This window comes from Lycium barbarum, chromosome 4 (assembly GCF_019175385.1).
Source record: "Lycium barbarum isolate Lr01 chromosome 4, ASM1917538v2, whole genome shotgun sequence".
Lineage (NCBI taxonomy): Eukaryota > Viridiplantae > Streptophyta > Magnoliopsida > Solanales > Solanaceae > Lycium > Lycium barbarum.
The window spans coordinates 19,816,293-19,888,381 of NC_083340.1; the positions used below are offsets into that span (position 1 = coordinate 19,816,293).

The window sequence follows — 72,089 nt, forward strand, 5'->3', positions numbered from 1 at the left end:
CATCTAACCATTGGAATTTGACATTCTTCTGAGTCAACTTAGTCAACGGAGCTGTGATAGAAGAAAATCCCTCAATAAAACACCTGTAATAACCTGCCAGACCCAAGAAACTTCTGATATCTGATGCTGAGGTGGGTCTGGGCCAATTCTTTACGGCATCAATCTTCTGATAATCAACTTTAACACCTTTACCTAAGATCACATGGCCTAAGAACACCACTGACTTAAGCCAAAACTCACACTTTGAGAATTTTGCAAAAAGTTTGCGATCCTTAAGTGTTTGCAACACTATTCTGAGATGTTCCGCATGATTAGCCTTACAACGGGAATATACCAAAATATCATCATGAAAATAATGATGAATAAATCGAGATAAGGCTTGAAGACCCTGTTCATAAGATCCATGAAAGCAGGTGGCGCGTTCGTCAACCCAAATGACATAACAAGAAATTCAAAATGACCATAACGGGTTCTGAAAGCGGTCTTCGGAATGTTAACTTCCTTAACCTTTAGCTGATGGTAGCCTGATCTAAGGTCAATCTTGGAATAACATTGGGCACCCTGAAGTTGGTCAAATAAGTCATCTATTCTGGGAAGAAGGTATCTGTTCTTAATGGTGACTTTGTTCAACTGGCGGTAGTCGATGCACATGCGTAAGGAACCATCTTTCTTTCGGAAAAATAGGACTGGCACACCCCAAGGCGAAACACTAGGCCTAATAAATCCCTTATCAAAAAGATCTTTTAAATGGGCTTTTAACTCCTTTAACTCCGTTGGAGCCATTCTGTATGGCGGAATAAATATCAGTTGAGTGTCGGGAAGTAGGTCAATCCCAAAGTCAATTTCCCTATCGAGAGGGACTCCGGGTAGGTCATCTGGAAAGACTTCTGGAAACTCACTGACAACTGGTACTGACTGAAGAGTCGGAGTCTGGGCATATGCATCCCTGACTCGGACTAAGTGGTAAATATACCCCTTGGAAATCATCTTTTGGCTCTAAGGTAGGAAATAAATCTACCCCTGGGTGCTACTGAATTACCCTTCCATTCTATAAGTTCATCGGGAAAATCAAAGGTTATTGTTTTGGTTCTACAACCCACTGAGGCATAACAGGACTCTAACTAATACATACCCATGATTATGTCAAAGTCTACTATCTCTAATTCTATTAAGTTTGTTATGGTGTTGCGATGGTAGATTAATACTGGACAACCCCTATAGATACGTCTAGCTATAACTGATTCCCCAGCTGACGTGGATACTTTGAAGGGTTCATGCAATTGTTCGGTTCTATCCCAAATTTCTTAGCAATGTAAGAGGTTACATAAGATAGAGTGGATCTTGGGTCCATAAGAGCAAATACATCGAAGGTGAAGACCGTTAGCATACCTGTGACAACATCTCCACGAGCCTCTGTATCCTGACGACCTGATAGTGCATACAGACGGTTCTGACCACCGCCAGTATTTTCGGGCTTTGCTGCACCGCGCCCCTGCTGGGCTTGGGAATTTCGGGGATCCGCTGAATTGGTAGACTGAGCTACATTTCCCCCAGTATTATGTCTTGCGGATGGGAAATCCTTCAGATAATGGCCCTGCCGACCACACCCAAAGCAACCACCCGTGCCCGAACTGCATGCTCCTGGGTGTCTCTTCCCACACTTGCTACAAGTAGGATATGTGGTTGCACTAAAATTCTGGCTTTTCTGGCTAAACTTAGACCTCTGAGATCGGACACTGACTGTAGACGGAGCAGGTCCTGAAGACTTATTCTTGAAGAACTGGCGATTTCCGCCTCCTTGAGTTCCTCCCTGACTGAAATTTCCTGTAGACTCAACCCTCTTGCTGAATTCCCTATCTTTCTGCTTCTGCAGGGCTTCTTCTTCCTTCAGCCTAGTCTCGTTACCTTGCAAAAATACCAGTATCTTGGAAATAGTCATCTTGTCATTCTAAGCAGTTGTGTTGGCATCCCTGTGCAATTTGGGTTTAAGCCCAAGTACAAACCTTCTAACTGTGGCCCTCATGTCAGGAACCATGTGAGGAGCATGTTTGGACAATGACACGAACTTGAGGTAATAATCCTAAACCGTCATGTCATTCTGCCTTAGATTCTCAAACTCAATAGCCTTGGCTTCCCTGACCTCAATTGGCATGAAGTGCTCAATGAAAGTGTCTGCAAATCCATCCCAAGTAGCAAAGGATGCATTCTCCCCTCAGGACTGTTCCCATGTCTCATACCAAATATGAGCCACATCTTGCAGCTGGAAAGCTCCAAGCTCCGCTGCCTCTGTATCATAAGCATGCATCATTCGAAACACCTTCTGAAGTCCATCAATGAAATTATGTGGGTCTTCATCCCTCTTTGACCCTGTGAACATCGACAGCGTCATCCACATAAACTCTTGAGTCCTAGAACTATTCGACCCACTACTAGCACCAGAGCTAGGGGCCGTTTCCTGATTCCTGTCGCTGGGCTGATTTGCCAAAATTTGAGTGAGCAGCTGAATAGCTCCTCTAGCATCCGCATCCGAAGTATTGGGAGGCGTAGTTGTGGCATTAGCTGCGGCGGCTGTCTGGGCCTGAGTGCCCCCTTCTGTTGCTGCATCAACAGTAGCCCTCTGGCAAGTAGCCGTATTTCTCTTGTTGTACTTCCTTTTCAGAGCCATTCCTGAAATACGTAATTCACACGAGTTAGAAAAATTCCTAAAAGCATTGCTCTATCCGCACAAACTAGAGTATGAAAGAAGTGAAACAAATCCTGAATGTCTTGGTAGTCAACTATCTATATGTGCGGGGCCCTCACACATATAAAATAAACCCCACTCGACACGGCTTCATAGACTCCCTAAGACACTTGAACCTAGCGCTCTGATACCAAGCTTTGTCACGTCCCGAACCTAGGTCTGGACGTAACACGACACCCGGTGCCTGACTGCATGTGACCGAGTGAACCGACTGGTTGGCTGAATCAACATGTGATACCAAAACATAACTGATTTGTAAAATAAAACTAACACATGCTGATTAACTAGAAGTCTGACTGAAATATCATAATGCGAAAATACTTAGAAAATCTGAAATTATCTGAAAGTAGCCAATATGGCTAAACCAAAACAGCTGAACAACTGAGTATAATTGCCAACAAGGTTAACATAACAAATATCTAACTGTCTGGACTGTGTCTATGAAGCCTCTAAGAATACTGAATAATGTAACTGTCCAAAAACTAAAATAACTGGACAGCTGATAACATCGCGAAAGAATCTGGGGCTCACCAATAGCTGATACGTGCACTCCTAAACAGCTGAGTCGTCAACCTGTATGTCGTGCCTGCATCGCGAGATGCAGGCCCCCAAGCAATAAAAAGGGACATCAGCACATTTGAATTGTACTGATATGTACAGCAACTGAAGCAATAAAGTACTGAAACTAAAACTGAAACTGATAGTTGTTAACTGTAAACGATGATAGCAAAGGAAGTAGAGATATGGATACCCCCTGCTCTGTATCTGAATCATCTGTTTTATCTGTGTTTGTATATGTGGGTCCTCCGCCCATAATAAATGCACGTTATGGCCTCGGCCTAGTAGTGCGTCAGTCAATGGCCTCGGCCAACTATACGTATACATAAGACTGTGCCCTTGGGAAAAATCACATATGTTCAATTACAGTTAATTAATAAAGACTGAGACCATAACAACAATGAACAATACTGAACTGAAATAGACATGATGGACTGAACTGAAAACATTGACTGTTTCTGTGCATACTGAATTTCTAGACTGAGACTCATGTGGTAACAATGCATAAGTCAATAAAGATTTCGTGCTGAGTTCATGATATTCAAATGGACAACCATGAACGGATTTTGTAACTGCAACCTTAGAAGATAACAGTTCTACAACATATCATGAAACTAGGGCTAAACTGTATTCTGAGTCAAATTACTGACAAGTATGAAGAATGAGGCGTAGGGAGAATCATGAATATTCCCTAACGTAGATAGTTAGCCTCACATACCTTAATTCCAGCCTTTGAGCATAATACAACGTTCGTCAACTCTTTCAACCTTAATCTATATCAATACAAGTCAAAGGGATTCTATATTAGCAATAATATCCATGTTTTGGTCATCTAAGCATTTTATCAAGTACTTGGTGGGCATAAAGCTCCACAATCTCCATTAATGGTGTTTCTTCACCTAATTCCCATTCTATTACTTCTAGGTGACTCTAAAATCTCAATTTGATGAAAGTAACATCATTCTTCATCACCCATAGGACTACAACAATCCTAAGTTAATAATCCAAAGCCCTATCATAGTTCATATGCTACTGTCTATCAAACCCATTTACGATTCTCCCAAGAACTCATCAGGTCACAACTATAAGTGATTAGAGAGTAAAAGTATTACCTTTTTGAAGTTCAATCATCTTGAATTCGGATTCTAGGGTTATTTTGTCCAAGACGAAGATTCAATTGATAATCTGTGGAATTGATTGAGATTCTAGCGTTAATCTTCGTTAGCTTGATGTAATAATAAATGGAGTTTGAGTAGAAACTCACCCTGGATGATTTGTGGAAGCCCTAGAGTGTTTTCTCTCCAAAAAGACGGTTTATAATGAAATGGGAAAAGTTTTTCGGAGTTGGATATATAATAAATTCGAAAAAAGATATTTCAGGCATAATTTGGCCTGGTGCATCGCCCCGAGGGTCGCCCAGGGTGGAGCACTAGGCCTATATTACAGGACCTAATGAAAATTACATTTTTATGCAATTTTGGCTTGGCGCGGCGCCTGGGGCGTCGCCTAGGGCGCATTCTGACAGCATTCGGTAAAATGGGTATAACTCCTAGCACAAAACTCTGTTTTGGCTCCACAATATACCATTGGAAAGATATTTCAAAGGGTTACAACTTTTATGTTTTAATGTTTCTCAAATTCCCAACGTATATTCACGAAATTTGGCTGGATGGCAGACGTATCGAACCTTCAGTGTTTCCACTAAAATTCCAATTATACGGGTCTAACCTTAGTTCTAAGATATGGAGTGTAACATAATTGAATTAATTTCTTCTCCGTATGGCACTCAAAGTTGGAGTTTTGCTTCGACGCTTCATTTTATTAGAACTTTTAATGAATCAGGATTGATTATTTCAAGAAAAATATAATAAAAAAATAAATTGTTGTCTTTCTAATTCTGGTCTTGTAGATGATATTATAGAGTACAAAATAATGCAATAAGGTGTAAAAGAGACATGACAGACTGCAAACAACACTTTCAGTAATTTTCGATCTCCAATACATGATGTATCCCAACTTTTAATTCATTTTACATAGAGAATCTATTGATGAATAGAAATCATCACATAGAGTGACCCTAAAGTGAAAGTTGTAAAAGGAGAATGAGATACCTATCAAAATCAAATAATCTTCCGGACAAGAACCATTATACATGATCTGTTGAAAAGAATAAACTCACTAAAATAAATATAGTAAAATCCAAAATCTTTCATCCTTAATTCATTATAGAATTGCCATGATGTACATCATTAACAAAACCAGCACCACTGGGAATCCAAAATGCCCACTTGAATATCTCAAGCCTGCGAAATTCTGAGATGATAAAATAATATCTTTAACATGAGGATCACCCAAAATATGAAAACATAAATATGTTTAAACTTCTATGTAGCAATAATATTCATGCAGAAAAAGTTAGCAATTTAATTAGAATTGAATAAATGTGTAAATTCAAATATCTCAATTAGATTACAGTTCAATATAAAAAAAAAAAATGCGGTCATGCTCTTGGACGTTTGGTTACTGTGATATTCACAAGATAAATAGCACACCAACAACATCGCTATCTGGAACAACTTTGCAATTGGAACGGCTGCACAAGAAATACCGTGAATAACTAAGAAACATATCAATTTAACCTGCGTTTGTTAAATAAACGAACGCAAAGAACTCTGAGAATCGTTGCCAGCCTTTCCTATAAACTTCAATAGCGTCATTCCCCCTATCAGCTCATACTAAATGAATGGAGTCATAGAGAAAGCAATAGATTGTCAAGCATATGAGTTCTTTGCCAGAATCATATTTCAACCGGTGCAAAATTAGCATAAATTAATAGTTGTTAATTGTCGGAAAGGGGAAGAGATAATACACAACTCCCTCCGGATCAAAAAATGAGTCCACTTAGCCTTTTTTTTTTTTTTGATAAAAAAAAGAGTTCAGTTAGCAAATTAAGAAAGAATTAACCTTGATTTTTCATATTTGTGTAAAGACCAGTTTGGTCGTTATAGTCTCCTCGGCATTTTCGCCCGTTCCCGAGGATTGATTAGCTCACTTTTGACTCAAAAAAACCGTTGACACGCTTCCCGAGGTTTCTAGGCTCGATTCGGGCAACTTTTGTGAAAATATAGGTTTAAAGTGAAAAATGATTGACCCAAAGTTGACTTTTGGGCAAACGAACCTTTTTCGGAATTCCGTCGATTCCGAGAGGTCCGGATGGTCGTTTATAAATGGTATGTGTGTTTGGTCCGGTTCCCAATGCACTTGGATGCATTCAAGACTTGGGATGGAAAAATTGGAATTAAGGCATCGGGGGCTGACTCGGTCAACGAGACCCTCATTGGGAATTCCGAGGCCACAGGCGCGTTCGTATCGCGTTTTTATGTGGGACTATGTATTTGGTAAGTGAACAGATGGCATCGGGAATTAGTCAGAAAATCGGATTGAAAGGTGAAACTTGGGCTAAGTTTCTGGTGTCTGGTGCCCGCTTTGGCGGCACCAGCATTGCACCAGCGGTACCGCTGGAGCGGTAGCCCTGCCGCTGAAGCGGTCCTAGCCATTTAGGTTTGACCGCTGGGGCGACGCCGCTGGAGCGGTCCCAGTACCGCTACAACGGGTGACGGGCAGTTAATAATATTAATGAAGTGTTAAAAAACCCTAGATCCTCATTTTACCCATTTCGATATTTGAGCTTGAAGAAACTGCTCTTGAGGATATTTAGAGGAAAATCTTGGAGGTAATTCCTACTCATTTCTTTATTCTTCCTTTAAACCATAATCATGTTAGATTCCCCCTTCTCCCTTAATGAACCCTTGGTGGTAAGAGTTGGAACAGGGTTTGGAAGGACATTATTCCTAGGATTATTAATGAATAAATTGATGATGTTTTGTTAGATATTGACTAATCTAGGTTCATTAATCATAGATCTTCCACTTTTAACGTTGAATTTTGGATTTGGAGCTTAGGGTTTATACCCAATTTGGGGGTTTTGCATGAAATCAGAATCTAGGCTAATTATTGAGCTCAGCAATTAATGGTTGTATTATGATTGCCTAGTACTTAATTTGGTATTTTGCCCACGAATTTCCCGTTTTGCCCTTGTGGGCCCATTTTCCCCAAATTCTAGGGTTGAAATTGACCTAATTGAAATCATAGCAATATTAATATCATTCTTCATGATTTCTAATATAGAATTCGATTATGCTTAGACTACTTTGGTTCTGAGCTTCAACGGAAGGGCAAGGCAAAGGAGTGAGTTGTTGGTGTTGCGGTTCGGCAGTCCAGGTAGGTTATGGTTTACCTTTAGTGAGACTTCGTATAGTGAATCACATATTTAGATTATAATGTCGGAGAAAGCGTGTGAACCTTCGGGTATGAAGTTGGGATGGATATTGCCTTAGGTTGGGCCCTAATGTGTGTTGGGACTAGCCAGTAGCCACCCCGTTATGTGTGCTTGATTGTTCAATTGTGTTGGCTCGATGCCATGTGTAGTTGGGAAATATCGACTTCTATCTTGTTGTCTTGACTTGGATAGAATTGACATACCTGTGGTTGGTAGTTGTACTTGGATATATTGTTGGCGTACCCACTGTTGGTACTTGACTTGTTAATATATGTTGGTATTGTGATGTGATACTTGTTGGCGTACCCCGTGGTGATACTTGTGATATTGAAATTGATCGATTTACATATGCATTGCACGTATTCTCTCATATTCATGCATGCCCGATACCCGATGATGATCCGGTATCGTTGATTGAGAGAAACTGATTTTTAATAAACTCTTTTACTTAAGTGATTGTAAAAAGGCCGATGTCCGAAGATCCATTCCGGAATCGTTGATTATATGAAACCGATATTTTAATGAACTCTTTTACTTGAGTGATTGTGAGAAGGCCCATGTTCGAGGTTCAATTCCGGAATCGTTGATTGTGTGAAACTGATATTTGACAGGCTCTTTTACTTGAGTGACTGTGAGATGGCCGATGTCCGATGAGCTATTCCAGTATCGTTGTTACATGGCCGATTCCGATGTTATCCCAGAATCGTTGTTAGTGTATGGACTCTGCGGGTCCCCCAGGGTGGTGCCGGTGAGACTCCCCTTGTGAGAAATTAGTCAGGGTCCCGTCTGTCTGTTAGGAAAAGATCTAGGACGGATGACACTTAGACTTCGCGAGCCACGCTGGGTTGTTGATATGATCCTACTTGGCACACCTCATTTCAAGACTTACATCCAAGGCTAAGATATGGAACTTGAAGCTCTACAAGCGGCATGGATGATAAGGATGGTGTTGAAGGCTTTTGGAGGCCCATACAAGCCCCACAATGAGGCCTATGATGTGATGGGAGGTGGCTTAGGCAAGGCTTGAAGATAAGGCTACAAGAAAGAAGGTCGACGCTCAAAATGGCTAGAAGCGCAAAAAGGACAGAAATGCAAAAGTGGCCAAACATGCAAGGACGGGACATACATGCAAATGGTCGCAATTGCAAGCTTTGAGAATGGAATAATGGCTATTTGTGCAAAGGAGAGATATTTCGGATTCCAAGCCAACATCTAACTAGCCAAACAAGGCCCTTGCCTCATTAATGACATTTTTGTAATAACTTAGTCTTCTTTAGTCTAAGAGTATAAATACTAGACTCAGCCATTTTCTTCACTTAGATTATGTTGAATGATGAATTAAGAAACTCCTTTGGAGATAGATTGTTTAGCTTAGTAGCTTTAGGGTTAGTGAGTATAATGGTGGATTTCATTGTTGGTCTTTGAACCTTAATTCCATTGATTTCATGAAGAGTTGTTCATTTGTGGATTCATTTGAATCACTCTTGCCTTGATTTCAAATTGTATAGGTTCTTTTAGAATTGAATTAGATTGGGAGGTTCTTTTAGGATTGAATTAGATTGAATTCATTTGAATCACTCTTGCCTGGATTTAATATATCCAAGGTTGCCCATAAATTCACCCTAATTGGGTCTTGCTTTTATCCTCTTTTCTCATCCCCTTTCTTCAATTCTCATCCCCAATTTCTTGTTATTTTTAATTCCGCATTTTTTTAATTGATTTGGTATTTCCCCCAAATCGATTAGTATCAGTTATGCTACCGAGACGTCGATATTTCCTTCCGGAGTACATGTGTACACCTCATTTGCATGGCATTACATTTCATTCATTCCATCATTGCACTGCATTACATTATGACTTGATTGAGATGTTTGGTGATTGGATTGTGATGATTGGATTGGATCGGATTTACTCAGACTTGACATATTCGGGTTTTAGATGCTTACATAGGTGATGACGGCTACTCGGTTGCGATTATATTGTCTCATGCTTGGTTTGTTTATTTGCTTATCTGCTTTATTATCTGAATTGTGTTAACTATACTTAGTCGGCCGATGATGCCTACCAGTACTGCTGTTTGTATTGACCTGCACTTGTTGCATCCTTTCATGAATGCAGAGTACCGGGACGGATATACTCATGTGACCCGTGGCTAATTGACACTTCAGCTTCCTCGTGAGCATGGCATCCGCTGACCTTGAAGACCTTCCTATCATATGTTTTACTTTTACTTCAGAGACATAGACATTATATATTAGTGTACCAGACTGTATTATTCTTCTTAGATGCTCTTGTATTATTCAGACTAGACCCTGGGGGTATTTACTGTCTTCCACACTTTTACTACTACATATATATATATATATATATATATATATATATCGTGAGACTTACGCATTTATTGATTTCCGCTACCTAACTGTCACAACCCAACCCTGCGGGCCATGACTAGTGTCCGAGCTGGACACTCGTATACGTACCTGTTACATGAAAGCAACTAAAGATTCATAATGTCGCATATAATAAACCTGTCTCCTGAGGAGTCACAGTTAATCAAAACATAATAGGATATGCAAGCCGGCAAGGCTGCCACAATATATCAATACCATACGCAAGCCGACAAGGCTGCCATAACATATCAATATCATACGCAAGCCGACGAGGCTGCCATTACAAGCGGGAATATCCATAGCAAACCATATAGACACAGCTGAGCAAAACTCATACACAACCCACACATATGTTTACAGACCTCTAGGAGTATCAACAGTGACATATGACGGGACAGGGCCCCACCGTACCCCTGGATAAACATATATATACATCAAAAGGATCTGTACCAAAAGTCTAGGCTCCGGAACAATGGAGCTCTCCAAGACAGCTGAGTGGAAACCCTAAGCTGGAGGATCACCAAATCGAGTATCTGTACCTGCGGGCATGAAACGCAGCCCCCCGAAGAAGGGGGGGTCAATACGAGATATGTACTGAGTATATAAAGCATGAAATACATTAAGGAAGATCATAACTGAAGTAGAGATTCCAGGAGACAAGTATGATAATCAAGAAATCACTGTACTTGTGCCTTACGAAACAAAATCATGCATATCATTATCATATACCATACCCGGCCCATTATGGGACTCGGTGAATAAAGTCGTGTACACGTATACCATACCCGGCCCATCATGGGACTCGGTGCCATAATCATATCATCATATCATCACATCATCATATCATCATATACATATACCGTACCCGGCCCCCTAGTGAGGGACTCGATGAATAAAGTCGTGTACACGTATACCATACCCGGCCCATCATGGGACTCGGTGCCATAATCATATCATCGTATCATATACCATACCCGGCCCTCTAGTAAGGGACTCGGTGAATAATGCAGTGACACTGTGCACGATAACATACCCGGCCCGAGACTCGATGAAAGACATATTGAGGCATGCACGAGCAGAGTGGTAAGCAACCATATGCAAGTTAAATCATATCTGAGACTCGATAGAATAATCAAAACGAGCTATCACTCGAAAATCAAGACAATAGTCATATCAAGTACCTTTCGAATGTCACAATGGATTATATCAAAATAGAACTTCTGGAATCATAGACACGTATCAAGACATAATGAAATAGCTTCTGGAAATCAAGAACATTAGCCATCCTAGTGGCTCTAAGAATAGGAACCTCTTTGGAGTTATATATTTGTCGTCTGTTTGTTTCATATGGATCATGCCAAAAAGAAAAAAGGGTTAGCTTTACACACCTGTCGTAGATCAACCGTAACCAAGCTTGCTTCGTCGCCCCTTTAGCCTATTTAATTTAAGAGTAACACTATTGTTAATAAACTACGACTTCCCAAACTTATAAATTTACAACCAATCACTTATGGGAATCACTTCTTAGTTCATACTTCTTGATTAGTAATTTGATTAGTTAAGAACTTAACGAAAATCGGGCAGCATTTCCTCTATATAACTCGCCTAACCCGAACTTCCAATTAATCTCCGACTATCACAACAATACCAACAATAATGAAATCATATCAAATCTTTAAAATCCAACCCATAAACAACTCAAAAATATACCTCAAATCAGCCCACACTACAATAATAATTTACCCGATTTCCCGCAATTAATTTCGTAGTTCCCATCTAACAATTTAGCTATACCGGGATGAATTTAAATATACCTAGGAGAGAATAAATCTTACCTTATATGTCAAGATCTTTCACTTTACTTTCCTTCGAAGAAAGCCCGAATTCAATAACATGACAAAATAAAATAACGAGATCGAAGCGGTGAGCAAAACTCGTATGTTGTTTTGGTAATTGGTTTCCTTTTTGAAAACCTGCTGCAAGAAACATAATTATTTTTCTCCTTATAAAGGACATGCACGAATCCTACATAAATATATGATGCTATCTCAATGTAGAACTGGCACCTATTCTTCAGGAGAAAATATGATGTCTCCTACAATCACAAATATGGTGCTGCCTATTTTTCTTAAGAGAGAAGTTCTCCAATTCAAAGTAAATACTTCAATGAATCACACTTTATGACCGTGGGGTCCAACTACCTTAAATCCTTAGTGCTAGATACAGCAAATGGATCTTTGTTAAGATAATAGTCATCTAGGCTTCTTTGCATGCATGTCACGTGGATATTTATTCATGTAAAGACTTATCCAAAAATAATTACATAAAGTATTTGGATTCCAAAATAATGAATGGACCGTGGGCCCCTCACCCCTAGAATATTACCTTATAGATACACACCCTTTTTAAAGATCCCACCTAATTGCATATATAATCTTAGTCACTAGTTGCTACCACATGGAGAATGTTTGCCACTCAGCCCCTTTCCATGAACTTTTATTAAATTTTTTATCTCAATTACAATCTCACATTTAATCAATTACGCACATAATTAATTTCTCGATGTCAATTCACTTAGACATGGACCACTTTTAACACATTTTCTATACCCAATATCGTAATCATGTGGTAGAACTCTATTCCATAGCCTCTGTATACATACACCAAAATATTAGTCCCAATCACCGTCAGCACGCTTTTAAGTCTGAAATCGTTCCGGGACTTCATTCCTTGTATACACCGAGTTTTTCATTTTCATGCTTGAATATGACAAAATCCTTCGGGCTCGGGTAAATTTTCTCATGTTGAACTGTCCAATTTTCTAGTCCAAAAATATAGGGTATTATAGCTTGGACCGTATTTCATTCAAATAAATTTCGAACCTCGACGAAACTTATTTTCTTTGATTTGATAAACTTCTAATCCTTACGATACATCTGTACCATCACTCTAACCACCTATAAGCTTAGGGGATAACCTCGTTTAGTTACTAATGTCATTTGACTTGCACGCTTTCCAATGCATGAAAACACGGGATGCAACACTAACTTTCTTCAATTTATGTATTAGTTCATTGTTGGGATAAGAATTCGCTTACCGAGGTGGGAAGGTAAGTGTCCGCACGGCCTAGGATAAATGGGTCGTGACAATTTGCCCCTATTAAGTGTGATATAATCAAATCTCAATGTCTATTTAATTAGGGGTAGTTTAGTCAAATTACCTATTTTTATCTAGGAGTTAATATTTTCTTAAGGAGTGTACAAATGGCTAAGTGGATTCTTTTTTTTATCTGGAGGGAGTATTAGTTAATACGTATCAATAAATGTGAGAAAAGGACAAAAATGGTCCCTTAACTATGATAGTAGGTTTAAAATAGTCCCTTAACTATGCACTTAACGGTTTTAGTCCTTTAAGTTTGTTACAAGTTAACAAAAATGGTCCCTTAACTATGAGAGTAGGTTCAAAATAGTCCCTTAACTATGCACTTAACGGTTTTGGTCCTTTAAGTTTGCCATAAGTTGACAGTTTTAGTCTCGACAAAATATTTATCGAACTCTATTTGTTAGATTTGACGAGAACTATGAAAAAAAGGGCGAAAACGACTAACGTCCTACAGACCAACAGAAGTCCATCGGTTATTTTTGAGGAAAAATGCGCGGAAACTATTTAAAAAAAAAAAAGAATCACTACACTGGAAGTATTTAGTTTTCTCTAGTTTTTCAGTAAAAACGAATCTAGTGTATTTTACTTAGCGAATGGACTCCCTCGATTTTAATCGACAGAATCCATCGGTCTTTGTGCCCCGAGACACTATTTTTTGACATTATCAAGTTTGTAGGTTTTTCCTCAGTTTTTTTCTATAACCGACTAACGTCCGTCGGTTTTGTCCTGAGTTATTTGACCGATCTAGAGTTCTCACTAATTTTTTCTTTTTTTTCATAGTTCTCGTCAAATCTAACAAATAGAGTTCGATGAATATTTTGTCAAGACTAAAACTGTCAACTCATGGCAAACTTAAAGGACCAAAACCGTTAAGTGCATAGTTAAGGGACTATTTTGAACCTACTCTCATAGTTAAGGGATCGTTTTTGTTAACTTGTAACAAACTTAAAGGACTAAAACCGTTAAGTGCATAGTTAAGGGACTATTTTGAACCTACTATAATAGTTAAGGGACCATTTTTGTCCTTTTCTCCGATAAATGTTAACTATAGCTCAGGGAAGGGGAAGAGATAATAGCCTTTTAGTGATTCCCCATTCTCAAGGAAATTAAAAGTGATTTGTTGTAACTTCTCGGTAAACACCTGCAGTAAAAAAAATTATTCAGACTCTTTAGAATTGCTTCTAATTCAAAGAATCAACATAAATGATGCATAATCATTATTCATTCAATGTTCCAACATAACTGAACGATATACTCTTGATTTACCCAGAGTTCACATTACATTTATATAAATAAAATATGATTATCTAATTAGATTTACTATTTAATTAGATTTTGATTTAGTGTAGCGGCAAAATGGTAATCCAACTTTAAAGGCAGGAGCTTCCCAATTTTAGTATAATATGATCTTGCTCTTTCTAATAAAGCTTAATCGTTGGTGATATTGTACCACTAGTTGGCGAAAATGAAATTGCTGACTCGTCAAATTTGAATTTAGAACTTACACACTATTTAATTTATCAAACAGCTGTCCCGGCCTTCACTTGGGTTTGTTTTCATTTAGAGCCTCTAGTTATATTTTCTCCGTCCCGATTTATGTGAAGGTAGTAATAAACACGTTTGGTACTAGATTGACTATGTTTATGTGACATCAAAGTGAAGGATTGGATTTGACTTAAAGTTTGAGTAGCGTAAGTGGTGAAAACATGTAGGATTTCATGATGTATAAAACGAGTGGCATCTTGTTAAAAAGATGATAATTCAAAAGTTAAGGGATAAGTATTAAGTGCTAAATCCCCCGCAGGGTCTTAGTCCTTCAACCACGTTTACACTAATGCCAAGAAAATATCACTGTGAAAATTGATTTTAGATTCTAGATCCAATATTGATCAATCTACTAAATGAGTGCCATGTTATATCTATCGGCTATATATCTGCTTAGCCAATTTTGTTAAACCAAAATTGCCAATACAAGTCCAGTTGAGCTCAGCAATCCAAAGTTACATGTAGGTTGGAAAGCAAGTAGTTGCACCATCAGGTCTTCTAATTTAAGTATATGAATGTGTCCCTCCCCTAGGACTATTACTACATCTCGTCAATCATTGCTATCAGTCATCACCATTAGTAATCACTATCGTCAATCATAATTATTAATTGCTATCACCATCAATCACCATCGCGAGTTAATATTATCAGCTATCATCACCACTAGCTAGTATGCACCGTTAACCACCACCACGCCAGTCTGCACTCTACAATCACCACCATGTAATTTTTAAAAAATATTTTATGGTATAATATTGATAAATAGTAGTATTTTATATGAATTATATATATATATTTAAATAACAAGATTTATATATACAGATTTCAAGGAAAACTTATTTTAATTATATAGTAATCATATTTTAAATATAATATTAATATTTATATGCGTGTTTTATATTCAGACGTTTATCTTAACATTTAAAATTCAGACATGCAGACTTCGTAGTCTTAATAAAAACAAATGATCTTCACATCCTCTGTTATTATTCTATAATAATCACTACTTATTAATTTAATAAAATTAAATGTGAATGAACTTCAATTGTCACGGGTAAATTCAATATTTTTAAATGTAATATAATACTCGACGAGATGAATTGGAAGTTGGAGATGAAAAGTTTTGGACAGAACATTAGTACGTAAAATTGAAGCTAAGGAGAAAACTATTTCTATATCTCATACTTCTTCAAATACCCCAAATACAATATGAAAGAAATTAAAAGGATGGATAGAATCCTTTCGCACTTCAAGAAAATTAAGTTCTTGAGTTTAATTTTAAGAAAATGAAAAATATTTAAATATATTTTTAAAGTACTTAAACTTGAATAGATATGTATTTTGTTATAGTCTAATTCACGTATGCCTTTACTATTTAATACTTCCCCCGTGCTAATTTATTTTTTCCTTTGTAAACAGTCCAAAAAAGAGTGACACATTTTATATATAGTACTTCTTTCGGCTTAAAAAGAGTGTTCACTTAGTCATTTGCACACCCTTAAGAATATACTAGCTCCTAGACAAAGTTGGGTAATTTGACTAAACTAAACCCTAATTAAATAGGTATTGAGATTTAGTCACTTAGTACTTAATAAGAATAAATTTAGAAAAATAAGGTTAATAGTATTTTGATTTGGTAAGTAGACACTCTTTTTGAACAAAAAAAAAGTAAATGCTACGTGAATACTCTTTTTGAACTGGACGGAGTAACAATTCAACTTTAATTTTACTTTTTACCTATGATTGATAGTCACACAAATTTATATTGTTTATTTTAGACCACAATTTAAAAAAAAAAATCATTTATTTCTTAAATTTAGTACCCAGTCAAACATGCCCGTATATATATGTTAATCATTTGATTAGATTAATTGAGGACTTTAATTAAATTAATAGCATATTTAAACTAAGTACTCCCTTTGAATATTTAAATTAATGACTTTAATATATATATATATATATATATATATATATATATATATATATATATATATATCAAACGGAAAAGGATGAAAAATACCCCGAACTTTCAAATATTGTTCACTCATACCCTTCGTTATACTATTTGGCTAATTATACCCCTACCGTTATACTTTGATGCAAATTTACCCCTGATTTAGATGGAGTGATACGTGTCTGCCTCCTAATAAAATAACTCATCTCCAATTTTAATTAAAACTCACCCTTCATTTGACCCACTAGCCGACCCGATTACTCCTAAACTTATTGAACTCATAAACAACCAACCAAACACATCACAAACGTGGGACCCACACCAAACCCCTCATTATCAAGCGCTACCATCCTCCGCCGCTCACCACTGGCGATTCTGCAAAGACATCCGTCACTTCAAAGCCACCATTACTTTGTGCTTGAAATGTTTATGTTGTAAGACATCTTTCAACACACAGACATTTAAGTACAGTTGTAAAATTGTATGCATCAAGCTTAACACCTGAAGTACTGGAATTAACACACTGCTCGAATCAACCCATTTAACTTAGTGCTCAAGATCCTTATTTCTGGTACTAATGAATGCTCCATCGTAAACCTTGGCTCCAGAAATTCCAGAGCTTTGGTTCCTCCATTAAAGAACTTGAAAGATTAAGAAAAGGTTTAATGGTAACTAACCTGTGATGATCGTAAAGAATGGAAAATGGGAGAAGTTGAGTGGCTATTTGGATTGACAAAGTAATTCTGAGTGGGCTATTTTTGTTTGTTTGTTTGTATGAAATTTAATTTCAACCAGAAAATACATTTAACACTCGGGTTATTTTAAGAAGATGGTGGCGCTTGATGATGAAGAAGATGATGAGGGGTTTGGTGGGGGTCCCACGTTTGTGATGTGTTTGGTTGGTTGTTTATGAGTTCAATAAGTTTAAGAGTAATCGAGTCGGGTAGTTGGTCAAATGAAGGGTGGGTTTTAATTAAATTGGGGACGAGTTATTTTATTAGGAGGCTGACACGTGTCACTCCATCTAAATCAGGGGTAAATCTGCACCAAAGTATAACAGTAAGAGTATAATTAGCCAATAATATAACGAAGAGTATGAGTGAACAATATTTGAAAGTTCGGGGGTATTTTTGATCCTTTTATGAAAATTTGATCAAATATGTTTAGCCAGTAGCTAGTAGAGATCAAAATGTCAGGTGTAGGCACCTCTGATAAGCAGTGTTGCAGAGAGTGATGTCAGTTTGTAAAGGTGGCGGCTTTATTCCCCTTCTCTTCTTTATCCATTCAAACCTCTTTTTAACATAAAAATATAATACGTGTCAGTCTCTAGAGTATGGATGACACGTGTCAACACCCCACTACTTCCTCTACATATTTTTACGTGACCCCACTGTGAAAAAGGTCTTTCCTCAGAGACTCCGTCTTCCAACTTCCGCATTCTACTTCGAATTCTCCATCACTCAGAAAAGTAAACTTCTCTCTTCTTTTTTTTTTTTTTTTTAGAAAAAAATAATTTTAAAAAAGAAACCTCTCCTCTCTTTCTCACTTAGCTAAATGTATTATGTATATATCTGTGTGATTTTTCCTAGTGCAAAATTATGTGCTTCTTTCCTTGTTACATTCTGTGATGTGTGTTTATTTGTTTATTTGGTTTTCTATATTTTTTTGTCTGTTTTGGTGAGTAGGTAGGATTGGGCTTGATAAATTGACTGTATTTAGTCTCTTGTCTTTGTTTCCAGTTAATATTGAGAACAATTTATAGATTTGTGCAAAACGTGGTTCTGAGTCTTTTACTCTTTTGTGGAAAATGTTCTTGTATAGGACGATAAGTTATTTATAGCAATTGCCGACCTGTGTAAAAGTCATACTCCCTCCGTCCCAAATCCCAATTTATATGAGTGTATTTGATTTGACGCGAAGTTTAAGAAGGAAAGAAAGGCTTTACTTTATCGAGTCATTGAAACTTGTGTGGATGTAAATCATTTCATTAAGGGTAAAATGAGTATTTTAAAATTAAATTGTCACTAAACATACAAATGTATCATTCTTTTTAGCACCAACTTTTTGAGATTGATTAAAAAGGAAAGAGTGTCATGTAAATAGGGACGGAGGGAGTAATTAGTTTGTCATTATTATAAGGCTGAAATTTATCTTAAGATGTTGAAATAACAGAAAATTAAGCATGCCATGTGTCTGATATTCATTTTAAGCCTTATGGGATGTCCGAAAATTGACTTCGTTGAAAACCATGAAAGTCTTAAAATGTGGGAGCTTTTGAAAACAAAGATTCATCAGGTCTCTCCGGTAAGGCTAGTATAGTGCTCTTCTAGCTGATATAGTATCAACCTGTGAAGAAATATCATGAGATTTTAATTAATAGATTAAATGACAATATGTGAATAAGGACCATAATGTCAACTGTCAAGCCTGCGGTTATTGTTGCGGTAACTCGTGAGGACTTTCCTTCGATGCATAAGTGTGTCCGTTCGTGCCTTTTTAGTCTTCGAGAAGAGTCCCTTTATAAATTAAATTTTGATTCATCATATATGCAGTGATGCTTTTGGATTGTTAATTATTACCCATCTTGCAGCACCTATTTATGTTATTAAATCGGTGCGCCTTCATACCAAATATTGAATCCACTAATAGTAAATATTACTAAAAGGTCAACTGGATTTCGAAAATGTATCTTCATAGTTATTTCAATGTTTGCACTATTGAAGTAATTAGTGAATGTCTAATTTACTTTCGTGCTTGCATCTGATGGATCTTGGGAAAAATAACAAATTTACATTTAATATAGTGTAGTTGAAGGGGTGGAATGGAGCAATGATGACGACTTTTAACTGGTTGGCTTTATACCGAGATTGTTCTCAATTTGTCATATTTATCTGATACACTCTTATTGAAGACTGTAATCTGTTCACTCTTGTGAATTAACATCTATACCAGGAATTTGAGGACTTCAATATTTATGCAGATGACCTCCTTTTGACCACTTTTGGAAGTATAGATGGCACAGTTTCTTCAATTGGTCAACACTGTTTTGATCAAGCCTTTGTCACTGGTCAAATTCACTTGCTTCTTTGGTGTGAGAACGATATGCATTGTTATCCAAACCTGGACAGAGCTAGTGAGGGCTGCTATGGGTATTCATGCCAGCTTACTCTGGAGACTGATAATTTGGGCTATTGCTATTCTGTCCCTGCCTATAAGAAGTTTAACTGCTTTACAGAGGGAAAGGGCGGTGAGTTACATTTGAAAAATTTGTTGTATTTCCTTCTAGTGTTTTAGTTTCTTGGGTGTTTCTTCTATGTGCTTTGTTTCCCCCGTTTTGTATGTAGTGTTATATTGTGTTTATTCTACTGGTTCAAGAATTTATTCCTTCTCATATTCTGGTCTAACTCTTGTCAGTAAAAGACACGTGACGGACATTTTGCCAGTGGCGGATGTAGCATTCTATATGGGGGTTCAATTGAACCCCTAACTTTCGATGCGGAGTATAAATTTATGTGTAAAAAATTAATAAAATTGCAATAAATAGTAGGCATGAACCCATAACTTTTAAAACATAATGGATTCAAGCTAAATCTTAAAAGATGAAACCCATAAAATTTAAATTCTGAATCCGCCTCGGCATTTTGCATATATGTACATATAAAAACGCCGGTACCCTTGTTTCCCTTCTTAATTACTTTTGAATGGGAGATGGGAGAACATAGGTATTTCTCCCATAGTAGGTTCTTCAAGTGGAGATCTGAAGGCTTTTTTACGTCAGGATCTCATTTTTCTCATAGTTTTGCATGTACACTTTTATAACTCTAAAAACAGGGTTCTGAAATATGATTGATGCTTGAACTTTAATTGTTGAAAACATTTAAGGCCCATTTGATGATGCTTTCGTTAATTTTTCTTCCTTGATAGAAACACAAATTGGGTAAGGTAATTATTACCTAGATTCTTTTGCTTTGTTAAAATTGTACGCTGCTTAGTTGGAACAGAGCCGCATGGCCCGCATCAACATCTCTCTCTTTTTTTTCTTTTTTTTTTAATTTTTTTTTTTTATAATTTAAACCTTGCCTCCATTGATGTTGATGTGCAAAAAGTTACAATTTGAGCTTGGCATCCCAAGCTTTGTACAAGATCATTGAGTTGAGACTAAGTGTCTAGTTCTATCCAAAAGGTTAACTTTACAAGTGAGATCAAGGTGGTTCATATACAATAAGAGAGTGCTTTGTTTTTTTGTTCCTAAAAGATGGAAAATTCCATTTATCCTTGTTGATGAGGTCCTTCACTTGTTGGGGCAGTTCAGACAGAGAGTTGAAAACTTGACTTTCATCATAACTGTAGCTTAGGGCAGCTAGCTTATCAGCTGGTTTATTAGCTTCCCTTAAACAATGATTGATATTGAAGCCCACGAGCTTCAACTAAACTCTGAATCTCTTTGATGTAGCTGTCAATTTTCCAAGGAATTTTCCATTCACCTTTTATACCTTTAGCGAGCAAAAGTGAGTCCGTTTCTCCCAATGTTAACACAAGATTCCTATTGGCACGCCATTTCAGACCATATAGCATAGCTGCTACCTCTGCCATGTTGCTGGTGCCAGGACCTAGAGGGATAGAATAAGCCCATAGAGTGAAACCCTGGCTATTTCTGATGAGTCCACCACCTCCACATCTCCCATGAATGCAACTACCATCACTATTGAGTTCACTAGCGGGTGGGAAAAGGGGGGGGGGGGGGGGGGGGGGGGTTCTCTTGGCAAATGCTTCTCCAGTTTTGACCCAGGTTAGCTTTTCAAATCTTGTCTTTGTTACTTGCAAAATAATAAACACAATATTAGTGATTGTTCTGTATATGGAGGGCTTGATGGCTTCAAATTGATTACTGCATCTTGCCCTCCATTTCCCAACAAACAATGGGAGGAATGATCTTAGTGATGTGATTTGTGATAGGGTAGTGTGATTTGTGATTCCACCAGTTGAGAAGCAGCATTTTGAGGTTAATATTCCTGTACGCTATCCTCATTGGACCAGCAAAATGATGCCAGATATTCCTGGCCAGATCACGTTTGCAAAAGAGGTGATCCGAGCTTTCCGTCTCTGTTATACTATTTACAGTAGCACAACAATGACAGTTTTGAGATATAGTAATACCAAACCTAGAAACCCTCTGATTAGTAGACAACTTATTGTGAATTGCCCTCCATGTAAGGAAGGACATTTTGAAAGGAATATCCTTTTGCCAGATCTGTCCATCCACGGTATTGTTGTTCCTTTTTTGCCTGAGAAATTCCCAAGCTGAGCTAATAGTGAAATTTCCAGTGGTGGATGGAGTCCAAATGGCTTTGTCGTCTGAGTTGGGATCCAGAGTGATCTTTCTATTTGTAATCTGATTTTTTATCTCCTCTGGTAGTAGGTTTTGGATGCAATTCTAGTCCCATTCCCCATCCTTGAAGACTTCATTTATCTTGATATTGCCCAGATGTGTGTCACTTGGCCCGAAATGAGAACGGGGCCTCTGGTTGTGCCAAGTATAATGCCAAAAAGAGATCTCTCCCTTCCCAATTTCCCAGGAGATACTACCATCTATTGTGTCTCTGATGTTATAAAGCATTTTCCAGCTTTGGGTTTGTCCTTTGCTCCAATGGATGTTGCAAGGATGCTCAGAGTAGAAAAATTTAGCTTCCATGAAATCTGTCCATAGAGTCTTTGATGTTCTGATGGTCCACCACTGTTTAGCTCTGAAGGCTAGGCAAGTGTCTAATAAACTTCTGAAGTTTGCACCCCCTTCTTTGTATGGGAAGCACAAGTTTTGCCAGGAAACCCAATGGTGCTTCCCACCTGTATCCTGTTCAGACCAAAACAATCTGTTAGTATACTATTCTATAGATTCAATAGTACCTGATGGGGGATTGACAGCAGCGAGGAGGTGGCTTATACAAAGGAACCATCATACTCCACCTCCATTCCTCAGGCATCTTTGCCGTCTTAAAAATAACATTAAACAATCCAGTCAACCACTCCAAACCTGCCCTGCCCGCACTCTTCCAAAACTCCCTAGGGATCTCGTCAGGCCCGGTAGCTCTTCCCTTGCGCATCCTGCGAACAGCACCCTTAACTTCCTCCACCTTTATACTCCTACATACCCAAAATCGCGACGCCTCTCAGAGTACTCCAAATCTCCCAACACAATGTCTCTATCTCCTTCCTCGTTCAAGAGTTTATGGAAGTATGACTGCCATCTCCGTCTAATGAGAGCTTCCTCCACCAATACTTTGCCATCCTCGAGAATCCCATATTTCTTAGAGCTAAGCATAGAAACTTCCAAGAGACTCTATCATAGGCTTTGGTCATGTCTAGCTTTAAGACTACATTCCTCCTCTATTTGGTTTCTTTATGTCTTCAATGATTTCCTGAGCTAAGAGGATGTTTTCTGTAATAGCTCTACCTTTGATGAAACCACTTTGATTTTGGAAATAATACTGGGAAGTAAACTTGCTAGTCTTGCATTTATCACTTTAGAAATCACTATGCTGGACGCATTGCAAAGGCTGATAGGTCTAAGGTCAGTGAATTTATGAGGATGCCCAATTTTAGGAATCACGATAAGGCAAGTGCGAGTAAAAAATTTGGGAAGCTTTGCACCAGACATAACTGACATTACTGCTTTGTGAAGATCAGGGGCAATTATGTCCCAAGCCTTTTGATAGAAATAGCCACTAAATCCATCCGGCCCAGGGGCACTATCAGTATCTATGGAGAATACACTGTCTTTTATCTCTTTTAGGGTGGGAGTGGCAGTGAGCATAGTATTATCTTCCTCAGAAATACAACATTTAAGGCAATTGAGAGCCTTATATAATTTTCAACTTCCTCTTTTACGAAGAAACACCTCATGAATGATGAACCACATAAATTAATAATTGAATCATCCAAATGAGTAGCACTCTCAATTTTGTAAGATCAGTACATAAGGTGTTCAAAATCCAAGTCGACATTTATGCAGAGCTCTGTGTTAGTTGTCTAGAGATACAAATTTGCTCCCCATCAAAGATCTCTTGCATTTAGCAAGGCAGGTTTCTCCATTCAAAAAAAAGCAAGGCAGGTTTCTCCATTCAAGCCTTTCCAGTAAATAAATTGTGGTTTATTACTTTATTAGGATATTATTTGGTGCAACAAGGACAGATATAATGGTTTTCTTATCTTCTTCATATATATCTCTTATGTCTATTTAATGATATGTCTTAAATTGATATAGCTTTTAGCCTTCATTTTGAGGAGTTATTGTTTGACTTACTTTAAGCACCTGACTTGAGTACGATACAAGTGCAGCTGGAGATGCATCTGCAAGAACTGCAAACCGAGTTTGAGAACCTTGTCTGGGAAAGGAAGCAACTTGAGAAGAAAATACAATTAGCCATCAATGATAAAAGGATATTGCAGGCCATGTTAGCAGAACTTGAGGATGAACATGACGAGGCCATCGTCAAAATTGAGCAATTGGAGGGCCAGGTAAAAGAAAGAGTTCCACGTTTCTTTCTATACTTACTGATCAAATCGGTGTTTATATACTGGGTAGGAGTTTGTTCAAAGGAGACTTCTCATGTGTGCCTAAGTACATGTCACTTTGGAATTAGAGAAGTTTCCATGCTACCACTTCTAGAGTCCATTCTATACCTTTTTGCAACTATAGGAATACTTTTTTATTCTTCATAAACTTAAGCGTTCTTGTTCCAGTGTTGAGGTTTTCGTTGTTGTCTGTGTGGTTCAATAGAGAATCTAAAAAGCTGATTACCTGTATACCTCTAATCTGTGGAAGAGTAAGTGACTGTTTCCTTTACTTCACTTTAGCCGTTCAGATGATAATGAAAGGCAGTGAAAGAATAGAAGGAAAAGCAAGCGGCTTACTGGTTTGTCCCATGTTTCCATGGGAAGGTTTTGAAGAAATAGACGCATTTAGAACTGTGAGACTTGAAGAAAGGGAAACCCTGTTAGGATGGGTCGGCAGTTGATCATTTGCATGATTTCTTGAATTTTGGGACCAGTTGTATCAAACTTTCCAGTATTCTGTCACGAAAGTGCCACGTCTTGATTTAACTGAGTAAGGAGAGGAGCTGATTAATAGACAAAGGATCACTTGTTTTGGATGAGATGCCATAGCGTAAGAAGGTCTCTGTCTTTATGCGGGAGAGCTTGCTACATTCAGATCTGTGTGTCTCAGGGTATTGGATGGATAATGGTTATTTATAAATACAGGAATTCAAGAATGAGAATAAGAGCGGTGTGATCATGGTGACCGTTCAAACATTCTCTAAACGGTGCTAGGTGGTTAGTTAATCTAAAGAAAAAAGGTGAAAGGAAGGATAACCGTCTATGAATAAGCTTTATTTTCCAGCAATAAAGCAGCAGAATCTTCAGAAAAAGTTCTGTAAATCACATTGTAATTATATACTCTGATGAATTGAAGGGAGAATAAGGTGCTTGCTAGATGTTATGTCTGTATTCCTGTTAAGGTAATTCTAAAGAATGTTTAAAAATAAAATAAAAATAAAAATAAAACGAGGAAGAAGGAGAAAGGAACAGGAAGGAGAAGAAAACCTTCCATTACTCGACTTTTAAGGCAAGATTGAAAATATATAGGGAACGTTTAAAGAAACTTTTGACCAACTACCTTGTGCATTTACTCCAGATATCATAAACAATATCAACTTTGTATAAGAGCTTGGACCCAACCAAAAGCCATCGATACTTGTTTGAGAGACTAATATTTCCTTCTTGTTCTCTTGCTTTCACAGCATCACTTCCACACGGTATTGCGCCTAAAAATCCTCCCAAATAGCACTTTATTTTTATTTATTTTTTCTTCTCCGAGATTGCCAATTGCCCAATTCCACAGTTGTATCCTTGATGTTGAATTCTTAACCTTTTCCTATGAATCTCAACTGTCTTTGTACCTTTTCCTATGAATCTCAACTGTCTTTGTTTTTGTATTATGTGCAAAATTTATGTATCAAACTAATTGACGGGTACTTGAAGTTAAGACCTATTCAAATAAAACCGGTGAAGTCCATCTTAAAGTTCCAAAACAAATTATTCGTTCCGTGACGTGAGGCTCCAGCTAAGTTGCGCGGACTCTTCGTTTTTTATGCTGCTCCTGTCTCGACACGGGATGGGTGTGGGTGCGGGATACGTCTCAGATACGGTCAATCAACTTCGGATACTTTGACCCGAGTCCGTGGACAAATCTGGGGGGAAATTGAGATATTGATTTCTCAAAATGAAAGATAAAGCAGATTTAAGACATGGGAAATGACATACCTTCAATATCATAGTCCTTTTGTCTCATATTCGTTGCTTCATGTTTCAGGCCAAACAGAGAGAAACCAAGAATTCAAGGGGTCTTTTTCTTTATAACTCTATTTTTATTATTTTGAATTTTCTTAGCCGAATCCCCGCACCCATATCCATACTTGGATTCGCACCTCCGAATCTTAAAATTTATATTTTGCCAAATCCTACACTCAGATCCGTACCCATACTGGATACTCCCGCCCCAGCAACTTAGGGCTCCAGTTTAAAACTTTGAAACTATACCAGATGTGAGTTTTCAGGACCAGAGTTGATTTTGGCTGAAACCCACAAGGGTGGCTCAGTTAGTTGAGGATGGGGCTTCCATAACGGAGGTCTCAATTTCTAACCCCCCTGAGCTCGTCACACAGGGCTTGCCTAGTGCGGGTTATATCTCTGGTGTGGTTTGCGGGGTTTACCCTATGCGCACCCAAAGGGTAGCGGCCGCTGGTTCCCTTGTCATCCAAAAAAAAAAAAAAAATTGGCTTATACAGGAGACCTTTGGTGATTTTTTAATTGCTCATCTAATTTGTTTGCTGATTTTTTCCCTCATGCATTTGTTTGAAGTTGGACAATGCAGCTTATACACTCAAAAATCTTTTATATACTGTTGAAAAGTTACGCCATTCTGTAAATTGTTGAGTCAATGCAACTACGCTTAGAATTACTGCTTTGAATTACTTCTGGATATCGGTTTCTTAAGTTATCTGTTTACCCTGCAATTCTGTGGGTGATGAGTGGAGGTCACAGTTTCGGTTTTTAAGGACTAACATTTTTCTGTTCAGATATGTATTTCTGCTAATTCAAAAAAGTTGGATCTTTATTAAGAGAGATTGTGGTATATTTTTGGTCACTTTTACTTTTTTTTTTTTTTTGGTTTGAAACTGGTAACTATTTTGGTCACAGAAAATTGGTAGCTTCGACCTTTTTTATAATGGTTCTCTTAAGTTCCAATTTCCTCTGTTCACGATACTGCTATTTTTGAGACAGAAAAGTTTGAACTTTGTATTTGATGTGATAGCTTCAGGATCTGAAGGTGGAAAATCAACGATTGAACGAAGTTCATGGTAAAGCACTTTCGGACCAAAGAGACCATTTTGATGCCCAAAGCTATAGCGGTGCTGTTCCATTTTGGAGATCAAGTGGCATTGAGAGCGTAGCCATAGACCAGGAAGGACTGAAAGAAAATAAAAGCAAAAGTGGAAGTATGAACCATGATTTTATGGGAGCCAGATCCTCTCGAGATGTCAAGCTTGAGGATTTCGACACAAGAGATGTGCTACAACAACGAAGGGATCTAGCTTTTTCCCAGACCCTTTTTAGTGCAATATTATCGCTCTTAGTTGGAACGATTGTATGGAAAGCTGAAGATGCATGCATGCCTCTAATCCTCGCGTTATTTACCGTCGTTGGCATGTCATTGTGGAGCGTGGTCCAGTTCTTCTCAACCATTAAAAACAGACCCGCGTCTGATGCAGTTGCTCTCTTGAGCTTCAACTGGTTTTTACTTGGAACGCTAACGTATCCTACATTACCAAGAATCACTCCTGTAGTTGCACCAGTGTTATGGGCTCTCTCAGACAGGACTGTGGAGCTGCTAGGTTTCTAATCTAAGATTTTGGTCCTTTTGATGCTTGTAAAGTAGACGTTTGTAGAAATTTTTTTTTTCTTTTTAGGTCTGCCTTGTGAAATTCCTCTGGAATGCATTGGCGTATGAAGAGTTTGGTTTTGCTTAAATAGTTGTTATGGATAATAAGTAAATGTATATTATTCGTCTTGGCAAGTATAAATTTGAGGTAATTAACAGGCACGACTTTCTTGTACAGTAGTTTGTAATGGACTTAAGTAACTATTTTTTTTTGGGGGGTGGGGGACAGAAAATAACTTATGAAATTGTATAAGAGTAGAAATTTGTCCTCTAACGAGCACCTTTAAATCAGCAAGCAGCTGCTCCAACTCCTTTTTACAATGAGCAGGTAATTCAGGAGCACAATATGTCGCGTATCACGGTATCGATCGAAACTAGAACCTAAGCAGCAGCTCAAAGCCAAAGCTCTAACTAACAATTCTACGTTCAGCATGTAACCAAGAACCTGCATTACTAATCCCAACAATACGTCTATTCCACCAATGCCATACGATATGTGCAAGAAGTGGGCAAACATATAGAAATACGTGGTGCAGCCTAGCAGTAGAGCGAGGTATGCATAATTGAACACCAAAAGATGATGCAAGGCTGCTGCAATTATCATTGGAATCACCTCGATCATAAATTTCGCATTTGCACCAATTAACTGGAAAGGCATGTCGCGATGCCAATAAATAACATAGAATAGCGCGATCTGATGAACTATGAAGCCACACAACGGGACAATCACTAAGAGAACTGAGAACATCGTGGATAGTACTTGTGGGTCACCCATTAATTTTACGAAGGCAGTACCCATGCAGATCAAGGGAAGACTACTAAAATAAAGCCACCATGTGTCATTAGGCACTATGAAACCACTACGACCAGGTGATGGAATCACCCTCTTAATCTTGTTAAAAATAGAAACCATCAACCTATATCAGTTTAAAAGACGGGAAACGAATAGTCTGTTTAGTCAAGTTTATTTTTCTTCAAAAGTACTTATTTTTCTTCAAAAATACTTATTTTTTCCAAAAAGTGCTTATTTAAAAAAGTGGTGTTTGGCCAAGCTTTTGAGAGAAAATAAGTACTTTTGGAGAGTAGCAGAAATAGTTTTCAGAAGCTAAAAAAAAGTAGAAAAAGTACTTTTTCCGCAGAAGCACTTTTTGAAAAAAAATACATTTAAAAGCTTGGTCAAACACTACTTGCTGCTCAAAAGTGTTTTTTAAATTAATTGGCCAAACACAAACTGCTTCTCACAAAAAATACTTTTCACAATAAGCTGATTTTGGCCAAACAAATAAGCTGATTTTAAAAGTTTGACCAAATAGACTAGAAGAAACTTCTTTTTTTCCGCAAAAGGTGGTAATAAGAAGATAGGTAGAACACTCTTAACAACCATAATGATCTTGTTGCTGACGGGGAAGACTCTTCAAGAAAACTTAGTCTTCCAGAGGAAACACTAAAAGAACTACTCTCTCTTTCTCAATTTATACCCTCTCTGTCTCAATTTATGTGATATAGTTTGACTTGACACGGAATTTAAGTAAAAAAAAGGAAGACTTTCGAAACTTGTGATTTAAAACAAGTCATAGATACCTGTGTGGCTGTAAATCATTTCATTAAAGGTAAAAAATGAAGTTTCAAGTTAGATTATTTCTAAATAGAGAAATGTATCATTCTTCTTGAGACAAACTAAAAAGAAAAGCATATTACATATATTGGGAGATGGGGAGTATTACATAAATGCTTATTCTTGTCGTCTCACAACAATAATCAGCTGAAGGTTCAAAAGGAGCTGCTTGATATTGCAGCAGCTGTGAAGATTTTGATTTAATCAAAGCCTTGTAGAGGGCAAAATGAAAAGTGATTTAATATAAGCCAGTGGTATTACTAGAACGAAAGGTCTGATCTAATTTAAAATCAAACATGATAATTAGATTTAATTAATTTTTTTCAATTTCCCACCAGGTGTCCAGTACCTACATTGTAGCCACACTAAATCCAAATATGTAGCCACACTAAATCCAAATTCCCGCCGGAAAGTCCCGTATAGGAGGTAAAACGCTCCCTAACAAGTGTAAAATTTTGATACGATGAAGAAAGTATCTGGTGATAGATACAATAAGTTAGTAGTAATTAGTTATATCATTTACTTTATTATGATCTCCGCATGATGGTCCTCCTATAACTTGCCTGCGAAATAGACCGACTCAATGCTATTTCAATAAAAAGCAGCTGCAATAACAGCTCAGGTAATTTCTTCTAATAATCTAATCATCTGTGCATGACAAACTCAAAAGGCCTTCATATTTTGGGGATATTTCCTTGCATAGCAGTGAGTGAACGAAGGCAGCTTCAATCATGTAATCAAACAGAATTTGAGAAGTTAAGATAAACATTAACCCAAGTCAATTACCATCGAAAGATAAGTTCATATTCATCCTTCAGATAATCCTCTGCTTAGCACTTTTCAAGGATTTTCTCCATATTGATACTTCTCTCTCAACATTTGAAGAAAGAAAGATTTTAAGGCTACTTAAAATCGGGGCGAAGAAGTAGACAGACAAAAGAAGTAGGCTGCAATAATATACTATGAGTAGCTAGCATCCCACCTAAGGACTAGCAGGATCGCCATAGACTAGGTAGATATCTACTACATATTTGTATGTACATTCCATTATCCATTAAGGTTTCTGGCTATTTCAGATAGGAAGTGATCCTGATGATGGATTATTGAATCTCAAACTTCCAGCAAAAAGATAAAGTTACTCCCAAAATCACTTATTCTGTGCCACAGAGCCCTCAGCTTTCATCTACATGAAAGCAAAAGTTAGTCAACATACAAGAGAGAAATTACAGAGAACAGAAAATAGATTAGCCAAGACATCAATGAAATTACAGAGAATAATGCAAACAAGGAAGACTTTTGAGTTACATATTCTACTATATCAAATGCCAGACTTTGAGTCATGATCTAGAGAACCATCAACTAGCAGATAATGCAGCAATTAGAAGAATGACGCTAGAAATTTAACTTTACTGCATGATGTTGGTGATGTTACACCAGGGTTTTAGCAACATGACTTCTTTCCCACCGCAAAAACAACAGAACTTTTTAGTCTTTTGATCTTAGATGTCCAACATTAGAAGTTTTGAGTTGTGTTCAATTTGGATACTAAACATTGACATTGGAGACGGAACAAAACGTACCGTATGTCATTGACATTTGGAGAACAAAAGGTACTGAATATCATAACCAGAAAAGTGAACCTTGCATTCCTTCATCATAGAGAATTTACATACAAGAAATTAAACAGTCAGACTGATCTTAACGAAACTCCATAAAAGCAAGCAGAAAATTGCACAAGTCTCTGCTCAAACCATTCTGGTCTTTGCGGATAGAGTTAGTCGTCGCTAAATTAATTGAATCACATCCTCATTATCTTTCTGAGCTCTACCACCTACAGTTGTATTGTATGTTGTGTAGACTTAACAAGAATGGCTAAGCATTGGAACCATTTAAGTTCCTTATTCAGCAAGAATCCTGTTCTGTATAGATCTCTCCATCTTCAACCAAGACTGAGTTCAATCACTTGTCCTTGTCATTTCACAATAATTTTTATGCTAGACATGTCTCCAGGCTAAGCTAAGATTGATGTCAATATACGCATGATAGATTTCTGAGATGACGAAACAAATCCACGCACCATTAGTGGACATCTATCCAACCACACTTATCACCAAAATCCTCTTCTTCCTCCTCAAGCGTGAATAAAATGTTAACCAATGATCAAGAAGTAGGAGCGTCCATTCACGTCACCTGCGACGCACGATCAAGTTCTGCCTTTAATGTGAAGCAGAATGGCAAAAGGCATCACCCAGGTTTGACACTTGGGGTGTGTTTGGTATGGAGGAAAACATTTTCTCCAATTTTCCCATGTTTGGTTGGGTCACATTTTGGAAAACATTTTTTCTAGGAAAATAAGTTCCTTAAAAATGAGGAAAACGACTTCCCAAGTTCCATAAGTGACATTCCACACCTCCTCATTCTCCAGCACACCCCATCCCACCCCCATAGCCCCACCTCCACCACTCCCACACCCCTACTCTCCACCTCTACCCATAGTGTGGGACTTTTTTTTTTTTTTTTTTGATAAGTAAAGTCATTTATTAATCTGGTACCAAGCTGGTACATATGTAAAGTACAGAGCAGAACTACATAACTAACATCAGTCACACTACATATTACCCCCTAAGAAATATAGAAATTCCAAATAATGATCCCTCCTATCTAGAGTTCTATTGGAACACCAAAAGAATAGGTTTTTGATGCATTTGTTCTTGACTCTAGGAATCTGCACCATCTTTCCTTCAAAGCATGCCTTATTTCTTTCCAACCAAAGAGTCCACAATATACAGATGGGAATTGTCCTCCATATCTTCTTCAGTTCTCTTTTAAATGCTTTTGGGACAATATTTTCTGCTCACTTACCGAACACCAGAAACTAAGTAAGAAAATCACTTACTTTTCAAGAAAATCTTTTTCGTGGAAAACATTTTCCTTCATATCAAACACACCCACATGCTGTTCAGCTGTTGGTGTCACTTAATAACCAGATTAACCTACCAAACCACTGCTGAAGAGCTTATCGATTTTTAAGTTTCTATTTTAGCTAGTGAAAATATTGTCTCCTTGCCTACTCTTACGTGATGGCATGTTCAGTTCAATGATAATGTTGGCAAGGCCACTGCCACTTTGTATACCTTATTGGATACCCCCAGCCTCTAGCCTAAGAGCTCCTTTAACGCACTATCAGCCGCCTAATAAGTAGAAATTAGTCTGCGTCCTCAAACTTTTTAAGTATTAGTTATTGTGAGAGATTTTCTGGAGTAGTTAGCCATTGGCTTTGACTGCATGTCTCAAGACTATTTTGAATAGATTCTTTATCCAGTGAAAAGATGATTCATGCAACCTTTATACCAAACTGTAAGCCTGACAGATAGAAAGGGGTTAACACTTGGTTAGGACAAGTAACAAAAAGATGCCACCATTATTCCAGTAATTGATACATTTATTACAAACTTTCGTACCCTACAAATGTGGTCCTTAATTCAGACTACTAATAAGAAAGAGTATTACAAGACGATGTAGTTCCTTAAATTGATATATCGGTTAGCACAAACGATCAAGACATGGGGAAAAAAACAACCCAGCTGGGAAGCTTGAAGCTCACGTTCAAGCAACCGTCCCAACCCTATCTAGGACAAGGAACAGGAGCACGAGTAGCACAACCTGAACCACCATTTCAAAGACCACCGCATGCACACTACATGACGGAGGTACCAATACTGTTCTCATGCCATCACCTCTCATCAACGTCAACTATCAGTCTATCACGAATTGAAGGATTGATTAACCTATGCACCCATTGACTCCGTTACATTAAGGGTCAACTCATAAGCTATAAAAATTGTTAGAAGTGACCTACCAAAAGCAACAACTCTATAGCTATGAAAACCATATAGAGGACCCAGACACATAATTGATTTGAATATTTTACAGCTCGTCGAGGCCCTCAATTATAGTCCTTGTCTTTTGCTCATCAATTTGGCTTTGGAGTTAATTCTCCCCACAAGCATTGGGTGTGGTTATCAAAATCTGTTTCCCCTTTTTTAGTCGAAAAAGAAGCAGACAAGATATCTAAATTCACAATGACAAAGTTTTGTTTCTAGTTCAACAACAAGACGAGCATCACTAGTCAATTCTGAAGGAAGGGAGAGAGACACAGCTTCACATGGATCATCAGCCCCCTTTTCTTGTTAGTGATAGGACTGAAATGGATCATTAACATGTTTACCAAAAACGCTAAGCTAGTTCAATATTTTCCCTTTCACCTATTGCTTGGTTGCAACTTAAGAAAATGGTTTCCTTCTTTTTCTTTTATAAAAAAAACATGATATATACCATAATGGCCCTACTAGTAACTGCACAAAGTACTAATCTCAATCCCTCGCACAACAGCTTAAAGAAGAAGACCCACATTTTAAAGTGTGCTAGAAAACTATGAGTAGCAGAGATAGGTTAGTAAATATATATGTTTTATAATTAAGTCATCTGTATCCACTTCTAGCATTCCATTACCAAGAACTAAATAATGAAAGAAATGAATGTCACAGAACAGAAGAATCAGTAATTACCGCATTGCGCCACTGTCTGTCACACCAGCTTTTAGTAGACATCAAGGCATTAACTAAATCTGCCTCCATGGATGTCGTACTTCTATCAGGTTCACGCACCTCAGTGTAATAAGCCTCATAGCCCGTAACATGAGACAATTGTATTGACAAAAGATCACGAGCTAAATTTGATAGGGCAGGATATCTGGGGCTTGCAGCTTTCCACCAACTCAACACATCAAAGTTCTTGGTCCAAGGGAAAATAGGTTCTTCCAGATAGCAGTCAAGTTCTGATTTTGGTGGCTGACTAGTTGTTTGGATGAATTTGCTAAACTCATCTGAACAGTCAAATCCAAAACTAGGATCATCAAGACCTTCTACCGGTTCAAGAAGATCTTCACCCGTATCAAATTCATCAGAAATGAGATCTTCACCTGTATCAGAATCGTCAGAACCTGAATCGCTCATAGGATACTCCATTGAGGACTTGTCCACCACATAGTCATTAAAAAGGCTTCGGATGGCCTCCAAGATAGATGGTAGCGGTGAATGATCATTACCTCCATACTTCAAGAAACAGAACTCTAAGTACTTCACTTTGTAGCGTGGATCCATAATAGTAGCTAGAGCCAACACCAAATACATGTTCCTCCAATACTCGCCAAACTTTTTCAGCATACTATTGGCTAAATTTCCAGCAAATTCATCTGAACTAGTGGAATCTTTCATCAGATTAAATCGAAGCTTATTAAGATTGTGGAAGTAGAGGCCTGCAGTGGGTCGTTTTGCCATAAATAACACTTCTGCTGCATTATAGACATGTCCTACAAGCTTACATACTCCTCTAACTTTCTCCCACTCTTGGGGAGAAGGTATATCATAACCCTTATAATCATCTGTTTTCAAGTATTCTCCTTTAGCCTCTAACTCCAATGCTTCCTGTAGTTTAAGAAATGTCACATTCCACACTGGTAGTGATTTTCCCCAACATACAATCAGACGAATGTAACTGATTAAATCATCTATCATCCCAAATGCTTTGTTCACCAATGAACTAAACATGTCAGCACAACAAGATACACGAAACAATTGTCCGTCTAGCTGGAGTGTTTTCTTCTCAAGAAGATTACTTTTAATGGCATCAACAGTCTCATCAATGTCCAGATAGCTATGCACAGTGACAGCACATATATTATCTTCAATACCAAAATCCAAAAGACACTGAATCGTCTCGCCAACATAGTCGTCATACGCATCAAAAGACCTAAAGCTAACAACCCAACTTCTTAGCTTCCAGTCTTCATCAATGAAATGAACTCTTAAGCAAATGAAATCAAAATAAGTTTCCTCAAAATCTGAGGTAGGCCAGTAGCTAAAGTCATTGAATTTGTTATATGTTAGCCTCTCAACTGAGAGGCTAACTCGTCCATTCAAGCTTTTCAAAGTTTCTTTAACTTTTGCTTTGTCTTCCTCATACAATTCCAAGCAATACCGTGAGAGAATGGCAGATGAAGGACGAAATTTTGGATTAAGATAGGCAATAAATTTTTTGAAGTGCACATTTTCTATTGACTTTGGAGATGCACCGGCTTGACAGAAAAACTTTGCCATAGCACGATAAGCTGTTTCTTCCATGATAGCATGATCCTTCCCAAGATTACTACTGCCCACATCCCTGAGATTTGCATTTCTTGGTCCACAGTCATGACTTTTCCCCTTGGTTGGTACATCTAGAAAACAAAATAAAGAACCACTTAAAGCAATTTGGTTTGAGGGATTATGAAAAACAATGCCAACATAAAGTTCCGTACAAAATAATAGTGTTTGGATGAAATATTAGGAAACAATCTCTGAATAACTTATGCAGCTTTTGGTTGGCCATATAAGAAAAAAAACAATCCCGCATAACTAATGTAACATTTGGATGAAATATTAAATATAAGATATAACCACACTAATTTATGTAGAAATTTATATACAAATTTATACGGGATAAACAACAACAACATACCCAGTGAAATCCCACAATGTGGGGTCTGGGGAGGGTAAAGTGTACGCAGACCTTATTTTTTACATTATACGGGATAGAATGTAAAAAATAAATTTGTATTAGCAATACAAAGATAAACGTATTTAAAGACAAAAAAGTAGTAAAAAATAAGTAATCCCTACATTATATTCCCTGTATTACTATTCGCCACAAAATAAGTCCTACATCATTTCAACGAAAATAATCACTTCTATTCTTATTCGCAGCAAAAATAATTCTTGGATTAGTATGTTGTTGTTGTATTGTTGATAACTAGTATGTGAACCAAATGACCTATTAATGAGCAGTAAAAAACAGTGGAAGACAAATAAATCGAGTAAAAAAGGAGAAGAATGGAACCAGATCCAGCAAAGAAGTCACAGAGTGTTTTTTTCCGCTTGGTGTTGGTCATTTTCCGGCTAAACTGCACATGAGATAAATCAAATTAAAAGGTTTAAGCATATATGATGTCAAATTGTCAGAGATTTAGGTACAGTATCAAAATTTGCCCAAATTGAAAGTTCTTTTCTTCGATTTTCTTCTATTTCAAACAGTTTCGCTGTGGGATTTTATCCAAAGATCAAATATGTTGCATCACTGTGGCATGAACTGATTCCAGTATATCTATCGAATTCCGATATGGATATGACATGGGCACTTTCATTTTTGAGCAAATTTTAGTATATTCTGGAAAATCTACATGTAGTACCACTACTCGTGTTCATCCATTTTGACGTGACTACATCTAAGCAGATGAAGAGTTCCTTTAAAATAAAATCAATTCCTCGATAAAACACTACTTAATTTATTAAGTTAAAGTTCAAAGCTTTTATTGTACTGCAAATCAGTCTGAAGATGAAGTAATTAAATTCCCTTGAGTAACATACACATTCTAAAGTTAAAAATGTCCAAAAAGTCAAGATGGAAGTATGCAATCCACAAACAAAGGCCACCATAAAGTATTGACTTAGCATGCTGTATCGATTCCTTTTACCGTTTCACACTCTATCCATTAAAAAATTACGGGACACATTCTATTTTTTTAAGAGTCGCGTAAATATCATTTAAAACACTAGCAATCACTAATTATATTTAAAACAGAAAAATCATTTATTCCGAAGTTACACCAAAATCATATAAGCTCATATCAAGAACATATCAATTAGCTAAGCCTCAACACAAAGCTAGTTGGGATTGGCTATATGAATGATTCTTTATTGTTTAATTAGTCAACCTACCACAACTCTTCTTTATTCATTTTGTGCCATGTATACATTGATGGAGTTATTTGCCAATATCAGTTAAAACTTCAAAATTTCAGAAAATAGCCACATGAAAATTACGATCAGATGGGTTTTACCCATTTGTTTTTTACACTTGAAATTAAAGTTAAAAAGATACAATCTTGAGGCCAAAAAGAAAAAAAAAATACAGGCTTGAGAGTTTAAGGGTGTGTTTGGTATTGAGGGAAACATCTTCTTCCATACCAAACACACCCTAAAAGTGCTAATCAAGATTCAAATAAAGACAACTTAGAGGAACATCAAAGTGGTAATTTATCAAGAAAAAATATTACTACAGCCTAAAAAGATTTACCACTTTTTAAGTGTAGAACCCTAGGAAAAAAGTCTAAAAAGAGAGCATTAAGGACAACATTTTATGCAAGAACATATAAACAACTTAAAGATTTTATTAGAATGAAGAGAGATGAGTAAAAGATTAAAACCTGCTTCTTTTTTTTTATGGAGAAAGAGAGGTTTGTTGCAAGATGAAGTTAGGGCGTCTCGTATTTATACGAGTGAGGTGTGACAGCTCCATTTTTGCCCGCCAAAACATGAGATAGCCCACAGCCCACATTAAAAAAAAAAAAAAGGATTTTTACACTTATATAGCTGCACACCAAAGTAATGGCCTTTTTGATGTTCTCAGTGAAACACGCGGTAGTACTCCTTGCTTCTGGGGACATTGATCCAAAGCTATGGTACGGTCCATGCGCCGTTTTCAGCGTGAAACTTGATTTGATTATCTAAGGTATACATAAGATATTTGGCTAGCTAATGTAATTATTTCAGCGACCGGCCAATTATGTAACTTGCCCAATAAAAAATGTCCACCTATTTCAGTAAGGCTGTTTTAAGTTCTTCCAGCATAAATTCAGAAACTACTTCATCCTTTTCAAAATGTTGGTCAATTCAATTAATCTTAGAAGCTAAATTAGATTAAATTCATTAAATATTTTAAAAGTTAAATTTAAATTTAAATTTAATATTTAAAAATTATTATAAATTATAATTCTTCTCATATCAATATAGTGAAAAAAATACCTTAAATTTCAGTTAAAGTTCAAGTAATTTAAATCTTGGAAAACATAGCAACAGGTATGTTGAGAAGAAAGTACATTATCGATAAAAAAATTATATCTTTTTTTAATAAAATTAATGCTTTTATGCGAGAATTAGGAAATATTAATTGCTCAACTGCTCTTGGCTTTGGGGTAACAAAATTTTTAGGTTTTAAAAATTACTAAAACTTTGGGGGTAAAAATCATGGTTCATTTTTCGAAAAAGAAACTTGTTCTTGTAACTATGGTGTCCCAGCCAACAACTCGCGGACCTCAGCTAATTTTATGAATCCGCGATTTTTTTTTGTATGGGAAAAAAAAAACCAAACTAACACAAAAAAAATAAAAAATATATAACTAGGTTTCACGCATAGAATCTGTGCATGAAAGGCTACTTTTAAAAAAAAAAAACATATCAAAATCACGTTTTTTCCATACTTTGGGAAAAGATTAGTCATGTTTCAAAATCCCTAAATATCAATACTTTATATAGGACTTAATATCTTTTTTTGCGTACAATAATGTCGGTTCATTACATCAAGTATAACTAAATATTTGGATCGTCGTTTTAGGGGTTCTAAAGTGCCCCGAAGTAAGTTTTTTTCTCTTCTTGTTCTTATTTTATCAATGACAACAACAATTTCAGCTAAAAAACACTTAACCGAGGCTGAAGAGTTCAAACCAACTTCCATGGAGAAAAATGGAGTGCCTTCTCTTCCCCACTTAGCCATTTTTCAGCAAACTCTTCTCCTTCATTTCCTCCATTTTCACCCCATCAACACACTTTGCTAGAAATTAATAATAGCCTTAAACAATCAAAGCAAATTAAAAACTTACTAATTTTTTTCTTATTGATGACATCCTCATAAACTAACAACACAAATTAATCACATGAGTCAGAAATTTAAAAGAACTTAAATAACTTATTCAAAAATAATTCATTCCATTAAATTACAATACTAATTCAAAGCAATACAATACTAAATTACAGTAACAATACAATCTTCAAGTTCTAGAGGCTCGATTACTTCAAGACGTGCTTGTACCACCACAGCCTTGTTGCCCACACGAACGTTTGTCATGGCCACATTACTTACATGTATAGCACTTGTGAGAGTAAGTTCTTTCACTAACATCCATTTGATTGGGTCTACGACTCCGTGAGTTAATGCCCAATTTCCTGATGTAATCCTTGTTAGCAACCATCGAAAACGACTCGTTTGGCCAATAAGCTTCATTACCAAGTGGGTGGAATTGGGCGGAATATGCTCTAAGGTAACTGTGGACGTTGTATTCCCACGCTACATAATTTGTTACGATTTTTTTCATTCTCTCAAAGCACTTTACAACATGTGAACACGACATGTGGTAGGTTTGCCACTTACCATAAGTGTATGTTCTTGTTGCCTCATAAACGGTATGCACGTTTCCACCCTTACCGTTGTAATAACCCGTCCTAACTTCATACACACGTTGAATGGAGTCATACTCGGTCATTTGGTGAAGCTCACATTTTTTTCTATAATGCTCCATCTTAGTGTAGGCCTTCGGCATCCATGTCCCGCCTTCGGCTAATATCGCTTCGGCCAGCCTTGTCCTAACCACAAATCGCTCCACAACCTGCTTGAAAGTCATTCTCACCATTGCGGTGACAGGTAGTCCCCGAGCACATTTCAGCAAGCCATTGAAAGACTCTGAGTTGTTTGTTGTGAGCATGCCCCATCTTTTGCCACCATCAGCATGAAGCATCCATTTTTCAATTTCGAGCTTCATCAACTAAACATATGCGGGTTCACTAACTTCCCTGATCAGATCCATTTTTGCAGCCCATTTTCTTTTTTGATGCTTCATCGCAGCCCCGCACATCAATTTGTTTAGAGTGCCATTGTGAAACGTTGATTGCAAATTTGCCTTCAAGTGCCTTAAGCAATAGCGATGGTAAACAAGGGGAGGCTGCCACCCCGGCAAACTATTCATATAGTGCAATATGCCTTTATGATGATCAGACAGCACGCATATGCCCGTACGATCCTTAATAACATGAGTCTTCAAATGGGTCAAAAAGATCCCCCATGTGTCGTTGCTCTCGTTCGCAGCAATTGCGAAAGAAAGAGGGAATATTGAACCATTGGCATCCATTCTTACTGCAATTAAGAGCTTGATGTCATATGCACCATATACATGTGTGCCGTCTATGGTTATCACTGACCGGCATTGAGCAAACCCATCAATACATGGTTTGAATGTCCAGAATACGAAGTTGAAAATTCTACCCTCTATAAGCCGCCACTCTACAACAGTACCAGCATTAAAATTTTGTAGAGCCGCCATATACCTGGGCAGCGATTGAAAAGAGGTATGCCAATTTCCAAAGATCATCTCAAAAGCATGTCTACGCCCGAAAAATCCCTTTCTGTTGCTTATAGTTTTAGCATATGCGGTTTGAACGTTTCTAAAGCAATCTTTGACGGGGATCCTGCACAAGTTTAAACAACCAACATTGGGTAATGATCTTTTAATTGATATAAGACATATAATGTACTTGGTAGGATATGTTACCTTGGCGTTGCGGCAGCGTCTTTAAGTAACACTTGAGCAATCATGTTTATATCTAAATTATAATGATCTTCTCGATTGTCTTCCATATCACAAGTGTGTTTTCGGCGGAATTTTGTGATAGCCCACATACCATCAGGCTTAACAATTCGAAGCAACCACTCACATCCTTGATACCGTCGTCTACAAACTAGCCTCCATATCTTTGTGTTTGACTGATCAACCTTAAACTCCCTCATGTTCTTAAAACAATAAATTTTGACATCCCGTTGCAACGCCTTTTTGGATGCGAACAACATTCCTTTTGCAAGGTAGCATGGATCTCTGTTGAGATCCTTTGGTTCAATCCAGGTTTTTAGGCGACTATGATCATCTTCTCTTGTGAAGTCAAATGCATCATCACGACCTCGCAGGCTGTCAAGATAAGGAATATTGTTAGAATGCCACTGAATTGGGCTTTCAGAAGTTTGGTTTTCCGCCATCGGTGGTGGTACGTGGTGGTGCATTGGTTCTTGTTGGTTTTGGCTTTGAGGAATATTGTTGGTCATACCAACTTGAACATTATCATCATCGGTTACCTCTGCATTATTAGCTATTTCATCATCATCACTTGATGATGACTCATAATAATTTGGAAAATCTTCATTATCAAGTGCATTCCTCCTTCTACACAAAAAGTAACATATTTTAAATACCAACATCATATATATATATATATATATATATATATATATATACGGATTATTTAATATCAAGGTGATGAACTTACTGTTGTTCACAAGCACTGTCATGGTGTGGAGAATGATCAACTCCACCGAACTGAGAAGATTCACCAACATTCATATTTTGTACCACTGGCGAGTTTTGAGAATAGTTCCTATAAAGGTTTGAAAAATGGTTATTTACCAATTCATACAACAAACACGTGCCACTACAGACAATAATAATATAAAAATGCATATTTACCAATTTTCATTGTAAGCTTGATTAAATTGCTGGCTTAGATTTTCCAGCGACACTTGACCACTCAAAGTGACTCCATAAGAACTAAAGTCCCCATAAGTGTTACCATGAATAGGCTGGACTTGAGGGACTTCTTCTCGAGGTATCTTTTCAACATACATCTCAAGAACTTTAATGGATACTAAATCACTATATTCTTCCGGTGATCCCAAATAATCATTATGCTGGTCTTTGATTTTTGTCCCTCAATAAATTGTCCTCCTAATTCTTTTGTGTAGCATAAGTTTATATTTTCGCTTCATGATAGCTCACAAGTTATGCATTGCATGACTAAAGAACTCATTTCTCGCTAGACATAAGTTATGATTGCTAAATGGCAAAAATTAAAGACAAACCCATTTGATGGGAAAACCGTTCAATTTTTTTTTTACACTAATATAGCTGCACACCAAAGTAATGGCCTTTTTCGATGTTCTCGTTGAAATACGCGGACATACTCCTTACTTCTGGGGACATTGATCCAGAGCTCGAGTACGGTCCGTGAGCCGTTTTCGTCGTGAAACTTGATTTGATTATCTAAGGTATACATAAAATATTTGTATATTTTGCTAGCGAATGTAATTATTTCAGCGACCGGCCAAATGTGTAACTTGCCCAATAAAAAATATTCACCTCTTTCAGTAGGGCTGTTTTAAGTTCTTCCGGCATAAAATCAGAAACTACTTCTTCCTTTTCAAAATATTGGTCAATTTAATTAATCTTAGAAGCTAAATTAGATTAGATTAATTCAATATATTAAAAGATAAATTTAAATTTAAATATTTAAAAATTTAAAAATTATGCAAAAAATATTATAAATTATAATTCTTCTCATATAAGAAAAATAAATCTTAAATATCAGTTAAAGTTCAAGTAATTTAAATCTTGGAAAACATAAAGTAACAGGTATGTTGAGATGAAAGTACATTATTGATTAAAAAATTGTATCTTTTTTTTAATATAATTAATGCTTTTATGCGAGAATTAGGAAATATTAATTGCTCAACTACTCTTGGCTTTGGGGTAACACAATTTTAGGTTTTAAAATTTACTAAAACTTTGGGGTAAAAATCATGGTTCATTTTTTGAAAAAGAAACTTGTTCGTGTAACTATAGTGTCCGAGCCAACTTGCGGACCTCAGCTAATTTTATGGGGCACTGATATACCTCACCAGCACAGGTACCGAGTAACTCCACTCACCAAGACTTGAACAGATAGAAAGAAATCATCTCCATTCACCAAGAGTTAAACAAACAGAAAGAAATCATCTAGTGTTTTTATCTCCGCTGGGAATTGAACCTTCAAACCTCATGGTTCACAAACAACTTCATTGACCCCTAAGCTATACCTGGATGCTCATTAGCCGATTTTCTTTTTACTTACACTTTTGGCTTAAAGCATTAAGGGCATTTTTTTTGCACGGAATGCCCTTCAAAGGCACCGGTCTTTATTTTTTGCCCCTTAAATTGGTGGTCTTTAATTTTTGTCCTTCGCTAAAAGCCCCTTGGTTCCAGGTTCGAACCCCGCTTAATCAAAAATAAAAAAAAATAAAAAAATCGCAAGGCATAAGTTGGACCCAACTCTGCCTTAGGACAAAAAAAAAAAAAATTACTTTGCTGGAATGTTGCAAACCTCTGCCTTAAGGCCTAATTTTGAGAAAAAAAAGTTTGCCTTACCCCAACTAATGCCTTACGAATCCCAACTTATGCCTTGCGATTTTTTATTTTTTTTAACTGAGCCTGGGTTCGAACCCAAGGCCTCAGGGTATTAAGCGAAGGCCAAATATTAAAGACCACCAATTCGAGGGACAGAAATTAAAGACTACTGCCGTCAATCGTGCAAATGACCCCATTAAGGGGCCGCTTATTTTTGGGCTTTAGAAGATTCAATTTTCACATGAAAATCAAGGGGAATTTTCAAATTGGAAAAGGGTCAAATTTACCCTCCAACCATTGTTTATACTTTAGATTTGCCCTCCGTTAGAGTTTTGGTTCATATTTACCCCTTCCGTTAAGAAACTTGTTACATTTGCCCTTATTACTAACGGATTGCCGACTAGGAGTTCTTATTTATTCATATAGACGCCATGTGTGTATATAATTTTTATTTTTATTTTATGTCATACAAATTGAATTTTGCCTTGTAATTTTCTTTTCTTTTTTTTTTTATAAAAAAATACAATACCTGATCTTCTTCTCCATCAGACCACCACTTCCCATTTTGTATGACATAAAATAAAAATAAAAATTATATACACACGTGGTGTCTACGTGGATAAATAAGGACTCCTAGTCAGCAATCTGTTAGTTATAAGGGCAAATATAACAAGTTTCTTAACGGAAGGGGTAAATATGAATCAAAACTTTAATGGAGGGTAAATCTAAACTATAAACAATAGTTGGAGGGTAAATTTGACCCTTTTCCCTTTTCAAAAATATACAACTCTACTCAACATAACACAATGCGTTCACGTAACCAAAATTTCAATAAATACCCACATAATTGATATCTTCTTTTGGAACAGTTATACGTGGTGTTTATATACTCTCATATAAATATATATACCTTGTATAGAAGTGTATAATAATATATTTTCCTTATATAAATATGTATAACAATGTATAAAAGTGTATAACAAGTCACTAGCTACAGATTCAAACTTCTTATGTGGTTTTCATTTGCAATTCTTATTCAAAATCAGTCAAAATCTTCACCAAATGGCTTCAAATTTTGTAGGCGACCTCCTTAGATTAGCTACATCAAACCTAAACAACATCCGCTCCAAATTAGGGGCGAGCATAAAATTAAAAATTAAAAAAACCAAAAAATTGGGTCGAACCAAACCGAATTAATTCGGTTGTTCGATTCTTCGGTTGGTCTTCAATATTTATTTTTTAGAAGTTCCATTCTCCATTCGGCTTTTGGTTTTAAGGTTTTGATATGTCGATTAACTGAAAAATCGAACTACTATGGTATTTTTTTGGGTTATTCGATTTTTGTATCTTGATGTTTTATGTGTTGGTGCTCTTCCATTTCATAATTACTACTTCCACTTATGTTTAGAGTTCAGCCGTGGTGGCACAACAAGCTAGTCATTTTATTTTGTTTACTTTTGGGATGTAACCCAAGTTATGTAATCAGAGTCTTAAGTAGTTTACTTGACTGTCTATCTCGGATTTGAGTGACTTATCACACTTGTATTGTTGGATATTCGCTGCTTTTCTTTAAAATTATCGACTTTATTACTTGAATTTTAGTTATTCCATTTTACCTTGATGATGAGTTGTGCTGACAAGGAGGGCAATGGCTTTTCTGGTGCTAGGCATGCCCCACAGATTAGGGTCGTGACATATATCACGAAAGATGGCATGGATTGACTATATAATACTAAAAAAGATGCAAGGAGTCTTTTTAAATTTTGGTTTTAAGTAAATATATTGAGTCGCTCCTCTACATTCGATGTTTATATCAATCAATGAGTACATGTATCTTCGCATACCATTATTATCACTAAATTATAGTTAATTAATAAAAGTGCTCATCTTAATTATGAATTAATTATGATAAATTAGTATGATTTGATGTAAATACATACATCTTTATCTATATTTAACGCCCCTTAGGTCTCGCAAAAGTAGACACACTAGCATGTACGCCGACGGGATAAAAGTTTGTGAAGCACGCATTTTTTAACTCATTCCTACTGATTTCGAAATTTCATTATCTTTTTACCATTGACCGTGCTCAATATTTATTATTTTCTTTTTTAGTATGATTTGTATCAGTAATTAATTTTAGGATTTAATATAATATAATTTTTTTACCATCAGTAAAATTTTATCTGTTATAACTTATAACAAGCTATTAATACAAGATTTTTCAAGATATTAGTACTAGCAAAATCTTCTTAATAAGGAACATGAATGTACTATCAAGGCCACAAATTATATATTTGTAATTTTTTCCTACTATCAGTACTGAATAGGTCGTATAGCACGTTTGGTCAGTCAAAGTAAAAATAACTACATTTTCTTTGTCATCAGTACTGAATAGGTCGGGTAGCACATTTGCTCAGTCAAAGTAATAATAACTACATTTTTTTTAATTTGTTATCAGCTCCAATGAGAAAACGTTTGGTCAAAGAAACACAGAAATTAATGATAATCCTAGTAGTATTTAATTTGAGCATTCTGTGGTATTAAACAAGGTGTTAAGAGATAAGATTATAAGAGATAAAGATAACCTCATAAGGAATAGCGATAAGGAACTCATAAATCCACCTGCGGTCATTTAACTTTCAATTTATCACATAAAATACTCCATCTGTTTCAATTTGTTTGAACCTATTTCCTTTTTAATCCGTGCCAAAATGAATGACCTCTTTCCTAATTTGGAAACAAATTCATTTTATGAATGATTTACAGTCACACAAATTTTCAAGATTTATTTTGAACCACAAGTTTCAAAAGTCTTCCCTTTTTCTTAAATGTCGTACCCAGTCAAATGGGTTCATATAAATTGAAACGGAGGAAGTATTTTTTTTTTTTTTGTGCATAATAGTCATCCAACTTAAAGTTTATCGCATAGAGTGTCCAACTTCAAGTTTATCACAAAAAGTCACTTTTGGATCTATGAGGTTCAACATTAGAAGTATTGTACATTTGTGCTAATATTAATTGAAGTCCAATGAATCTTAATGCATATCATAAGCAGGTGATGTATCTGATTCATATCGTTAACTATTTTTTTACTTGTTTCTAATACTTGACCAGGAGAGGTGTAACAGTTTTCAGTATCAGATAATTCATAAAATTCTAGTTTGAATTCATCCACAAATCCATGATCAAACACGTACAGGATGATGTCAGAAAATACATAAAATTCTTCAAGGAAGAAAATCATATATAAGTAGCGCTAATAATACTTTTGTGTTTTAGAGTAATTGCGGCACATTCTAGGATTTAATTGTAATTAATTTCTATAAGAAATTTAACGAAGGATATCTATTTATGTTTTAGCTGTAGTACATTTTGCTTGATACAAGATCCCACTTCAAAAGATGATAATTTTATTAGAATCTGACACTAGAATCTCTCAGAAATTTTCAAAATCCTGACATCTATGTTGTCTAACACATATTCAACGGCAACAAACACAGACCTTATTGACGACATCTCAAATATATATTATTTTGACTGGAAAAAAAAAATCAAAAGGAAAATGAACAAGAAGTACTACAACTTGCAAAAGTTCTCAAAGACCATACATAAGCATCCTTAAATCGAGACAAAATCAAGAAACTAACTAACATAGATATAATTGTTCCCTTTTTTTTTTCATTTTTGTAGCGTTTCAACCACAACGTTATAAGGGTTGGCCTACGCACGTATCTAAATCACCAATTGAGCAACAAAAGCTGAGTCTGCATTGTGACTTGGATTTGTTTCAATAAAGCTGAAGTCGAGTTTGTATTAAATATATAAAAAAGATATAACATACATGTAAGAGTATATGTGGAATCAGATTGAATGAAATTCATATCTCATGAGTAGCGAACATTATTAGATTGATCTGAAGATATTAAAATTTACTGTGGTCTCCAATTTATTTGGTGCAGGTGAGTACAAACTTCGCCCCGCGGTACTGTCGTTGACAAGTTCACGAGCAAGTTAGTACCCGACCTGCAACAAGCAAACTAGATACTACGTAAAAGATGAAAACTCTTCTACATCGATAGATGCTCGTGTGTCTATTCACACATCATCTCTCTCTCTCTCTCTCATATATATATATATAAAAGAAAGAAAAAGAACTATCTCAATAGTTAAGAAAGAGTACAATAAAAGAAGAATGTTATGCTTGGATGGAGAAAATGCCACTATTTATAAATAGAGTAGAGAATGGGATTGTGACAGGTGGATAATATCTGACGGTTGGTGGGAGACGTTACAAGATGGAAGAAAATTTTCTACTTGAGTGGGTTAGAAGCAAGGATCACATGCTTGCTTCCTTATATTTAAGGGCAATTATGACAATTCACATGTCTCTTTATATATCTATTAGCAAACTTATGTGTCAATTAAAAGTATCTAATAGAAGCAGGTATGAGCCCTGACACCTTGATGCATCGACCCACATACTCTATAAGGCACACATACAACATGCTAAGGGGTGTCTCACCAAAGGTTTGGTGGCGGAAAATAACATGCAATGATGCTGGCTGTCCTAGATGGGTAATTGTGCTCTATCTCATAATTCAAAGCAAGCTTTATACTAGGGATAGGTTGCTAAAATGGAGCATATATGATCAATGACCAAACATGTCCAATAAGCGAAGCTACTGAGGAATTCATTCAACACCTTTTTTTTTAATGTCCTACATCGTCTTATATCTGGTGCAAAATTCTTAGATGGCAAGGCTATGCTAGGCAGGCAATGAGATGGCATGGCGAGCTGCAATGGGCTGTGAACTTCGCTGCAAACAAGAGCGCTAAGGCAGAGGTATATAGGATGGCGATGGCAGCCACTGTCTACTACATTTGGCAGCTCAGAAACAACAAAGTATTTCAAAATCCATCCAGGACTGGTGAGCAAGTTGTGAGGCAAATTATACAGGATGTTTTATGTTGAGCAAATACCTTTCCTAGGCTGACTAGAATGATGGTCACTCTCAATTTTTATCCTTAGCTTCCTAGATAGTATAGGTGATATGTTGTTAGTGTTTGATTTCCAAGATAGAAGTTGTTGCTAGATGTTGCTGGTGTTTTAGTTGAGGCTAAGTGGGACTGTTCAGTTTTAGAGGTTATGTTTTGTTTGTAAATGTTATTTCCCTGGTAATAAAATCTTTACTCACCAAAAAAAAAGTAGCAGGTACAAATCCTTTTATATTTTTATTTTGGGACACGTGTTTCTGTGAGTTCATTATCACTTTTTGCTTCTCATCTTCTCCTTCAATCACACTCTCACTCCCTCACTTGCATCCTCCATCTTCTCTACTGTGATTCTCAGGTATTTTTTCCCCTGTTCTTCTCTGCAAGCTTCTCTCTTCTCTTCATCTTTTCTTCTTCTCGATTTACATTAGTGTCTATTTGGGCATTTGATAGATTTAGTTCTGTGGTTTCATAAAGTTTTGATATTTACCAAGATATGAGTCAAAAAGGGATTGTAAGAAATTAGTTTTTGATATCATTGTCTGGATGTGTAGTGGGTTTTGATCTTTATAAAAATCTAGATATGTAATGGGTTTTGATAAGACTCTTTATCTATAAGGTAGAAGTAGCTTAATGTTATAACAATTACTTTGGATTTTCCCCGGTTGAGATTTTGAGAAATGGGGTTTTGCTTAAAGATTAAGTTAATAAGAATCGTCTAGCCAATTCATGATGCATCAATTTCCATGCTTTTAAATTCTAGCATCGATTTTAATCTCGAAATTCTTAGTAATAGATATCGATTCTCATGCTTTTATTCCGTTAACGAGGAGTTAAAATAATGATAACTTATGCTATTACTTGAATTAATATGGAGTTCAAGGAATAATAATTGTGTTAAAGAAAAAATAAAGATACCGGTGATAAGGGAAGCTACAGAGTGTTGGATTGGAAAAAAGAAATAATGAAGAAGATGGTGTTTTGGAGATTTTGGCAAACAAACATCCTTAAAGTATGGCTCCAACTTAAATTACATCCTCAATAACGGACTTTCATCCTTAATGTTTTCTCTTTCGCTTTCAATTTCGGAATATCATCTGCAATAACTTAGATGAGAGAATCTTTCTGGGGTTAGTCTAAAGATTGAATCTTTATGATTTATTTTACTGGAAAGTTGATTAAAAAAAATTCGTGCTGTTTGAGTTTGAAGGTTAAAGCTGATGTATGTTTGTCTTAATTCGGTTCCCCCTACAATTGCAATTTTCTCTGCTTTTTGTTTACTCCTGCTGAGTGTTGGTCGGCTGATCATTTACTTTTTAAGTGGCATTAACATCTGTCTTTATAGTTCACATTTGTTATAATCTTGAGGCTAAATTTTGCTATATTTTTGTTTGCACTCATATATGGGGTTTCTAATTTTTTATTATGTAAACAACCAAAAATAATATCCATATGCATGTAGGTATATGGAGCAGATACAACATGACGATACTCCTAGATCCTACATATCCACAAGCCACCGCATTAGCTGCATGGTAATACATTTATATTTCACTTCCGTCGTTACAACTTTTGTAACATTTGTTTCCAATAACATAAATACATACCTACGCAAAACACATTAGAGAAACCATCTATTTTGTAGGGCCAAAACAATTTAACAATTGCTGATTGAGTACATGGCAAATAGTACATCCCCAGAAGGCACTCTTCTTTTTGTTCCCTTTGAAGAAGAATCAATCCTCATATACGATATCCAAACGCAGTCGCAGGTACAACAACAAAGAGTGACATTTAAACTTTCAATCCTTTGCAACTATTTTTTCAATTAAAAAAAACTAAATCAATTTCTAAATTTTACCGGTGCAAATATTCTACATTGATGGTGAACTCTCACTAATAATGAGGACTAACATTTCTGCTCAATGGCGTGCTCAAATTGTAAGATGCCATTTTTAAAAACTACTTCATCAAGGCCAATCTATTGTATACACTACGACCGATCTACCCAGCTTATCCCCAGGTGTTATTAATGAACATAGCATTGAAAAATACTCTTCCTTTGAAGAAGTACTGAAAGATGTTTGGATTTTTTGCTTCATTTATAAGCAATACATTTTTACTACCCTTCACTACTTTACATTAAAATGAACACTCAAAGTTTTAAGTTAAATTGTTCAACCTAAACGCTGGAACTTAAACTTCCTATTCTCTGTTACTATATATCTATGATAGTATTGGATTCTTAAATATAGGTAAATTTGAAATTAAGCCAAAGACTAGAACCCAATTTATTCTTAATTCTATTGCTTTGAGGTTATGGAACTTACATATCAGTGTATCCTTTTTCTGATTTCAACAACTTTCCTCGTATCTTAATTATCTTCTAGATAGCTCATTTATGTTGACACTATGCTTTACCTATTAAACTTCAAAATATCTTTTTACTATTTTATAACAGAATTCAATTAGAAGTTATGGTCACCGATTACACTAGTTCCACAATAGCCTCCATTTCAGACCAATCAGCAGAGAAGATATTGAACCTCCCAGTACAAGAGATTTATAACGTTTCCCGTGCAAAGTTATTTTACATGATCGAATTTATAAACTTAAGCCAATCCTCATGACTAACTTTCTCAATGCAGAGAAAAGCGCTACTTCTTGACAATGTGTATAGAAAATTTAGAGCTAAGACTTTCAGAATCCAAATGAAAAGATTATTTTCCAAAAATTTGGACAAGATAGCTGTTTTGAATTATGAGGAAAAAGAATCTTCCTACCAGCCATTACCAACTGCACCAATGATGGGCATCGCTGAAGCAAGCAAGCGCAAGGTTATGGAGATCGGCTCAGAACCAAGGAACCAACAAAACCTGCTCGCCAAAGACAGACCTTCCAGCAGTAAACAGAAAACCGAAATCAGGGCCCTTATCAAAAGGGACTGAAAAGTGCTCGAAATGTATGTCTCACAACTTTACTCATAGCTGCATTTTCTACTACCTCTGTAACTCGACTTGAACAAACTTGGAATGAGATAGATGGCTGCCAATACAAAATAAAAAATAAAAAAAATAACCTCACATAAACTCCTATGAGTAAAAGTTAATTGTCATATAATGCATACGAAAATAGTAACAAGATGTATTATGAAAATATAAAGAGTTATCAAGAATCGGACTGGCACAGTCTCTCGAAAGTCAATAGAGCTTTGTTCTTTGAAAGGACCATTTCATGAGTTTTATTAGCCTAACAATAATAATTTACCAAACAAATATTTTTTGTGTCCACTTATTGAGAGTTTCATTTAAGCTTCTTGGTAAATATGAAAAATGTCCTTTAAAATTTATATTTCCATTTTTCAGTGAGCCACCTTATATTGTGTAAAAATCTAACACACTTTTCTTTAATTATCTTTTTATATTTGAACTGAAGCACTTTATGTTTGCCAATTTTAATACATATGAATTTCACGCCTCTACATAGTATTTTAACTCAGTGGACATAAGTCATCGGTTCAAATCCGACAAAGGCCTTTGAAATCTGTTTTATGAGTGGTGGTAAATAAGAGTGCAACGATGACTTCGTTTGTAAGGTTCTCTCACTAGATCATAATTCATAAGTGTGAATTATTGTAGGACAAAGTAGTGTTTAATAGTCCCTGCACCCACATCATTCCTTCTTGGTCTGCAAAGATGGGATTATGCCTGGTAGATTTGAACGAATGCATTTTCTTTAATCCTCTATTTATAGCATTGCTAAGTAGTCTTTAAGTTAAGAAAATTATTCAGTTTCTGTTCCTTTAATTTGTGTGTACTTCTACTGCCGCTACTGTTCATGTCTCTTGAGTTGTGATATTTTGTTCATCTTATGCCTACACAGTTAGAGTGAAACCTGCAAGCAAAGATAGTCTATAGTAGAGTGAGAAACAAATTGAAAATTTATTGTTGTCATTCTAACACAGAGCTGAGTAACTCAAGATGAAGAAGTGTTTTTGCCCAATTTTATAGTTGTGATGCTTGGTCTTTGTTTCATTGCCCTCATATCTTTTAATCTCACCTCGTTTATTTTATTCTTAGAAATATCAATGTTAATTTAACTTGCAGGAATGTATGTTTAGCTACTATGTTTTGCATGCATACTAATCATTTGATGAATTTGTACATATATTGCATGATAATTTATTTTGTGATCACTTGATAAGGTTAGCATAATCATTTGGTGAACATGTACATTGCTAATTAACAATGCTGGCATCATTTTGTTATTAGGGTTTACCATTTTTTGTTATATCATCTCCTTGCAAGATTCTTATCCGCACCTTTGGCCTTTGATTTTGCTGGCAAATTTTTGAAGCACAGTAAAACACAGACAGCTAATCTTTTTGCCACAACACTGTCTTTTTGAAAAGCTGGATTAAAGAAAGACGAGCATATGCGACGACCCATGCTTTGAAAAGGTACGTGACACAACTAACTCAACAACACTACTACTACACTCTCTACATCCATCACTTAAACACTTCCACTAATTTTAACAATAAATTTCTACAGGTATTTTGTCAGCCATGGCGTCGCACAACTACAACATGACTGCTACAAACAAAATAGCCGACTGCATTACTTTTTAACTTTTTGCCAGTACCAACTTCTGTAAATATATAATATAAATGATATGCATATATGTATATATGCATAGACAGTGCAATCATCAATGTAATAGACAAACAACATTTGCGTATATGTATTAATAGTTTACGATATACGTGTTCATCTATATATATACCGTCACTATCCAATGTATATCTTTGCAATTGTACACAACTACGTACAGATAGATACGCTATAATCTAAAGTGTTGTGCGCACTGGCAAATGTCATCTAGTAATAAAAGAGGGGAAGGAGTATGAGTATGACTAAAATAGAAAAAAATCAATCTAATTTAGATTATATTATTTAATTAATGTTGACTTAATATATATACTAGTAAAAATATAGATAATTTTTAATATTATTATTATTACTACTATTATTATTTATATAAATTTAGATTATATTTTACTTTTATTTTTTTGGTATGATGATATGAGTTGAATGAAAAAAGGGAAATCTACATGGTGTGGCAAACATTAGAAGTTATTTACATTTAGTAGCTACACTTTATTTTAATTACATCTCATAACTAAATTTTGTATATCAATTACACAATGTAACTAATGCCTTTTAATATATTTTTCTTCCCACTGTATCATTCTTTTACCTCAACCCTCTCTCTTCTCCCTTAACTCTCTCTCCTTTAGCAACCCTAGTTCTTTCATCTTTCTTTATACTACTTCAATGGAGTCACTTTCTCGTCCTTTACACGAAAGAAAGCTCTTCAACACCAAAGTAGAGTTACTAACTGTAAGCAATGGCTGAACCAACTCCAGCGAAAACGAAAAGCAAGGTGGAGATAAATTCAACAACTCCAGATCTCTCTCTCTCTCCCTTTTTCTCAGATCTGCCGAGATCATCAGAGCATTTGTATTCATTATTTTTGAGTTTTTTGGTTAATTTTTTAGATTGTATTCATTTTATTGTTTTGTATTTAGTTTTTTTGAGTGTTTTTGTTAATTTTTAGTGTATCTATGTTTTTATGTATTCAATTTTTAGTGTATTACTCGCTGCCTTCACTAAAAAAAAAATTGTATGCAACAAGTTGAATACAATATTTTTTGTATTTCTGTTGTTTGAATACCACTGATTTTTAAATACAATCAAGTGAATACAATGTAAAAGTAGTTATAGATGAATACATTTGACATGAATACAGCTGAGTTGAATACATATGACTTGAATACAGTGAAAAGAATTTTTGAATTTTTTTTATTCGTTGTATTCATGAATACAGCTAGGCCATTTTCTGAATATAGCGAGCCATTTTTTGAATACAACGGGAAAACTGTAGCCACGCAATGTAAATATTGAAACTGTAGTTATGGCAAATTTTAAACCCCTAAAGTGTAGTCATTTATGTAAAATTCCCATGAAAAAATACGGGCAGTGAGGATTGATATAATTTGGCCCAACTTATTTAAGATTGAGGTATGCTAGTAATTGTTGTTGTTGTTGTTTGAACGGACACGATTCATTCTTCATCATGTTTTGTGGTAAGATTTTCATCCCTCTCCGTGTATTAGTTCTTTTTGGTAATATGGAGGTTGGGATCCTTGCCTAATCTCCCTATTTAGGTAGTTTAGGTCTTCTATAAAAATAAAAAAGGGGGCGAAAATTGACATTATTTTAATAGTGTCAAATAACCTAATATAATCAGCATCTTCAAGGCGAAGTCCCGTATCATTCAAAATGTTCTACATTAATCTATCCATACTATATTAAAAGAAGAAAGGGTCTTAGAAATATTGATTAAACTTTTGACCCTTCATTAAAAGACTTTACAATAGACAAAATCGTCATTTACTATTTTCCTTAAATTGTTATTTAATTATATTGTATTATTTTTCTAATATTTATAAATTGAAAATCTATTAAAATTTTGTTGTTAAACCTTACCTTATTTGAATTATATACCTAAAATTTATTACTTTGAAATCAAATATTTTTTTTTATTGAGTCTTTCCTTATTTGAAGTATGTATGAATTCCTAATATATAGGAATTTAAAATAATTCATTAAAATTTTACCTTATAAATATCTTTTCCTTATTTTAATTGTGTATTCTATATTGGAAGGATTGTTAATACTTTAAGATTTATGTTGGACACCGACATGGATTTTATATTCTTCTATTGAAGTTAATTTCCATTGGAAGTGTAATTCGATTGTCATAGTAAAAGAAAATCAAATTACTATATATAGGGTTAACATGGACAAACGTAAAGCAGAATCACGTTCTCAAGTTAGGGAATCCTTCATATGCAATATGTTTTTGTTTGGAGGTGTTCTGTCATATGTAATATAGAATGTAGCAGGTCCTTATATTTATGGACTCCGATTTGAAGATGAGAGATTTAATATTTTTTTCCCCTTTCTTTCTTGATACTAAAATCACCAAGGTAGCAACTTTTCGTTGTCTATGTGTTCTTTCATAGGTAATATTTGCGGATTCCGTATTTAAAATTAGAGCTTTGCCTTCTTTCTTGATGGTGAATCGAACCCAAAATAGAAATAAAAAAATTGACGTTGCTATGTAAGTTTGCAGGCTGAGAGATTGGCTACGGATTATATGTTGCTTTGGGAAAGATTTACCTGCAAAGCTCTAGAAGATCATGCCTGTTCAATTTATCTATGAGATTGTAAGTTTTGCTTCTTATTTTGAGTATGTTGTCTACATGACAATCCTTGGATGAAGCCCTTTCCCAGACTGTAGGCACAACCAATAGATAAAATATTTCGTCAATATATTTTATGTTGGAGCAACATTTGTGTTTTTTCATGCATGAAATTTGGCCAAATTAATTTTAAAATTTTTATCAAGCTTTTTTATTTTGTAAATATTATTTATGATAATTTTATTATGAAAGACTAAGAGAAGTAGATGGTCGGACTGGATTGGCGTGTGGACTCAGAGTTTTGGCAATTTTAATTGCAAAGTACCATTAGGGTTGTCTTCATTTCCAGATTGGGTGTCTAACACTTCAAAATTCACACTCTGTATGCTTTCTTTGTATGCTAATAGCCTAGTACTTTAAGACGCGGTTTCAATAACTTTTATACTTTCTCTAATTAGATTTTATGTTCCTGGTTTGACTCTATGTGTTGCAGCTGTGTGCAATTTTTATGTTTTACAATTTACCTTAATTGGTTTATCAAATTAACTTGAAAATTACATAGTGGAATGGCAGTGGCTCATAAGTTGCCACGCATGGCTATTTGATATTTATTGATTTTTTATTTTATTTTCAGAATACAGTAGCATCATCCTTTATACTCTTATATTGCAAGTCATTTACATATATCTATTTTTATATAGAAGCGCGAAGTCTGTTAGCGAAATGTTGTTCCTCTTTTTTTTTTTTTATACTTTTTAAATAGTCTTCACATTGGAAAAAATAGTAATTTAATTATTTCTCCAGAATTGTTATTTAATTACTTTCCTAATATTTTGAAATAGTCACATAATTAGTTTCCTATTATTTAGGACTTTGATTTTTCAATTCCTTTCCATTATAGAATTCATGCACTTTGCAAAAGTCATGTTCTAACAAGTTTATACATCATAAAATGCACTTATGAATAATAATAAAAAAGTAATTACTAATAATAAACTTGCAATTAGTTACAAAACATAAAATGCACTTTGCTAGGAATTATAAGAAGTTGAGATTATCTTCTTCATCTAGATTGTCACTAAAAGAAATACTAGAAAATTATTCTTCAATCAGTACAAACGGTATGATGTTGTTGCACAATTAAACAATAGAAAATATTTAAATGATTTTTTATAAAAGTATATTATAAATTATTTCTGTTGATATTGTGTACAAACAATTAAAATTTTAAATTAATTAATTAGAAAAATAATCCAATTTTATTCTTTCTCAAATTCTCAAATTCTCACATTGGTAAATTGATTTTTCAAATTGACAGAGTTCTTAAGTTTATAAATTTGTTAAGTAAGAAAAATATTGATGGTCGCAGAAATAAGAAATAAAGAAAAATCTACTATAGTATAATGTTAAATGTCAAATTGGCAAAATACAAATTAAAAGTAACAAGGATGAAATAGTAGAAAATATAATATATTCTAAAGGAATTTTCATATATTTTTTTTTACACTTATTCTAACAAATGAAAGCTTTCAATATTTTTTTATATATTGTAACACCTCGTATCTTAGAACTCATGTTAGACTCGTAACGTTAGAGTTTTAGCGAAAATTTTGAAAGTTTATATGTATTACGAAAGTGGTTGACCAGCCTACTTCGAGCACCCGTAAATCCATGATTAGTTGAGAATTTGAGAAAACTTTAAACATGAAAGTTGTATCCCTTTGGAATAGCTTCCAACGGTATCTTGTTGAGCTCAAACAGAGCTCTGTGCTAAGGGTTATGCCTATTTTACTAACGATGTTTAGAGAAGAATTTTCAAATATTTGGTTACGTTTTTTAGCCTTTTCTCACTCGAATTGGGACTCCTTATTTTATTATTTTATGAAGCAAAAACGTCCATAACACTATTATAAACCCTAAGAGACTATTATTTTTCTCTCTACCTCCATCCGTAAAGTACCTAGACACTTCAATCTTTCAAGAAACTCATTCTTGCAATCAAGAAAAATCAAGAAACCTTCAAGAATTTGGTTTGGCAATCTAGTTTCCTAAGGTTTCCTCCAAGGTAAATATTTTAATCAAGAACCTTTGTATTCTACAAGATTTATCATTTATAAATACTAGAATATTCCCTCCATCCCGTTACCCTATAAAACTCAAGAGTTGTAAAAAGTTGGAGAAAACTCTAGTATTTTTCTGTTGAGTTTCATTCTGACTAGCCATATTAATTTGGTGTTTTCCGATAATCTAACCGTTGGATCGAGCCCATATTTTAACTGATGTTTATAACACATACTTCTAAAATATGAATGGTGAAGATTGGATTTGGAGCTCCGGAGCAGTACCCTTTGAGCCACGAACAGTAGCTACGAAAAAATCCTCTCAAGGTTTCCAAATTCAAAGCTTTTGGAATTCTTCTTCAAAGATTCAGACTTTTCTTCAAGTTTTGGAGCGATTAAGCTATGTAGACGCTATGCACATGTGGAAGCATCCTTGTTCTTCCCCATGTTTTAGTATTCCATGATTACACCCCAGGTTTTAGGATTCTAAGTATATTAATGATAAACCCTAGACATTTGAACCATGATTTAAATATTATATTGTCAGTTGCAATCCCGTTTAATTAGTCTTAATTTACTGTTTTGGTGATTGAGACTCAGTCCGTAATCTATGAAAATCCATGACTTGTATCCTATGGGTTCTATAACACAAGATATGAGATATTGTGCTTATTTCCATGAAAAGCTTGTATATATATTTATATATGTATTTACTATCATGTCTTCATGTATCCATGTTCATGTTAAGAATCAAAAAATCATGTATTCAGTTGTCTTTCATGTTCGGGAGTTGTATTAATACCGAGAAGGCTCAGATAGCCTGAAACTATGCATGCCAACGTAGGATAAGTATCACTCCGCCCCAGTTAGGACGATTCCTTCATGTTTTCCCCATTGAAGGATTTTGGATCCATTCATGTCATGTTCATGTCTTGTACCCTGGTAAGGTACAAGATGACTTAGCTGATCGGGTCGAGATCAGGCTCCACTTTTCTCCTCGTGGTGGTTCATGTTGGTATTACAATTATTATCATGTTTTCACCTCAGTTACATATTATTTCATGCTTACAGTACTCATATTCAGTTTCAGTATTCAGTTTCAGCATTCATGTTCAATTTTAGTTTCATGTCTATATATTATGTACCTAGTTATTTCTATCATGTATTTACTTACCAGTACATTCAGAGTACTGATGTCCCCTTTTATTGCCTTGGGGGCCTCCATTTCATGATGTAGGTACTGATTTATAAGACGATGCCTCTGCTCATTAGGATCTACACGTACTAGCTTATTGGTGAGCCCCATCTCATCCGGGTTTTAGACATTGTCTTTCCTTATTTAGTTTTGCATCTAAGAGTATGCTGGGGGCCTTGTCCCAGCAAGTATGTTTTCATGTTCAGACTCATATTAGAGGTTTCATAGACTAGACAAGTGTCATGTTAGACTTTCAGAGTCGGTTAGCCATTTTGGCTCATGCATGTTATTTGCGCACTCATGATTAAACAAGTATTATTCTATTAAGTAATATGACTCGTTAAGTTTTATAAAGGTTCATCATGCATTCACGTTATACTCCCTCATGCATGCCTTATGATTATTCAGCAAGCTATGTGGTTCGCTCGGTCACATGCAGTCAGGCACCAAGTGTCGTGTTACGCCCAGGCCATGGTTCGGGGCGTGACATATATCAAGTTATTTCACTACATAAATATGAATTATCGACGAAAAGCTATATATCCTATTTAACAACAAATTATTAAAAGAAATTCTTAGCTACGAGCAATTAGAGACGAATTACCACCGAAGTTCGTAGTTCAATTTTTTCTGTAGTGTTTGTTTTCAAATGAGATACGTGCTTTTGTCACGCACAAAGCGCGTACGCTCAAACTAGTACAATTAATTACTAGTAAATTAATCTAGGTTATTTATCAAATAAAAATTTCTCTCCCTAGAAATACCAACGGTAGTATTTCACACCAACAAGGGTTGTGGTGTAGTGGCTGGTACTACTCCACCCTTAACCGAGAGGTCTCGAGTTCGAGTTCCTTGGGTACGGAGTCACCATTGTTAGGGAGTGTTTTGCCCCCCAATGTGAGACTACCCGGTACGAATCCCAATTTAATCGGGCCTTAATGCGGACACCGGATGGGGGAAAAAAAAAAAGAGGGTAGTATTTCACTCTATTGCCTTACAAAGGAGAACCTTGCTTGCCCAACTGAGGAGACTAATCTCAAAGGAGGGAATTAACAATTAATTAGCATTTGACTATACATAAAGAAGATCTAAGTGACTATACATGAAATCTTCACGCTGAATTGATTCTTTTCTATTAGGTTCTAAAAGATGCAAAACGTAAAAATCATTCTTCTACGTAGTTTTAACCTTTGGAAGGGATATATAGAAATCAAGTCTTAGAGGCAACATTTGTTGTAAAGAGGTAGCCGCTAAAACCTAAAAGGTCTTAAGATTGCTAGAGTCAGGATTTTTACTAAAGGGATTTATAAAAAAAATTAACATATAATTAATCAATATGATTCAACACAGATTATATATGCGTAATAAATAAATTTAACCTTATATATACAATGTAATTTTTCGAAGGGGGTCTGACAATCATAATATATTTCTCCCTCTGTCCCAATTTATGTAATATAGTTTGACTATGTACTGAGTTTAAGAAAGAAAAAGAAGACTCTTGAAAGTCGTGCTCTAAAACAAACCATAGATAATTATGTGGTTGTAAATCATTTCATTAAGAGTAAAAGGGGAAGTTTTATGTTAAATTATTTTTAAATATGAAAATGTATCTTTCTTTTTTGACAGACTAAAAAGAAAAATGTGTAAAATTTTACAATGTATCTAGGATAAGCTTTAAAGGAGAATTATCCAAGTACAAGTGAAAGCCCTAATTGCGTTTTGCACTTGGTTTACATTTAGCTTTTGCAAAATTATTTTAGGTAAATAATTTTAGAAGAAGTTGCGCTCCATTAGCATCAAATTATTTGGAGATGATGTTTTCTTAGTTTTAGTGAGAAATGGACCTTTTTGTTTTAAGTTTCTTTATGAACATTTTAGTGTGATTTTGAAAAATCAAATTTATTTTTAAATTAAGTTATCATATTAAGTTGCGTTGTTATAAGTAAATTTTAACTTGAGGTTTTAAAAATTCATACATCAGATGCCCAAAACTCAAACTTAAACTATACCCATATGCATCGACTGTAGCTCCAATTAATCCAAATGCAAGCCCTAATTCTGTTCAGTTCTTTCACAATGTTAGACTCCATTATTAAGAAAAATATTGACTCGTACTTGCCGCATACACCAAAGTAAGAAGTAATACTTAAAATGTGTAAATCTAATCATTTCATGATATTTAAGTATTGTAATTATTGGGACCTTCATTAGCTTACCATTCAAACACTAAAATAATTTACAAATCTGAATTAAAGTGAATTTCTTTCCAATTTTGGTCATATTCCATCCCATCTTTTTTCTCTCTCTCCATACCGTAATGTCTCTTACCAGCCGTCGATTATTATCCAAGTGTCATGATCCTATTCATCTACTTTAGCTATTAATATATAGCCTTCTTCTCCTCCCCATGCATAATATTCTTCAGTGTCATCCCCCTCGCCACACACACACACTCACTACTTCTTTTCTTAACTCCAGAGAATACTTTTTTATTTGTGTTTCTTAATCTAGAGATATATCTACAGCATATATATAGACATGAAATGTGGATAGACACACATCAGTGTTTTTATCAATGTAGATGTCGAACTTATATTGATTTCAATAATATTTTTTGTGCCTTGCTTATAACGTCTTTCACTAGTAAAATTTCTCAAAGAATGTTTAAAACCATCTTTAAACGGAGGCAAAATCAAGCAACGGGCTGTTAGGGAATGTCAAAGTATGTGCACCAATGCAACCTCAATCGTTCAAGCAATGGGCTTTTAGAGATGAAATCCCTTAATATTTTCTTTTTTATATTATATTAATATTAAGAATGATGAAGAAATAAGATACATACGAGAAAAATTGTCGTCGTCTTTCTTTGTACACTTTTATTTAGAGTGTTGGTATGGAAGAAAACATTTTTTGAAAAATGATTGTCAATTTTTCCATGTTCGGTTGATCAAAATGTCTTGGAAAATATTTTCTCTAGGAAAACAAGTTCCTTGAAAATGAGGAAAATGACTTTCTTAATAGAAGTAGGGAAAACTAGTTCCACAAGTAACATTGCAAGTTCATTGTCTCCTCCCCACCTATCCAACACCCCTAACCCTACCCCTCCACCTTCCCACATCTGGCCACCCCTGAACACCACTCCCCACCCCATACACCACCCAAACTACCCCACCACACCTAACCATCCCTACACCCCCACTATCCCCACCCACCCCACCACCCCCATTACCTCCCTCCCAAACCCTATAACCACCTACTCCACCCCTTACCCCTATCAGCACCTACCCCAACCCCTACCTCTCACCTCCCTACCACCACCCTTTTATCTCTCAACTTTGTAAAACTAGGCACTTTGTGAAAGTAGTAACTTTAAAAAATAACAACTTTAAAAAGTAATCACTTTACAAAAGTAGCCGCTTTTAAAAATATTACTTGCGAAAAGTAGCTACATTTCAAAAATAGTCATTTTGCAAAAGTAGTTAGTTTGTAAAAGGAGTCACTTTTAGGAACTAGCCACTTTGTGAAAGTAGATACTTTTTAAAAGTAGTCACTTTTTGAAAGTAACCAATTTTCATAAATACTCATTTTGTGAAAGTAGTTACTTTTAAAAACTAACTGCTTTGCAAAATTAGCAATTTTTTAAAATAGCCTCTTTGTGAAAGTATTAAAATTATCATTTTTGCAATGTGACCTTTCTAAGATAGTGGCCACTTTTGTAAAGTAGCCATTTTTTAAAAGTGACACAAAAATGACTACATTCGTAAAGTAGCCATTTTTTGAAAAATGACAAAAAAGGTTGTTTTGCAAGAAATGTATTTTTGCAAAAGTAACCATTTTTATGTCACTTTTCAAAAGATGGTCAATTTACAAAAATAATCATTTTTGTGTCACTTTTAAAAAATGGCTAGTTTACAAACATAGTCACTTTTTTGGATTGTCTTTCAAGTGCAAAGCAGTCATTTTTTTTGTTGTCTTAGAAAAAGGTCACTTGCAAAGATATGACCCTTAAACTATACCCCAAAAGTCATTTTCACACTTAAACTTTAGTGGTGACCTATTACACACCTAATATATAAAAAAGTGTTATTAATTACCCCTCCGGACACCCAAACCCAAGCGCGTGTGTGCCGATTTTTTTGTGCGCGTGAACAGTTATTTATTACTCATTAAACTTAAAAAAAAAAAGGAAAAATCATTTAAATCCGAATCCCTCCACTTAAACGGTCATATTACCATTACCCACACATCAAATAAAGCCGATCCATCAAATATTAAGAATCCTAATTTTTGTCTCCCAAATTCGCAAAATCTTCCCCAATTTGAAGCAAAGGTAATTTTTGTCTCCATTTTTTATTAGTTCCTCTCCAACTAATTTTCTCTATTGTTTTCCATTGTAAAGCTTCTTATTCTACACTGTAAAGCTTCTTGTTCTCCTGTAGGAACTGTTTTTATCGATTTGTTAATGTATGTTTTTTTCATTTTTTTGTATTAGTTCCTGTGTTTTTCCGTTGTTTTTTTCGTGTGTGACTAGCTTCATTTATGCCTTTGGATTTCGGGTAATGAAGGTTCCATAATGGCTAGATTTGGCTTGTCTAAGATTTGTAAGGAGGAAGATGATCATGAGCTTTCTGAAGTGCGATGCAATCATGGGTTTTTATTGCCTTTGATGACCTCTTGGACCCCAAGGAACCCGAGTAGAAGATATTGGAGTTGTCCATACTATGGTGTAAGTGATTTTTCATTAAGAATTGAACTTTTCTAGTTGGAAGTTTTATGCCTTTTACCTATATTTGATTGATTGTAGGGTGCCAGATCATGTGATTTTTATCATTGGAAGGATGATGAGATTGATCCAAGATCCAAATTTGTGATTCCTAAACTAGTGAGAAGAATTGGTGAACTTAAAGCATCATTTGAAGCTTCCGCAAAAGTTGATGACATGCCTACTATGTCTACAAAATCTGTAGAAAGCAAAATTGATATGCAAAGCCTAGAGATTGAAATGGATAATTTTGGAGAACAAATTAAGAAGATGAAAGAAAAGGAGAAGAAGTGGAAGAGCAAGTTGGCCAAGTCCAACAAAAGGGAGACAATACTTTGGATTACCTTGTTGTGTACTGGCATTTTAATTTTAAGTTTTGTGTTTCAAAGCATGTACTTAAGAGGTTATTTATATTAAGTTGCCCTAAGAGGTTAGTGTACTTGTTAAGTCTTTATTAGAACTTGTTGGTGGTATTGGTAATGTTAATTAGAACTTCTTGGGGCTATTGGTAATGTTTATTAGAACTTCTTGGTGGTATTGTTAATGTTAATTAGAACTTGTTGGGGCTATTGGTAATGTTTATTAGAACTTCTTGGTGGTATTGCTAATGTTTGGTTTAGTTTGATTTTTGAAACCCTTACTGTTTGGTATTTCCAAGTATGTACCAAAATTCGGAAAGTGGAAAGTAAAGAAATTCGGAAATAAAACATAACAAAAATTTCATACATAACTTTAAAAGTGACAAACACAGAGATCTAATCTAACACTATGATCTCCCTCTTTTTCTTAACAATGAAGACTACACGGTTCCTACCTTGACAGGCTTGGAAACACAACACATTAATTCCCTGCCCTCAATCCGTTAGCATTAATAAATTGTTTCCAGCCTTGAGATAGGCGCATATATGCACCAACTTTGTACTTCATATGGTACGCATGATGGTCGTAGAGAACAACAGTTTCGTGGTCAAAATTTGGAAGAAATTCCAAAACGTTATTAGGAAGGATCTCGTCATTATGAAATTAACACTTATGAAGTCATCATTTTCAACATACGATCTCGTTAACGTTTTCTCAAAGTATTCCAGCATTTTGGACTGAAGACTCATCTTCGAGTGAAGGGTAGAATTAATAAGAGTTTGAGTGAAAGAGTTTTGAGTGAAAGTTGGAGAATGAATAATTAGTTGTGAGTGAATTAGGTATAATGGCTAGACCTATTTATAATGTGTTATTCATTTAGTGTCCCTAACTACTAACTAAGCAGTCACTAATATTCAATACCAGTTAATACACTACTATTCAATTCCAGTCAATACCATTCAATACACAAATGCCAATACGTTCAAAGTTAGACCACCACAACCACTCACTACACTACATTTCAATACCATTCAGTACACATATGTCAATACGTTCAAAGTGTTGACCATTCATTTTCATTCGCAAAAAGATAGTTAATCAGATATGCCAATTCAATACAAAACAGTAAAAAAGTTAAATGCAGTCACAGCTGCCCTACCTATGCCAATTCAGTACAAAACACTAAAAAGTTAAATGCAGTCACAGCTGCCCTACCTATGCCAATTCAGTACAAAACACTAAGGCTAGTTAAATGCAGTCACAGCTGCCCAAAAACAGTCTTAAGTGCAGTCTCAGCTACCAAGCACAAGCCTAAATCCTAACCAAAAACCTTCAAAGTTAATTTTTACAATGTAGTCAAAACTGAAATAGTAACACCAACAGAATGCAGTCATAGTGGAGTAGTGGAACTTCCTTGGCTCGATTGTGTTGCTTTGGCCATTTTCCCTCTCATTTCTCCAAGCTGCCTTGAGGTCATAACATCTTTTCCCTTCCACTTCACACCATATGTTGCCTTATGTCCAAGAACACCAGTTACCACTGCTGAAGACTTAACAGTTCTAAACCTTTGACTTGGCAGCCCAGGCTACATAAATAAAATAAGGCTAGTTAATGATATTTGTAAGTAACTAAGAGTTAATAGAAAATGATAGCCGAGTGATAAACAACCTACATTAATGATTGTTTGCCCACTTTGTGTGTGCAGCACCCCCATTCCAACCATACTTGGCTTGCTGATACCAACATTCTACAAAACAAAAGAAAACATTATAAGCTATTAATTTATAACTTATTATTGAATTATAAAGTAGATTTACCTTCTTTGAACCTTTTGGTCTACCCCTTCCTCTGCTAGTTAGAGCAGCTGCATTACTTGAATTTGGGACAACAAAAGCAGTTGTAGGATGTGGGACAGTAGCAGCAACATTACTTGAATTTGGGCCAGCAGTTGCATTACTTGAATTTGGGCCAGTAGTATTAGGCTCTCTAAAACATCTGCTTTTGTTGTGAGCCTTGGTATGACATTTGCTACATGTCATCTCAATTCCCCTCTTGGATAATTTTCCAGTTTTCTTATTTTCTGCAGCTTCTTTCCTCCTTACTTTCTTGGGTCTGCCAGGCAACTTCCTTACTTCAAGTAGTATAACCAAAGGATTTGTTGATTCTGGCCACATCTTCATATTCAGAACTGGCTGAATGAAGTGGTTGTATGTCTTCATGTATGTTTCTCTTTTATACCAATGAGAAATGTAGTCCACCGTGTTAAGCTTTCTATAGTGAAAAGCTGCTATGGCATGAGGACATGGTATGCCCTTCAACATCCATGCTCTAAATGTACAAGTTTGCCTAAGCAGATCCACACTATGCCTATACTGTCCATGAAGCACCTCATACCCTGTATCAGAATTCCACTCAATACTACACTTCATGGACTTCTTTGTGTTGTCTCCTAGTAACTTCATTGCCATTGGAGAAACATCACAGATCCAACTGTTACAAAACTCTCTCATTTGTCCTACTCTGATCTCTTCATCATTTTCACCCTTATCTCCTTAAGCATTGTAATTATACTTTTGGGTCTTGCAGCCAATATCTAAGAGTTAAAACACTCAGCCATGTTATTATCTACACTATCAACTTGTGTGGTATATTTGAAGTAAAGCTTACTCCATCTTTCTGGATTGTAGTACATCAAATTACCAATACAAGTCTCTCCCAATGTTTTCATGTAGTCAAGGTTATCATTCAACTCAACCTCAAATATGGACCTTGCATACCTACAAAAATAGTTTCTTCTCTCAAGACCTCTGTATTCTTTGGACCAATTTGCCAACACATGCCTAGCACACATCCCATGCTCAACATTTGGCAGTTGCTCCTTTATGGCACCTTCAAGACCCTATGAATAATAAAAAAGCTGGTTTTTATTAAACAGAAAATAAAGAGTAAGAAACAATTATGAATATGATGTAATTAAACACTTCATATTACCTTTTGCATATCTGTTATAACTGCCATGTATGTCCATCTCCCAGCTGGAGATCTTCATTTAGAATTTTAATAAACCATGTCCAATTATGCTTGTTTTCAACCACAACTACTGCCCAAGCAAGTGGCAGCATCTGATTGTTTCTATCTTTACAAACAGCAACAAACAACTGACCTTTTGAAATTCCCTTTAAAAAACAACCATCTAAACCAATACATTTCCTACATCCTACCAAGTATGACTTTTTCATTGCATCAAAGCATATGTAGAAGCCTACAAATCTTTTTTTTTTCCCTTCAATTGTCTCTTCATTAAGCCTCACTACACATGTATTACTTGGATTAGACCTTAGCAACTCATCTTTGTAATCTAAAATTCTGCCAAACTTCTTTACATGGTCACCCATCATCTCTGAAATCACCTTGTTTTTTGCTTTCCTACACACAGTCCTCCCAACATAAAGATCCAACTCTTTTTAATAAGTTGTTAGAACTCAAAAATTCTAATGCTTGGTTGTTCCTTTATCCTCCCATTGTAGTGACTGCCTAAAAATTTAGAGTTGCAAAGTTTGTTTCTATTTGTAGGGTCATATTTGTGAATTGGATTGTAGTTCTTCACCACAAAATTGTAAGTCCTAGAGTCAAAACTGGCAAATAGAAGTCAAGGACAACCCTCTACACACCTAACCCTTACCCTTAAAGGTTTATTGACATACTTTTCAATAGCAACATGTTCAGCAACTGCATACTTAGTAACAGCAGCCCTAAAATCATCAACACACTCAAACTGTAGACCGGTTTCCCATGTAACCTTCTTGCAAGTTTTATCAAACACAACTCATGTTTTTACCTTCCTTCTTCTTGTTTTTTGTCTTTGTTCAACCACTTCTCCATCATCATCAGTGCAGTCATCTGGATCAGTCTCAAAGCTAGCAGCTTCATCAGAAGGGTAATATGGCTCATCTCCAGCCAACTTTGCCTTCTAAACCATCTGTAGTACCACCCTCTGATTCATCAAACCCCACATTTGCCCTTTTTCTTCCTGTTCCTAACTTAGCATGTACAGGAACAGGAGGTCTTTCACCCCTCTTCCTTCTTTTCTTCTTTTCATCTCTCTTTTTCTCTCTAAAATCCCTTAGCTCCTCATCTATATCACTCCCACTAACTTCTACTCCTTCTTCTTGAACAAAACCTTCTAGATCTGATCCTAATTCATCCCAATCACACTCATCATTATCAATTCCAGTTCTTTTTTGTGAAGAATCAACAGTGGTAGGCAGTACAGTGGCAGGACTTGGATAATTAAGGGCTGCAGTAGGACTGGTTGGAATAGGGGAATGGATTGGAGGAGTAGTAGGTTGTTGAGGTGGAGTTGTATTTTCTTGGATAAGAGGAGAAGTGGGAGGATTAGTAGTTTGGACAGCCTCATCAAAAGTTGCATTTTGCACATCTCCCACATGAGATGTTCCCTCACTACCTCTTTTTCAAAAGATACTCCACTTCCCCTCCACATGGGTTGCATATTCTAATAAGAGTGGGGCTAATTGAGGCTCTTTAACCATGTGGCATGCAAATGCCTCCAAAATATCCCTATGCCCCAAACATGTTGCAATTCCCATTGTATCCCTATCTGATGTTATTGGTATCAAAGGTAAGCTTTTAGGCAATCTAGCATAAAGTAAGCATCTCCCGGGGTCATAGCCTAAATCTCTCACACAATCCATCAATTCAAAGTAGGAAAATTTATCCATGTCCACATCATAAATATCAGTAACATCTCCCCTAACATATCTTTCTTTACCCTTACCTTTTAAAAGTCCACCATGGTAAAATCTCAAGGTAATCAGTTCAAAAGACATTTTACAACCTGAAAATTGTACAGTTCGATTTAAGAAGTAAAGTCACACACAACTACTTATTACAACATATTGGACATATTTAAGCATGAAACACAGTAGAATTGAACAAAAAAAACATCTAAAAAAACCTAGTTCAAGTCGCAATAAACAGTACTAACATTATACCACTTTTATAAACACAATCCTACTTTTTTTTAAACATATTCAAGCATTTACCATGACATTTACACAGTATAATCCATAAAAAACTAAACATGTAAAAAACCCTAGATGTAGTCGATTTACACAAAATAAAGTGAGGGAACGGGCTAACCTTTTAACAAAAAAGCTTTACCTAGTCGTGAAATAGGTGTGATCTTCACGAAAATCACCAAAAACACCAGTGCAACCCTTAAATAAGACTTAAATCGAAAACCCTAACTTCGATTATAGGTGTAATAGAGAGATGAACTCAACAAACACAAGAAAATCCAACAAATATTGACCAGATCGTGTTGAATCTCGTCAGAAGTTGAAGGATTTCATATGGATCAATTGGTACGTAGGGTTTTTTAACGAGTGTGTGAAAGAAAGAGTAAATTGGGTGTAAATCGGGTGGGGTAAATGAAATGGAGTGGTGAAACGAATCAGGTTTGGGTTTAATGGACCGGGTCGACGTAAATTAATTCATTTAATACGTGGCAACACGGTAGGGCGAGTGACTACAACGTTTTTATTAAAACTTGGGTTTGGGTGTTCGGAGGGTAATTAATAACACTTTTTTTTTATATATTAGGTGTGTAATAGGTCACCACTAAAGTTTAAGTATGAAAATTATTTTTGAGGTATAGTTTAAGGGTCAATTTATGACTTTCGCCTATTTGGGTATCTTATAAAAATAGTCACTTTGTGAAAGTAGCATCTTTTTCAAAATGTGGGGTGGGAATAGTAGGGAAGGTTGAATAGGGTTGGGGGGAGGTGTGGGGTAGTGAGTTGGGGGGCTGGATTGGTATTCGGTCAAACCGAACACTAGAAAATTGTTTCCACATCCTACCAAACACAAGAAAATAAGTAGGAAAATCACTTGTTTTCCAAGAAATCATTTTCTAGGAAAACATTTTCCATCGTAGCAAACACACCCTTAATTGATCCAATTAATCTTTTTCGAAAAATTCCTCTAACATACAAAACTATAAAATCTCTTAGTTTTATCTGCTCAAGAGATTGGAATCATAATGCTTCCGGCTTGGCACTTCTGTCCTGAAATTGGATTTAAATGCTTTGTTTTTTAATTCATCAAGACTTAAGAGGCACGACACAAGCAAATCTATCAGGTTTTGAAGCATCCTTTTCTTAATTCTTGGAGTTGACTCTTGAATTTGGTAACATTGAAAAAACAAAACTAATGAGTTTTGGCTACTAATTAACAGATGTGAACAACGAATGAGAATTTCTACATTTATCTTTCTGATGATTACAAAGAGAGAATACGAAGAAAAAGACAATGTAAGAGGGATTGTGATTGTGAGTGAAGAAGATGAAGTAAACAATTTCTTGAACACGACTACATTTTTTTTATTTTTTATTTGAGTATTACTAGTTAATAGAATAAAATTGATGTTTAAATGTTTGTTAAACAAAAAAAGTAAACTAGTAATTAGGGGTATATAAGTCAAGTTTTTTTTTTTTTTTGGTTTATGATAAATAAAATAAAAGAATTGTTAAGGAATACTCAAACTAAGGGAGGTAAGTGTAGCATCGTAAGCAATAAGGGAAGTTAGTGTGATGAAGGAAACCAGAGAGAAATCATTGAAATTATTCCTAAAATAAAACTGTAGGAGAATATTTTTCAAAAGGAAACTCAAGTTTAACTCTATAATACATATAGTACCAACAAGGGTTGTGATAAGATGGATAGGGTCCCTCCATCCTTAACTAGAAGTTTTGGATTAAAGTCCTGGGTATAGAAAAAATTCTGTTAGGGAGCGCTTCCTCCTTAGATAGGCCTTACGTGGTGCGAATCCAGATTAGCCGACACTCTAATGGGGTATCGAACACTGAATGAAAAATTAAAAAAATATGATAGATATAGTTGAAGATGGGTACCTGAGAACTTAGGCCAAAAGATAACCTCAAATTGCATTGTTTATTTTAGCCATTTGGTTGAGAGTTTTGGTTAAACATTTTAAAAAATAAAAAATAAAATTGCAAGTGTCTTTTTAGAAAAGTTAAAGTCTGCTTTTCAAAGAAACAAATCTTTGCAAATATCTAAGGCATTATTAATACATGTTTATACTTCCAACACGTTAGTATCGCCATAATTCGATTAAGGTTTGTTATTTTCTCAATATTCTAGTAAGGCTCGTAATGTAATTTTTCGAGAAATTCAAGTTTTTGGCTGAACTATAAATTTGTTTGATTACGTAAATCTAGAAGGAATTATGCCATATACTTAGTAAAGATAGTGGGAACATAAATTACACTTAAAGATAATAAATACACTATTAAAACCACAAGTATCTTGTTTTAGCAATTCTTCCCAACAATAATCAGTGTGTGGGTCGTAGACACTAGGGGTGTACAATTCAAACCGACAAATCGCACCAAACCGATAAACTGAATCAAATCGAGAAAAAAACCCGACTAGTGATTTGGTTTGACTTGGTTTGATGTTGGAAAAAAAAACCCGACCATAAGTGGTTTGGCTTGGCTTTAGCTAAAAAAAGTCAAACCGAACCAAACCGACCCGACATTACTACATGTATTAATTTTTAATATATTTTATACATAAAATATTTATTAATAATGCAATTTGTAAATATTTCTTAAATTCTTTTCATAGTTTTTGTCTTTTATCATATTACTTTAAGCTTGAACTTAGAATTTTGAATATCAATAAGTTTTATATCCCATGGATGTTAATAACTCAAATAAAGTCCAAATCAAAGCCAACTCAACACTAATGCTAATAAACGAAATTCAATTCTAATACTAGGAATGACAATAATATTGGATATCTATTCTTTAGTTTTGCATAATGTGTTTAGAGCGTAATACATAGCTTAATTTTTTCTTTGTCATGTAATTAACACTTATTAGCCTTACTTATTTTAGTATAACTTCGTATTTAGATTAAAGTCATTTTCTTTATGACTTATTAATTAGCAATACTTATTTTAACC

General features: G+C 35.5%; 2 protein-coding genes and 1 long non-coding RNA gene across 11 annotated transcripts; 1 reads left to right on the forward strand and 2 right to left on the reverse strand.

Moving 5' to 3' along the window:
* Positions 1-10,224: 10,224 nt before the first annotated feature.
* On the reverse strand, positions 10,225-12,164 carry LOC132638253 (uncharacterized). Its single transcript, XR_009581644.1, has 3 exons — positions 11,866-12,164; positions 11,419-11,465; positions 10,225-10,569 (listed from the first exon to the last, which is right to left on the reverse strand). It is a non-coding gene; the product is annotated as an uncharacterized LOC132638253 (long non-coding RNA).
* A 5,771-nt stretch (positions 12,165-17,935) lies between these two features.
* On the forward strand, positions 17,936-27,849 carry LOC132635483 (uncharacterized). Of its 8 annotated transcripts, XM_060351892.1 has the most exons (5): positions 17,944-18,159; positions 19,500-19,540; positions 19,672-19,938; positions 24,027-24,206; positions 27,064-27,849. In XM_060351892.1, exons 3-5 carry the CDS (start codon positions 19,705-19,707, stop codon positions 27,649-27,651), a joined length of 1,002 nt encoding a protein of 333 aa, XP_060207875.1. In that variant the 5' UTR covers positions 17,944-18,159; positions 19,500-19,540; positions 19,672-19,704; the 3' UTR covers positions 27,652-27,849. The 8 variants fall into 8 exon arrangements, with proteins under 8 accessions (XP_060207879.1, XP_060207875.1, XP_060207874.1 ...); XM_060351896.1 differs by lacking the exon at positions 19,500-19,540 and having other exon boundaries at positions 17,936-18,159; positions 24,022-24,206; XM_060351891.1 differs by lacking the exon at positions 19,500-19,540 and having other exon boundaries at positions 17,945-18,159.
* A 2,218-nt stretch (positions 27,850-30,067) lies between these two features.
* Positions 30,068-37,892, reverse strand: LOC132635484 (zinc finger BED domain-containing protein RICESLEEPER 1-like). 2 transcript variants are annotated; one of them, XM_060351899.1, is made up of 4 exons: positions 37,608-37,892; positions 36,242-36,305; positions 33,874-35,582; positions 30,068-30,488 (listed from the first exon to the last, which is right to left on the reverse strand). In XM_060351899.1, the coding sequence occupies exons 2-4, from the start codon at positions 36,291-36,293 to the stop codon at positions 30,453-30,455; spliced, it is 1,797 nt and encodes a 598-aa protein (XP_060207882.1). In that variant the 5' UTR covers positions 36,294-36,305; positions 37,608-37,892; the 3' UTR covers positions 30,068-30,452. The 2 variants fall into 2 exon arrangements, with proteins under 2 accessions (XP_060207882.1, XP_060207883.1); XM_060351900.1 differs by lacking the exon at positions 37,608-37,892 and adding an exon at positions 36,591-36,733.
* Positions 37,893-72,089: the final 34,197 nt, after the last annotated feature.

Excerpts from the sequence above, each read along its gene's own strand:
- LOC132635483 (XM_060351892.1), top strand. The coding sequence starts at position 19,705 with ATGGCACAGTTTCTTCAATTGGTCAACACTGTTTTGATCAAGCCTTTG. Across the intron at positions 19,939-24,026 it reads CTTTACAGAGGGAAAGGGCG|CTGGAGATGCATCTGCAAGA; the intron begins GTGAGTTACATT and ends ATACAAGTGCAG. Across the intron at positions 24,207-27,063 it reads TTGAGCAATTGGAGGGCCAG|CTTCAGGATCTGAAGGTGGA; the intron begins GTAAAAGAAAGA and ends TTGATGTGATAG.
- LOC132635484 (XM_060351899.1), bottom strand. The coding sequence starts at position 36,293 with ATGACCAACACCAAGCGGAAAAAAACACTCTGTGACTTCTTTGCTGGA. Across the intron at positions 35,583-36,241 it reads TGACTTCTTTGCTGGATCTG|ATGTACCAACCAAGGGGAAA; the intron begins GTTCCATTCTTC and ends TTTGTTTTCTAG. Across the intron at positions 30,489-33,873 it reads ACAGACAGTGGCGCAATGCG|ATGAAAGCTGAGGGCTCTGT; the intron begins GTAATTACTGAT and ends GCTTTCATGTAG.